Source organism: Rana temporaria, chromosome 8, assembly GCF_905171775.1.
Source record: "Rana temporaria chromosome 8, aRanTem1.1, whole genome shotgun sequence".
Classification (NCBI taxonomy): Eukaryota; Metazoa; Chordata; class Amphibia; order Anura; family Ranidae; genus Rana; species Rana temporaria.
Genome location: NC_053496.1, coordinates 171,707,519 through 171,768,466, shown reverse-complemented (window position 1 = coordinate 171,768,466; position 60,948 = coordinate 171,707,519). Strand labels below are relative to the sequence as shown.

Sequence of the window (60,948 nt, the reverse complement as noted above, 5' to 3'; positions counted from 1 at the left end):
ACTTCCGACGACTTATGCCTAAGAAACCCAGCGCAGATTTGGTGGCAAGTGCTTTGTGAATTCGGTGCTTGCCTCTCTGCGCTGCGTAGGCGTAGCATATATGAGATACGGTGGCATAAATATGCGCCGATGTCTGTGAATCCGGGCCATAATGTATAATAATAGTGTGTGACTGTGCGGGGACATTAGAGTGTAAGCTCCTCTGTTACAGACTGATGTGACTGGCTCAGTGTTCTCTATACAGCACTGCGGTATATGTCAGAGCTATATAACGAAATTCAAACATCTTGCAATGAAACGAGATTTTATTTTAGAACGTTACAAGGAAAAAAAAAGTAGAGCAGGTTCTAAAAAAAATTTAGCCCATTTTTCTCTTCGATAAAAATGCTCTGGAGCCTACACACGACCAATTAAAAAAATAGCATTTTTCTCGTCATTGAAAAACGGTCGTGTGTACGCAGCTTTAGATCTTCAGTAACTTGACACTAAGCAAGACCTTGCAACCCCCTATAGATTCAGGAGTCCAAAAGGAAAAATAAAAACAGAGGGCGCACCAACCTCACACATTACCTTACTTACTTACTGCTCCTATCGCAACGTGAGGAAGACACTTCAAAAACTGACGCATTTCGACAGTACGGCTCTGGGGAACAGGGTTACTACCCTCTATAATGCGGCAGCCATTTGAAGTGTCTTCCCCATGTTGGGATTGGAGCAGTAGACAAGATGATGTGGGACATTGATGCGCCAAATACCATATACTGTTTTATTTCTTCAATAAAGGTATTATGTAAGGCTGGTGCACCCTCCATTTTTGTAGTCTATTAGGACCTAGTGCTGGTGACATTATGGGTGCATGCAGGGGAAGGCTGGCACTATTGGTTATAGAGAGCTGAGCCCCCAGCTGGTCACCTAGCAGCAGTAATGCTGTATAACCTTCTCTGTTGACATGCTGATCGGCATGTGATCCAGGTGATGCTCCCAGTCAGATCTAATAAACACAGTATTTATTAGCATCAAGAGTACAACCACATAAATATAATCAACCGTATGATCAGCAGCCATGTGGGCTTTGATCAATAAAATCACTGATATTTATGACTAGGATTTGACTAAGAGCATCACCTGGATTGCATCCCGATCAGCATGTCAGAGAAGGGTCCACTGCTGCTAAGCAACCTGCAGGGAGCTCAACTGTCTACAACCAATAGAGATGGGCTCGGGTGTGTTTGAAATCATTCATTCATTCATTCATTCACATGCCCGATCCCGCCAGGAAGCCGACACTCCACAGTGCTAATCAATGTATGGGCTGCCTAAGAGCTAAGACCAGCCATAGACATCAAATCTCAGCTGGTTCAGCAGAAACTGGCTGAGATTTGAACCATTAATGAGCAGATTCTCTTATAATTATCACTAGTGGTTGCTGTATAGCCACTGGTGATAATCACTGTTTGTCGGGAGAATATAATTGCTGGGCAGGAGGGATATTCCCCTGTCACCGCTGTCTGTTGATGGGGGAATCATGCAAGTTTTTTCCTGCAATCTGTGGATGCAGGAAAGAAATTTGCACCGTATATTATCTGCCTAACTGAAAGTGAAAGTAAATTGTGAATGTTTTGAAAGAACAGGAGAGGGGGAGGGAGACAGATGGGGGGAGAGAGAAGGGATGGAGATAATGTAGTTCAGTGATTACAGTGTACTGCAGTCTGCAGTGCACACACTTAAACACGGTCCAGGCTAGAATATCTGGTTGTGTGAGCACTCACATTATGCAGTGATGGCGAGCAGAGGGAGGGGGAGGAATCCCCCGCAGAGCTGACTGGGGACGCTCTCCCTCTCGGGGAGCAAAATACAAAAATTGCAAAAAAAATGTTTTATTTTTTTGGGGGGGCACATGGTGGGGCACAGCATGATGTTGGGGGGGGTCAGGGCCCCCTCTGGCCCCCCCCTAGGGACGCCCCTGGGTGTGAACCAAGCCTAAAAGGCAGAATGCAGCATAAAAATTTAGATGTCACCAATTATTGTTATAAGCACTCATACCGTTACATGCCAGGTGTCTGTCCCCCAATCGTTTCCATTATATTATACCGAAAACACAGGGAAATCTCCCAGTGCATCATGGGAGGTGACTTTTTTTATTTGGAGAGGAACATCCACACATCTTTGCAAATGTTTAAATCTTTGCACATGTATCTAATTATTAGAGGCTTAATGCATTTTCTCCTTTCACAGAAAGGGTCATACAGTGTCCATAGTGGTAAGAGGATCATGGAATGTGGCCATTTCCCATACATGTTGGGGTTATCAGAGTTCTTTTTAAACCCAAGGAATCAGGATGCCAAGAGTTGTTGAGGGGGTGATCTCAAGAGTGCTCCTTGTTGACATCACTAGATCTCAAGAGTGCTCCTTGTTGACATCACTAGATCTCAAGAGTGCTCCTTGTTGACATCACTAGATCTCAAGAGTGTGGCGTAGTGACATCACTAGATTTCAAGAGTGCTCCTTGGTGACATCACTAGATCTCAAGAGTGCTCCTTGGTGACATCACTAGATCTCAAGAGTGCTCCTTGGTGACATCACTAGATCTCAAGAGTGCTCCTTGGTGACATCACTAGATCTCAAGAGTGCTCCTTGGTGACATCACTAGATCTCAAGAGTGCTCCTTGGTGACATCACTAGATCTCAAGAGTGCTCCTTGGTGACATCACTAGATCTCAAGAGTGTGGCTTAGTGACATCACTAGATCTCAAGAGTGCTCCTTGGTGACATCACTAGATCTCAAGAGTGTGGCTTAGTGACATCACTAGATCTCAAGTGTTACATAGCTATAGATGTCAGTTCCCTGAGGAAGTCCATTCCTAGACATGTCAGTTCCCTGAGGAAGTCTACCCTTTGCGCTAAGCGGTTTCCCAAAGTTCGGTTGGTTGTGTGCCACCATCACAACCGTTGGTCATGTTCGGGTTACCACCTGATCTTCGGCAAGTTGCCCCTCATGTAGATCTCACCTACACTAAAGTTGCAGCACTGGCCTGTGACCACCAAATCTCACGCGGTAATCCTGCCCCTTAGCCTGCTGATACCGAAAGTGCTGAAGTTGGGCTGGTCATCAATCCCCTTGCTTCTGGAGAACCAAACATTGTGGCAGCCACCAGCCGATCACTGGGTGCTTCCAGTACGACATTGAGGTAAATGGTAGCTTTGCCTTGGACTTCTGCTGCTTTCTCACTGGTTGGTCCTCAGGCTCCTCCCAACCAGGTCAACTTCAAACACATAACTGAAAGTGAAGGACAGATTGGGCCCCCCTCATAGTTAAGGTAAGTGGCTGCTCTCTTAGGTGCAACACTTGCATTTACCTTAAGGCTTTCCTTATAGTTAGCATGTTGCCTCTAGAAACTGCCAAAGACAATCATAACTAGCATGCTCCCACAAGGTAGGTCCTTGAAGGAGGACTTCCAATGTGTATCTGTGCCAAGCTCAGTCTTTAATTTGGGATCATACTATGGTGTGCTTTACATAGTCACAGTTTGCTAATGACGACAAAGGTCCCGGAGATGATGGTGGCAATGACGCTGTTGGCAACGATGAGGATGATATCAAAGATGCGGCCAGTGGCGGTGACGGAGGCGGTAGAGGGACTTTGTGGCTCTTCTGGTGGTGGACCAATTTAAATTTCGACTCGTAGTAGATGCCGCAAGTCCGGCAGGTGAAGCGTCTCTCCCTGGTGTGGATCCGCTGGTGGGCCTCCAGGTTGGCCTTGGTGTAACAGCCCTTTAGGCAGATTGAGCACATGAACGGCTTCTCGCCCGTGTGAATGCGCCGATGGACGGCGAGGTAGTAGGTGCTAACGAAGTACTTCCTGCAGATCTCGCAATATGGGTTCTCACCCCTGTGGCTGCGTTGATGCTCCACCAAATACGTCTTGGTGGTGAAGCCCTTCCCGCACTCGTGGCAAGGGTATGGCTTCTCTGGGCCATGAGTCTTTTGGTGGCTGAGCAGGTGAGCGTTCTGGGTAAAGGCCTTCCCACACTTGTGGCACACGAACGGCCGCTGACCTGTGTGACGCTTTAGATGTTGGGAGAGGTTGGCGAACTGGGAGAAGCACCTTCCGCACTCCGAGCACGGATATGGCTTCTCCCCGGTGTGACTACGCTGGTGGATGATGAGTTCCGCCCTGGTGATGAATGACTTCCGGCATTCGGTGCAGGAATAAGGCTTCACGCCTGTGTGGATCTTGCGGTGCCTCATTAGGCCACGCTGGTAAGAGAAGCATTTTCCGCACTCAGCGCAGGCGTACGGCTTGCTCCCTGTGTGAGTCTGCTCGTGTTTGGCAAGCTGGTCACTGTCAGGGAAGCGCCGCCCGCACTCGCCGCAGGTAAACAGCTCCTCTCCGCTGTGGATAGTCTGGTGTTTGAGGAGGTTGGCTTTGCTGGTAAAGCTCTTCCCGCACTCTGAGCAGAAATGAGGCTGCTCTTCGGGGTGGGTGGCCTGGTGGTGGTCATCAAATTCTGAGACGTTGGAAAAAGACAGGCCACACTCGGAGCAAATGTATGCACCATCCCCGGAGTTCAAATACTGCTCACCGCTATACATCTGCTCTTCCGTATCCGGCGTATATTTTGACTCTTCATCGAGTGTTTCTTCCTCGCTCAAGTCCGACTCCTCCTTAAGATCAGAAGGTGAATCCATTGGCATAGAAGCCTCAGGTGGGGAAAGAAGCTCTTCTGCTTCAGCCCAGAATGGTTCCTCCTTGATATCAGAAGACGTCAAAGACATGGGTGGAGAAACGTCCATCTGTGTGACGACATCTTCTTCTTTAGGTGCCGGAGTTTCTGCTTTAACATGATTGGCCACACATTGTGAATCAGTGGTTGTATCAAGGTCATTGTGTGGGAAATGTTCTCCTCGACACCAGGCAGGTTCTTCTTTAATGCAGGTAGTCTCTGCAGGATCTGATGAACGGTCAGGAAACGGGGGATCTTCTTCCTCCTTAACAGGAGTTGAGTTTTCCTCACCATCTTCTGCAGTATGGAGGTCCGTAGGATGATCGGAGGATAAAGTCCTAACAGGGACATCTTCACACGAGGTCTCTGTCCTGTCTGGCGTGGGAATCCTGTCACATGTGGGGCGGATAATAACTTTCTCATCTTCATTCTTCCAATCCGGCGATGGAGGATCATCAGAGTTGGGTTTTCCAGACAATAGATCTGTTGGGAGGAAAGCCATGATGGTGAGAGGATGGAGACAAAAAACTGGATATCATACAATATTCACACTTCCGCTGATGAATATTACGAAAGGGTTAACACAAGGATAGTGACGGCTTTACTTAATAGATCACCTCCCCTGGTGATGGGGAAATTTAGATTCCCTTATTAAAATTGTCTCACGGAATCTTAAAACAGGGTTTGACAAATTTGCTTGGAATCTAGGAGCGAGCTAAAAAAGTTAGGAGCCAGAAAACGCGCCGTCCCAACGAGCTTGCACGCAGAAGCGAACACATACGTGAGCAGCGCCCGCATATGTAAACGGTGTTCAAACCACACATGTGAGGTATCGCCGCGATCGTTAGAGCGAGAGCAATAATTCTAGCCCTAGACCTCCTCTGTAACTCAAAACATGCAACCTGTAGAATTTTTTAAACGTTGCCTATGGAGATTTTAAAGGGTAAAAGTTTGTCGCCATTCCACGAGCAGACATAATTTTGAAGCGTGACATGTTGGGTATCAATTTACTCGGCGTAACATTATCTTTCATAATATAAAAAAAAAAATGGGGATAACTTTACTGTTGTCTTATTTTTTAATTTAAAAAAGTGTAATTTTTTCCTAAAAAAAGTGCGCTTGTAAGACCGCTGCGCAAATACGGCGTGACACAAAGTATTGCAACGATCGCCATTTTATACTCTAGGGTGTTAGGATAAAAAATATATATAATGTTTGGGGGTTCTAATTAGAGGGAAGATGATGGCAGTGAAAATAGTGAAAAATTACATTAGAATTGCTGTTTAACTTGTAATGCTTAACTTGTAATACCAACGGCTCACCACCAGATGGCGCCTCCTTTATCCCGGACCCCATCATCGCCTTTATCCCGGACCCCCTCATCTCCTTTATCCCGGACCCCCTCATCTCCTTTATCCCGGACCCCCTCATCTCCTTTATCCCGGACCCCCTCATCTCCTTTATCCCGGACCCCCTCATCTTCTTTATCCCGGACCCCCTCATCTCCTTTATCCCGGACCCCCTCATCTCCTTTATCCCGGACCCCCTCATCTCCTTTATCCCGGACCCCCTCATCTCCTTTATCCCGGGCCACATCCTCTCCTTTATCCCGGACCACATCCTCTCCTTTATCCCGGACCACCTCATCTCCCTTATCCCGGGCCACCTCATCTCCTTTATCCCGGACCCCCTCATCTTCTTTATCCCGGACCCCCTCATCTCCTTTATCCCGGGCCACATCCTCTCCTTTATCCCGGACCACCTCATCTCCCTTATCCCGGGCCACCTCATCTCCTTTATCCCGGACCCCCTCATCTTCTTTATCCCGGACCCCCTCATCTCCTTTATCCCGGGCCACATCCTCTCCTTTATCCCGGACCACCTCATCTCCCTTATCCCGGGCCACCTCATCTCCTTTATCCCGGACCCCCTCATCTTCTTTATCCCGGACCCCCTCATCTCCTTTATCCCGGGCCACATCCTCTCCTTTATCCCGGACCCCCTCATCTCCTTTATCCCGGACCCCCTCATCTCCTTTATCCCGGACCCCCTCATCTCCTTTATCCCGGACCCCCTCATCTCCTTTATCCCGGACCCCCTCATCTCCTTTATCCCGGGCCACATCCTCTCCTTTATCCCGGACCACATCCTCTCCTTTATCCCGGACCACCTCATCTCCCTTATCCCGGGCCACCTCATCTCCTTTATCCCGGACCCCCTCATCTTCTTTATCCCGGACCCCCTCATCTCCTTTATCCCGGGCCACATCCTCTCCTTTATCCCGGACCACCTCATCTCCCTTATCCCGGGCCACCTCATCTCCTTTATCCCGGACCCCCTCATCTTCTTTATCCCGGACCCCCTCATCTCCTTTATCCCGGGCCACATCCTCTCCTTTATCCCGGACCACCTCATCTCCCTTATCCCGGGCCACCTCATCTCCTTTATCCCGGACCCCCTCATCTTCTTTATCCCGGACCCCCTCATCTCCTTTATCCCGGGCCACATCCTCTCCTTTATCCCGGACCACATCATCTCCTTTATCCCGGACCTCGTCATCGCCTTTATCCTGGACCTCGTCATCTCCTTTATCCCGGACCACCTCGTCTCCTTCATCCCGGACCACCTCATCTCCTTTATCCCGGACCCCCTCATCTCCTTTATCCCGAACCACCTCATCTCCTTTATCCCGGGCCACCTCATCTCCTTTATCCCGGACCACCTCATCTCCTTTATATAAAGCCCAGATCACCATGCCCGCTCCTCTTACCTGAAGACTGGAGCCGATTCTCCATCGTACCATCCTCGTATCCTTCTACACAGCTCTGTGACATCACAGCTCGACCTAGGATCAGAGAATGGAGGAAACGTCATCACATACACAGGATTTATAATAACTCCGCCCCCCCCTCCCCCACCCCAATCGATTACTCCCCCACCACCTACAACACCCGCTCTTCATTCCTAACCTCACAACATTAATTTTTCCAAGAGAAATATTTTTTTTATTGCATAATAATATCACTCAAAATATAGTTTTTAACATAATCAATAAAAAAAATGGCCATTAAATAATGGCATTTATTATAATATATAAATCAATCATTATCGTCAACATTTCTCTCTGGGATATTTTTTTCTCCAATATGTATAAATTAATTATCATTATTATACCAATGCTAAAAGTAAATAAAATAATAATTTTACGAATTTTTATAATTACCCTCTTAAAAAAAAATATTTATTATAATAATAATAACAATGAGAGTCGAGTTTGAGCGCCCCCTTGCATTGACTAATGTACAGCGGCCTCTACTGGCCGCCCCGCTGTACTGCGCCCCCCTCCATAGACTTCAAAGTGAGGAGTCCTCAGTCTCCGCTAACAAAGGGAACCTGTAGGTGAGACACCGGCCAGCTCCACCTATAACGGGCAGCACCCAGAGGAGGAAATCTCACCCGCTATCAGCCCTCCACACACACCGCCCTCTTCTCTTGCAGCGTTCTCCGCTCTCTGTCTTGGCCGGAAGTTGCTAATAAAGCATTTCCTTCCCCCGTGCGTTTCAGCCTGGCTCTGCCTGACAAGCGCTGCTGCGACATCCTGTGGGTGGGCTGGACAGGAAGGAGCAATAAAGAGGCGTGGAACGCAGAATGCGGAAGTGCGCTGGAACGCAGAATGCGGAAGTGCGCTGGAACGCAGAGTGGACAATAGAGAGTGGAATTATGGTAGGATGTGACTTAAATTGTACAATGAAGCTTTTCCCCGACATTCTGACCCTGCCTGGGCGGAGAGACCTGAACATGCTGCCTTTCATCCTATATATACACATAGTCATCATTTTATTAGCTTGTGTAGCTGCACAATAAGCAGTAAACACACAAGTCCCACATATTTAGGGTTGTCACCTCTTCCGAGGACAAAAAAAAAAAAAATACATTTCCTATTACAAACATTGGGAACAAGTCTATTTTTTTTACCAGCTAGGTGGTAACTAAGGATAAGCTCCGTCGTGTTCGCATAGAACACGTGCAGAGCCTGCCAGGAAGTGAGCACGGCGCTGCGGTAATCACAGCCAGGGAGACATTGTCCCGATGCTCGGCGACGGCTGCAGAGATTGTGAAATGTCTCCCTGGCTGTTATTAGCGCAGCGCACACTTCCTGGCAGGCTCTGCACGTGTTCTATGCGAACACGCCAGAGCTAATCCTTAGTGGAAACCCAACCCCCACCCTGTGCCGTGGCACTGAACCCCCTCTGCTGCCTCCAACCGTCATCGTTTTTGGATCAACCCCATGCTGATGAAAAAGTTTGAGCTCCTGCGTGTTCGCACAGTCCACGTGTAGAGCCCGCCAAGAAGTCGTTGCGGCGCTAATCACAGGCAGGGAGACATTTCCCGATCTCTGCAGTCGAGCATCGGGATTATGTCTCCCTGCCTGTGATTAGCGCAGCGCCGTGCAGACTTCCTGGCGGGCTCTGCACGTGGACTGTGCGAACACGCCGGAGCTCATCCTTACTGATGAATGACCTCCCACCCTTGTCATAGGTTTCCTGACCTCTGACCTCCTTCTGTTCCCAGTTCCGCCACCATGACCCCCTCATCACGCATGGTCAATTGTCCTACACCCGACAACTTCACTACTAGATCTACCCCTTTCTTTCGCTACCGCATGCAATCAAAATAGCCTTGAAGGGTTTGCTTGTGCCTCCTAAACATTGTTGGGGTGTCAGGTAGTCACGAGGGCCCAACACGAGTCAGCAGGACCCTGACCCCCACCTACAGCAACACCAGAGACCCTCTGGCCAATGCATGAGACGCTCACTGGATCCAGCGGGTAGGCATTGGGGAAGGAACCACAAACCGTTCGGTCACAACTTTGAGGAAGACATTGTGGTGCACACCTCTGAACATGGAGGGATGCCTTTGATTCAGTTCAGATTCAGCGGGAAGAATGCCCCTTACATCGGTGGTCAGTGGGAAGAATTTCCCCTTATATTGGTGGTCAGCGGGAAGAATGTCCCCTTACATTGGTGGTTAGCCGTGAGATTGTCCCCTTACATTGGTGGTCAGCGGGAATTATGTCCCCTTACGTTGGTGGTCAGCGGGAAGAATGTCCCCTTACGTTGGTGGTCAGTGGGAAGAATGTCCCCTTACGTTGGTGGTCAGTGGGAAGAATGTCCCCTTACGTTGGTGATCAGTGTGAAGAATGTCCCTTACATTGCGCTGCGGGTCGTGGAAATATCATTGGATCCCGCTCTGAGGTGATGTGGGTCGGTTTCCTTGGGTTGCCGATCTGGTCCTGTATCTTTTGTGCGATATCATGCTGTGGTCACATAGGTGTAGGTCAGATTGTAGGTCGTGCTAGGCAGGGGATAGCTTCGCTTCAGCGTAGCCTAGATTCTCAGTGGTTTTCCTCATACTGTCCTTCCTCTGGTGCTCTCTCTGGTTCCGCTTCCTGTGACGTCATCGTCTGTGTTCCACGCTGGCTTCCTGATTACTACAGGATGAATTTCTACACTCTTCTGCCTACCCGTGAGCCTGGATGCACCCGAGACCGGACCGCACTGTGATTACAGCACACAGATGAGCCCGTTTTTTATACATGTTTGTAAGTGCATTTCCTTTTTAACCCAATAAATTGTGACCAACATATTGCACTTAGGTGGCGCTTCCCGTTTTGTTCCCCTGTCTTCCCCTTACAGAGCCGACTTTCTCTGAGGACAGCTGCCGCCTACAACCCGAAGTACGCGGCATTACAGTCAGCTTAAAAGATCGTTGGTGTCATGCTACTGTTTCTGCCAAGTGACAATGGACCTGGAACTATGAAGGCACCATCAATTGAAAACCACGGGAACGAACCCCCGCCAACCTTTGGAGGAACCCTAGGATTCCAGGAAACTGGTTGAGAAGCCATGCTCTAGAGCAGTGATCCCCAAACTGCGGCCCTTTGCATGCTTTACTCTGGCCTTTGGGGCATTATTGCCCCCCACTGTAAGCAACAGTGAGGCATAGTTCCTGTCACTGACAATGGGGCACTATTCCTCCTACTCACACCAATGATTGGGCAATGTTTTCTCCCACTGACGCCAGAGCACTTTCTTCTCCCACTGGCCTCTGTCCAGCCCCCTAAATTTGGGGTGATAGTAAAGTGGCCCTTTTATTAGAATGTTTGGAGACCCCTGCTCTAAAGGGACCCTAGGGCTCCATAGAACCCTGGTTGAGAATGGCTGCTCTATAGGTTAATAGAGATTCCTTGAGCTGTGACTGATTGACCTCCCATTTGATGGTTCCTGCATTTTTTTCCGAGGTTTTCTCCGAGACCTAAAATATATTCTAATGCCGCGTACACACGATCAGAAATTTCCGACACGAAAAGTTCGATGTGAGCTTTTGGTCGGAAATTCCGACCGCGTGTAGGCTCCATCTGACTTTTTCTGTCGGAATTTCTGACAGCAAAAATTTGAGAGCTGGTTCTCAAATTTTCCGACGGGAAAAGTTCTTGTCGGAAATTCCGATCGTCTGTATGCAATTCCAACGCACAAAAAAAACATGCATGCTCTGAATCAATTTGACGCATGCTCGGAATCATTACACTTAATTTTTCTTGGCTCGTTGTAATGTTGTACGTCACCGCACTCTTGACGGTCGGAATTTCAGACAAGATTCGTGACCGTGTGTATGCAACACAAGTCTGAGCCGAAATTCCATCGAAAAAAAAAACCCACAGATTTCTTGTCGGAATTTCCGATCGTGTGTACGCGGCATAAGTGTTCTTCTCAGCTAGACGGTTGAGAAAGGCTTGTATACAGTGTGACACCTGACTGCATTACAGTAACAGGAAGGATAATTTGAGCTTTAAAGTGGCCATAGGTTAACTTTTAGGCATGCTTATCAATATCTACAGGGCACAGGTCCCATGTGTCCTTTTTCCCTGGCTAACCCAGTGCCGTTCTTCCAAGGTCCTGCAGATTCTGTAGTGAGGTGCTATGGTTCTGAGCTTGGCCTCAGTAACAGATTGTGTATAACTCTAGAAATTAGGTGGTTTCAGAATGGATATCAGAATGGATGCCCCGTACACACGATCGGACCTTTGTCCGACCAAATTCACATCGGAGGAAAAGAGAACATGTTCTCTATGTAAACTCCGATGGAATTCATCGGAATTTCCGATGGAATTACTCCGATGGGGCATACACACGGTCGGAATTTCCGATGGAAAAAGTCAGTCGGGGCTTAAGTCTTTTTCAATCATGTTGTGCAGTAGAATGGCTATTTTCCAACCTCCTCTGTTTTTGAATGCCAGTCACAGTCAGGTAAGGCTTTGTTTTTTGTTGCCCCCTCCTCCGTTTTTTTGGGTTTCTACTGAACGACGTGAACTCTGGTGGAGGCCCTTAGTCCTAAAGACGTGCAGTGCCACCTTTGCCAATTCTCTAAAGGTTATTGTGTTTCGGAGGCAGATTCAGAAGGGAATAAGGTTTAGAACACAAGGCAGTCAAGTGCTTAGCAAACTAATCCTACAGTTAAAGACACTTCACCAATGCAGTAAAGACACAAGAGATCTTGAAAATAAAAACCCAACTTTATTGATTAAAACCAATATTTGGGCAATCTGGTGGCAAAAAGCAACATGAACTAGAGGACCCATCAAACGTGGATAGAGAAACAATGTTGGCTTGCTTTGCTGGTGACCAACTCAACATCCAGTTGACTGGGCATGGAAGAAAGTCAACCGATTCATTTTAACGAGCCCAATTGCTCTTCTGAGGGGAACCCGTGAGAATAGAAATATGGAAACAGTAACTTGTTTTTAAAGTGGCAAGCTCCGGGGCTGTAATCCTCATGCTGCCTTTACAAGTAGGTCGCAGGCTTAGGACAAGTAGGCAGGGTTCCTCTAGAGCCCGCAAGCTCAAGCAGGGTTCCATGGAACCCTAGGATCCCTCTAGAGCACATGTCAAGAAACGACATCCATCACACCCTCTGATAAACCCAATAAACCTTACACAAGGTTGAAACTTGAAGGGACGCATAGAACTGGATTTTATTTGCATTTTTTCTAATAGCGTCGCTTCCAATGGGGGTCTGGATTCTTTGATGGAAGGTCCTACATGCCAAAAGATCTCCACAGTTTCCTTGGTTTGCAATGGAACTAAAAGCTTCTGACATTGAAGCACCACACCACAGGTTATTACTCAAGATATAAATATATTCCAATGCAGGATCAAGTAGAAGACTTCTATGAACGTCCCAACGCGTTTCAGGGGCCAATACTCACCCCCATCAACAGGGAGTAACCAAATAAAGCGGTCATGCTTTAACCAGTCCATTATCGCCACATTTGGTTAAACTCTGATAAAGAGGGTGGGTATTGACCCTTGAAACTTTCATCTACTTGATGCTACACTGGAATCAAATCTGGACTAATGGCCCGTAACGTGGCACTTCAATGTCAGATCCATTTACTTGCTATTTTCGGTGTCTATCTACCCCCACTTATTTTATAAATCTTTAAAAAAGACGGGGGGGGGGACAAAATGGGCAACTGAACAAGCCCTACAACAATTTTGGCGCTGTGAAAAAAGCAAAATATAAAATACGGCTTCTTAAAATTGTAAGCAACTCAAGATTTCTTTTCGAAACGTCAACCGAAGAAATGCGTCTCTTCTGAAGCTTATTTAAGGTCCATGAATCTGATGTCCATAATGAGCAGGACACATTTGGGCAGAGGTCGGGGTGCCGGGGAAAGCACCGTCAGAGTTTGCCTTTCAATGTCCACACCAGTACTGACTATGAACCCTGCCACGTTTTTCTCCTCGATGCTTTCATCTGGTAGTCCACCCTCGAGGGGCACCACGCTGAGCAGATGGTGAGCCATGTCTCTGCCCGGTGTCACCGGCACCAGTTTCAGCTGATTATCCTCCTGCGACATGCCCAGGGGAAGGCAGGAATCAGGGATTGAGGGAGCTCCGACTTTGTAGACTTTGACCTCGGAGAACTTCACCTCGAAGGCGTGAGGGTAGAGAGAACCCCGAGGGCCGTAGAAGTACTCCCGCACCCGCTGATCTCTAGACTCCCTCCGGCACTCCTTGGACCTCTCTGAAGCTCCGCCAGATTTAGGGAGCAGAATGGTATGGACAAAGTGCGGGAGGTCTCGGTGGAGGTCGTTGTACAGACGTTCTTGGTCCAGCACGATCACGACGTCCACTTCAAAAGCAGAAGCGGCGTGTATTATGGCTTGATAGCCGCCGCCTTTGACCCAACCGCAAGTATTAATGATGCAGCCGCTGACTGCAGCTCGACGATTGGAGTCACATCGCAGGTTGAAGACCTGAGCCAGGCGGGAGGTCAGCTGTGGAAGGAGAAGCAAAATGGTGGTTAGAAGTCAAATATATAACAAATACATTGAGCAGAAAGAACAGATCTATAGTAAGTGAACTGAGAACTTATACTACAGTTTTGTATAGACAAGCAACTACCCATCCCATTGAAAACCGGCCATACATGGTTCAATTTTCTTTAGACCCAACAATACCATTAGACTTACCAATGTGGTAAAAGGGCCTACCTGATTGGATACTACCTTGGGATGTAATACTAAGTTCTTTGGATTGTGTAGGCAAGTAAGAGGAGGAGAGCAAGGGGGGTGGGACTTTATATGAAGCATGTGGTAGCAACTTTGGAATATTTATTGCGGTTTTACCATGAGATACCAATGTTATTACCATGTTCATTGCTATTACCTTGTTTACCATTGATACCAGTATTATATGTATTACTGTTATAATAAATTTCCCATATGTCCACCAATTGATTATTTGCTACCACGTGCTTCATAAAGTCCCATCCCCCTTGCTCTCCTCCTCTCGAATTCAATAGGGATGGAAACACATCACCTCATGGGCCATGGTTTCATTCAAAGCCCCCAGGGTTGGAAATACGTGACCTTACCAGGTCATGGCTTCGTTAAAGTCCCTAACAAACCCCCACCACTCAATTACCTGTGTAGGTAAGTCAGGGTTCGACAAAATCCGGGCGCCCGGTCGCAATTGCGACTAGAATTAGCGACCTGGCGCCCGGTGGAAGGAAGCATGGGCCCGCAGAAGGCCACGGCCTCAATTACCGGCCGGCGTGGCCCGACGTGATCGTGGGGGCGCACGGAGACACAGAATACCCCATCCTGTGTCTCCATGCGCCCCCACCTCCCCCGCCACTTTGCGGCCTTCTGCAGGCCTTTGCTGCCTTCTGTGATCTGGCGCCATCTTGTGGTGGCCGTTGGCATGACAAATAAACCAGCAATCCTAATAAAGGTTTCCCCTTTGTTTTCAATGCCATCTCCTTCCCTCTAATTAGAGCCCCCAAACATTATATATTTTTTTTATTCTAACACCCTAGAGCGGGGATCTGCAATTAGCGGACCTCCAGATGTTGCAGAACTACAAATCCCATGAGGCATAGCAAGACTGACAGTCACAAGCATAACACCCAGAGGCAGAAGCATGATGGGACTTGTAGTTTTGCAACAGCTGGAGGTCCGCTAATTACATATCCCTACCCTAGAGAATAAAATGTTGGTCGTTGCAATACTTTGTCACACCCTTTTGCACAGCGGTCGTCTTACAAGCGCACTTTTTTGGGAAAAAAATACACTTTTCTTAATTAAAAAAATAATACAGTAAAGTTAGCCCAATTTTTTTTTATATTATGAAAGATAATGTTACGCCGAGTAAATTGATACCCAACATGTCACACTTCAAAATTGTGTCCGCTCGTGGAATGGCGACAAACTTTTACCCGTTAAAATCTCCATAGGCGACGTTTAAAAAAATAAATAAAAAATTCTACAGGTTGCATGTTTTGAGTTACAGAGGAGGTCTAGGGCTAGAATTATTTCTCTCGCTCTACCAATCGCGGCGAAACCTCACGTGTGGTTTGAACACCGTTTTCATATGCGGTAACTTCTGCGCGCGAGCTCGGCGGGACGGGGTTAGTTTCTGGCTCCTAACTTTTTTAGCTGGCTCCTAGATTCCAAGCAAAATTGTCAAACCCTGAGGGAAGTACTCAAATTACAGTTTTAGAACATCTTCAGGTCATTGTAGAACCAGACTGTGATATCTATACCTAGCTTTGGATCTATCAAGGGCATCTATGATGAAGTCTCTTCCTGAAAACCCTACTGCCAAGCTCCTGCAGATGCCACCACCAAATGGTATCTTCTAATGGCAGAGCTTGGGATCTCGAGTAGAAAGACTTCACCAACCACTGGAGAAGCCAACAGAGAAAAAAATCACACAAAGGGAGGTATATCAAGCTCATCCACTATAGTCGGAGACAGACGGGGATAGAACTAATTAACAGTACCAAGTTCCCCATTCATGTATCTTGTATTACACACACCATCTCCGGGAATGGGTTGTCTAACCAATCAACCTCCTGGAGTGCTCCTCTGAATTTGATAAGGCATAAACAAAATACAGGAAGTAAAAAGAGGGCTTCCAAAAGGAAATTCTGGAGAAGCCCCCAGCATCGACCCACAAATAGAGCCATTGTATTCCTCTCAGCAAGGACATCAATGATGAGGTCTCCTGAACACTCTACTGCCTAGATCCTGCAGATGCCACCACCAAAGGGCATCTTCTAATTAGCAGAGCTGGGTTCTTGAATGGAAAAATTACTTATGAGTGATGCAGCCACCAGCACTGACCCAAAATGGAGCCATTTGATTCCACTCAGTAAGGAAATCTATGATGAGATCGCTTTCTAAACACCCTACTGACCAGCTCCTGTAGATGCCACCACCAAATTGCTAAGCACAAGCTCTAGCGTGTTCACACAGCCCACGGGCAGAGCCCGCCAGGAAGTCGGCGCATGGCACTGCGCCGACTTCCAAGCGGGCTCTGCACGTGGGCTGTGTGAACACCCCGGAGCTCATCCTTACAAATGGCCCATTCTAATGGCAGAGCTTGGGATCTTGAGTAGAAAGACTTCACCAACAAGTGGTGAAGCCACCAGCATCAACCCACAAATGGAGCCATATTATTCCACTCAGCAAGGACTACGGTGATGAGGAATCTTCCGGAATACCCTACTGCCCAGCTCCTGCAAATGCCATCTTTTAATGGCAGAGCTTGGGATCTTGAGTAGCAAGATTCCACCCACCACTGATGAAGCCACCAGCATTAACCCGCAAATAGAGCCATGTTATTCCACCGGGCCCTCAAATCTAATGGCAGAGCTTGGTATCTTGAGTAGAAAGACTTCACCAACAAGTGGTGAAGCCACCAGCATCAACCCACAAATGGAGCCATATTATTTCGCTCAGCAAGGACTACAGTGATGAGGAATCTTCCCGAATACCCTACTGCCAAGCTCCTGCAGATGCCACCACCAAATGCCATCTTCTAATGGCAGAGATTGGGATCTTGAGTAGCAAGATTCCACTCACCACTGATGAAGCCACCAGCATCAACCCACAAATAGAGCCATTTTTTTCCACTTAGCAAGGACATCGGTGATGAGGTCTCCTCCTGAACACTCTACTGCCCAACTCCTGCAGAAGCCACCATCAAATGGCATCTTCTAATAGCAGAGCTTGTGATCTCGAGTAGAAAGGTTTCACCAACCAGTGGTAAAGCCACCAGCATCAACCCACAAATGGGGCCATTTTATTCCACTGGGCCCTCAAATCTTTCAAGATCTTACCAAGCATGGCCACCATAGATATTTACTATCCATCCCAGGAAAAGATCTTACCGGTCAATGCTCCAACAGGTCTATACTAGAGTTGTCCCGATACCACTTTTTTAGGACCGAGTACAAATACCGATACTTTTTTTCAAGTACTTGCCGATACCGAATACCGATACTTTTTTTTAAATGTGTCCCCAAATGCAGCCATGTCCCCCCCAGATGCAGCCATGTCCCCCCACATATCCAGCCATGTCCCCCTCCATATCCAGCCATGTCCCCCCCCATATCCAGCCATGTCCCCCCCATATCCAGCCATGTCCCCCTCCATATGCAGCCATGTCCCCCCCCATATCCAGCCATGTCCCCCTCCATATGCAGCCATGTCCCCCCCCATATCCAGCCATGTCCCCCATATACAGTCATGTCCCCCATATACAGTCATGTCTCCCCCCATATCCAGCCATCTCTCCCCCCCCCCATATCCAGCCATCTCTCCTCCCCCCCCCCCCCATATCCAGCCATCTCTCCCCCCCCCCCCATATCCAGCCATGTCCCCCTTACCTGCATCCCAGGGAACATTACAGCTTTGAATAGCTGTAATGATTCGCGCATAGACACTCCCCCTCGCTCGGGATTGGACAGTTCACCCGAGCAAGGGGGAGTGTCTATACACGGCGCGAATCATTACAGCTATTCAAATGAAAGCTGTAATGTTCCCCGCCCGTATTACCCAGTCGGCGGTAGCGGGTATGCGGCGTAACGGCGACGGGGGGGATTAAGTATTCTATTTCGGTATCGGGGGTATTTGCGGGAGTACAAGTAGTCCCGCAAATACTCGGAATCGGTCCCGATACCGATACTAGTATCGGGACAACCCTAGTCTATACCATTATAATTAGCCAACATAACTGTCCTGTGGATGGACCCTGAGGTCGGACCACCAAAAGATTATTGGTGGACTCTAAATCTACAGCAAGATGAAACCTAAGACCAATGATACGTAGCCAATTGACCACCAAGCAATCAATGGAGGAGTTATAAAAAGTGCTTCCTCACCTTGTTGTAGAGCTTGATGTTAGTCCCCGGCGTAGTGGAGCCAAAGTGATAAATAAGCGGAGCCTGAGTCGAGAACCCTTCTTCCACGTCAGCTGGCCGTTCCACACACAGAGCCCCGACCGTCCCCGGGACTGACACCGAGCCCTGCCCGACATCTAGTTCCACCATGGCTGGGCGCCGGCCGATCCTCACCGCGTAGTTTAAGAGCAGTCGGCAAAGCGTCGATTTACCCACGTCAGATGGCCCGGCCACCAGCACCCGGGGCCCGCGCTCTCCTTCCCGCTCCGCTTGCACCCTCATCTGCTCCAGGGCCACGTGGGTGTTGAGGTAGAGCAGCATGGGGGTATCCTTGGAGACGTAAGCCGTGTCCGGGCTCCCGAACAGCTGAACGGTGCACCCGTGCCAGGTGAAGACGGCGGCTCGGCTCCCCGGCGGGAACGTGTACTTCTTATTCTTCACCAGCTCTGTGCCGAACACCTCGGCGAGGCCCGACATCAGTTCCAACTGCACGGGGGCCGAGCCTTCCACCTCCAGCCGCAGCTCCGTCTCCCTTTCCAGCTCAAATTTGGTGGAGGGGACGCTGGGGGTAGAGGACGGCCAGGGACTGCTGGCCTCCGAGGTCCCGCTGAGGACATCTTCTGACATGGTGGCCACCTGAAATATGAACGGGCGAGATGAAAGTCAATGAGATAAAGACTACAAACATAAACAAACCCAACTCAAAAGTCAATCTACCGACCGGTTTCGATTGCCCTACGGTTATCCTTAGTCCCGCCCAACCAAACTAATGCACCACGCCATCCCTGGTAGGTGGAATCTGCGTCTACAAACCAGAAGACTCTGGATGCAGGAAGCCAATCAATTCAATTCACCACTATAACCTCCCTCGTTTCTTGACGCGTCCATTGCGCTCAGATGCAAAAAGCACCGCTAATCGTCACGCCAAAAAAACATTTCCACCTGCTGTGGCAACACGACGCTTGGTCATTGTAACACGGCGGTGTTACCCATAGCAACTGGTCAGCTCTCTCACCCAGTGTCACTGCATGGTTGCTATGGGCAACAGCTACACCTGACTAGGCCCAGCCAGGAGCACAGTACAACCCTAGCTGCCCTCCCCAGCCAGACAAAGTACCCCATTCACACCAACAAACTCACCAGCAGCGTTAAACAGTACGACCGGAAGTCACACGCGGCTCAGAAGCTCTTCCGGAGGTCACAACCTGAAAATAGCCGCGGCCATTTTGTTGTAGACCAGCTTACTTTTTGGCCGCTTTCAGTTACGTCCTCCACTTCTCCCACAGACATATTTTTTTTTTTTTTTTTTACACTAGCACGTAAGAGAAAAGATAACCGAGACTCCCGCAACAGGATACAATTAAAGTGTCCGCAATTTGGAAGAGCGCCGGCCATTTTGTTGTAGTCCGGTCGCTCTATTGAAGGGGTATTCGGTGTTAAAATATCGGTGAAATCATTTTAATAGGCAAGCTGCACTTTCCTTTTTAATGTTTTGTTAATTTTATCGTATTTTGAAGTAGGTGAGTTAAAGGTGTAGCAAAATGGCAGCCATTTTGTTGTAGTCCATTCGTTTTCCTGAAAGGGTTAGGCTGAAATAATTTCAATACTCAAGCATTATTTAGATTAAAGTGTCCGCAATTTAGAAGAGCCGCGGCCATTTTGTTGTAGTCCGATCGCTTCCCTGAAAGGGGTATTCGGCGTCAAGACATCGCTTAAATCATTTCAATAGACAAGTAGACGTTTTCTCTTTAATTTGCAGTTTATTTCATTGTATTTTGAGGTGGATGAGTTAAAGGTATAGCAAAACGGCAGCCATTTTGTCGTAGTCCACAACACAGACTCCCTTAATCCTCTGAGTGTCTGGAGCTGAGCTGATGTGAAGGATTTGTGATGCTGGAGTGAGTGTGGGAGAGGTAATTTTCAGTGCTGCTGTTATTACTGCCATTATTATTATATGTATTGTTATGTACAGATGTGAGGTTAATTCATTAACTCAACCGTCATGAAAACAAATGTCTTTCTTTAGCTGCATGGTCAGCTGCCGTTGATTCGTGTTATGCTATAGGTCAGTGGTCCCCAAACTGCGGCCCGGGGGCCGGATGCTGCCCTTTGCTTGCTTTTATCTGGCCCTTGGACATCCACTAGGGTTGCCACCTGTCCGGGATTCACCCTGACAGTTCGGGTTTGAATCATGTGTCCAGGTTTTAGTTCACCTGAAACCCGGACATAATATTCAGACAGGAATGTGGCTCAGAACAGGGCCTGACAGGAGGGTGAGGGGTCAATATGTGGGCTGCATTACTATTCTCTTTGGAGCGCCCAAAGGTATCCCAGATCTGTTACAATCCTATAGTGTGTGCTAAAACAAACAAAAAAATGGACTGTGTGCCACTAAAGTGTTAAACCCTACCATCCACTGACACCAACAATGGGGCTATGATTCCTCCCACTGACACCAACAATGGGGCCACGATTCCTCCCAGTGATGCCAACAATGGGGCCATGACTCCCTCCCAGTGACACCAACAATGGGGCCACGATTCCTCCCAGTGATGCCAACAATGGGGCCACGATTCCTCCCAGTGACACCAACAATGGGGCCACAATTCCTCCCAGTGACACCAAAAATTGGGCTATTATTACTCCCAGTGACACCATCAATGGGGCCACTATAGTTCCCAGTGACACAACAATGGGGCCACTGTTCCTTCCAGTGACACCAACAATAGGGTACGATTCCTCCCAGTGATGCCAACAATGGGGCCACAATTCCTCCCAGTGACGCCAACAATGGGGCCACGATTCCTCCCACTGACACCAACAATGGGGCCACAATTCCTCCAAGTGACACCAACAATGGGGCCACTATTACTCCCAGTGACACCAACAATGGGGCCACTATTACTCCCAGTGACACCAACAATGAGGCACAATTCCTCCCAGTGACACCAAAAATGGGGCCATGATTCCTCCCAGTGTCACCATCAATGGGGCCACGATTCCTCCCACTGACGCCATCAATGGGGCCACTATTACTCCCACTGACACCAACAATGAGGCACAATTCCTCCCAGTGACACCAACAATGGGGCTGTGACTCCCTCCCTGTGATGCCATCAATAGGGCCATGATTCCTCCCAGTAATGCCAACAATAGGGCCATGATTCCTCCCAGTGACACCAACAATGGGGCCACGATTCCTCCCAGTGACACCAACAATGGGGCCACGATTCCTCCCAGTGACACCAACAATGGGGCCACAATTCCTCCCAGCGATATCAATGATGGGGCCACTATTCTTCCCAGTGACATCAACAATGGGGCCAAATTCCTCCCAGTGACACCAACAATGGGGCCACGATTCCTCCCAGTGACACCAACAATGGGGCCATGACTCCCTCCCAGTGATGCCATCAATAGGGCCATGATTCCTCCCAGTGATATCAATGATGGGGCCACTATTCTTCCCAGTGATATCAACAATGGGGCCAAATTCCTCCTAGTGACACCAACAATGGGGCCACGATGCCATCCAGTGACACCAACAATGGGGCCACGATTCCTCCCTGTGACACCCACAATGGGGCCCAATGACATCAACGATGGGGCACGGTTACTCCCAGTGACACCAACAGTGGGGCCAAAATTCCTCCCAATGACACTAACAATGGGGCCCAATGATATCAATTATGGAGCACGGTTCCTCTCGCCGACACCACCGATGGCCATTGTGTACTCCTACTGATGCCAGGACATTTTCTACCCCCAATGGCCACAGTCCAACCCCCACTAAAGTCTGAAGAACAGTACACTTGCCCTTTGTTTAGAAAGTTTGGAGATCCCTGCTATAGTTGGACACGAGGCAGAGCGTAGGTGTTGTGACAACACCGGGCCAAATCTTGAGCGTCGTACGTTCCTTAGGCTCTTTAAAGGGTTAGTTCACCAAAAAACTGCCTATGTAGATAAGGGGTGTCTGAAGATTAAAACAAACTGTGCATGGCTGACTAAAGTTGAATAATGCCCTTGCTAAAGGTGTAGGACCTCATAAAGCCTGACTGGAATAGTCCCAGAGATGGCATCATCCTGTCCTTCCTTGTTGCTAGGACGTTGCTAAGACGCTCCTAGCCATTGCTGTTCACATCCACAGTCACAGGAGCGAGCTTTCAAATGCTGAGCTCAGAACTTTGCATCAGGGGAGAGAAAACGCATGTGAAGGGGACTGAATCACAGAAAGAGCTCCCTCCTGTGGTGGTGGAGGTGAACAGTAATAGATAGGCTTCTCTTGGCAACGACCTTAGCAACGCCCTGGGTGTTTTCCAGTCATGATTCATGAGGTACATAAATGGCCTACACCTATAGTAAGGGCATTATTTAACTTTGGTCACAGTTTTGAGACTTTTCTTATCTACCCAACAGAATGCTTTCAAAATCTGAAGTTTGCATAACAAGTAAACACTTTTACGAGTCAATTATTGTAACCCGTATATCGTTGTTTTGACATTTTTTTTATTTGCGCAATAAAAATCTTGTGCTTGCCAGTTTCAGGTTGCCGAATGGATGCCCCAAGAATGAAGGAGGACAAACCTAACGTCACCCAGATAATACTAAATCTCACCCTTGAGACCATCTACCTGCTGACTGGAGAGGTGAGGAGGATTCTGGGAGGTCACATGACATCACTCTTATCTCTAATAATAAAACACAGACCTGACCTGAGAGGTGAGGAGGATTCTGGGAGGTCACATGACATCACTCTTATCTCTAATAATAAAACACAGAGCTGACCGGAGAAGTGAGGAGGATTCTGGGAGGTCACATGACATCACACTTATCTCTATTAATAAAACACAGACCTGACCGGAGAGGTGAGGAGAATTCTGGGAGGTCACATGACATCACTCTTATCTCTATTAATAAAACACAGACCTGACTGGAGGGGTGAGGAGGATTCTGGGAGGTCACATTGGCTCTTGTGTTCTTGATGGCAAAATCTATTCCCTTTCCTTTCAACTTCCAGGACTATGAAGTAATGAAGAGGACGTCTGATGATGGTGTCACTTCCCGTGTCCCCGGGGTATTGAACAGGAGCTGGAGCCATACTCTGAATCCTTCACCTCTTGTTATGAAGCAGGAGAAGAATGACAAGAAAATTCTGGAACTCACCAACCAGGTCATTCACATACTGACCGGAGAGGTGAGTGCTGCCTGAACAATGAACAGCTCATCCACAAGTCCTAATTTCCCGTCAATAGATCTATGGTAGAGTCACCTACCTGGCCCAGTCCGGCCCAGTCCAGGTTCTCAGAAGGACAGCTCCAGGAATTATTGTCAGATTAAATAGGACAGCCCACTGGTTAAAGTTCTAGTGTTACTGATCACTAGTGTTAGGTGATGGGCCCGTATTTGTCCTCGGTGAAGCTAAAAGGTCCTTCCAACCAGAATTTACGTTACTGTTGGTGGAAATGTAAAACCACCAGTTTTTTATATTAGGCAAACTTTATCAGTGGTGGGTTGTTGACGTTTGGCACTTGAGTCTCTGGGACTACCCATAGCGAGGGGCTCCCACCATTGCAATCTGAAGTATGGGGAATGCAACAAGAGTAGTTGGAACACTCCAAGGTGGGAACCATTTATGATGGCTCCATCCTTGTCCACTTTAGAGCTTTGGGTGCTCTCAATCGTCTTGGGGTTAGGCCTTCTGATTCAATCTTCGCCACGTAAGATTTTATCATAAAAGGCAAAGTAAGACCCGGTACAGACATCCCACAACTGGAGAACGTTTTTAGTGGCTGGAAGTTGAAGTTTTTTTTTTTAACTCAACCTTTAACCACTTAAAGTGGTTGCAAACCCTTTACAACCACTTTAGCCTACAGGTTGTAAAGTAGTTGTAAAGTAAAGCCCCCGTTATACTTACCTGACCCCTCGAAAGTCCCGCGCTCGATCCCGAGATCCTCTTCGCCGCTCAGCCTGGCCGCTGATTGGCTAGAGAGGATGGATTGAGAGCGGCGCAGCCATTGGTTGGCGCTGCTGTCAATCACATCCAGTGACGCGGCGCGACGAGGGGCGGGGCCGAGTGATACAATATGGCCACTCGCTGTATCACAGGAGCGTGCCCGCAATTACTCACCACCATGCAAGCTCTCTCGCATGACTGTGGTCAGTACTTGCGGGGAGGACCAGAGACAGCTGCCGAGGGACCCCAGAAGACGGATCGGGGCCACTCTGTGCAAAAGGAACTGCACAGTGGAGGTAAGTATAACATGTTTGTTATTTTAAAGGGAAAAAAAAAATTCCTTTACTAACCCTTTAAGGCTTACCTGTAGGTGCTTGAAATATCTCGCACACCTGCACGGTCTAGGAGATATTTGCATTTGCGCATGCGCCGGAGTTAGAATGGGCGCGCTGTGCCGTTTCTATCTGGGGTCATGTCCTGAAGTCGCGCAACATCACACGACTCCGGCCAGTCACAGTGCTGGAGTCCGCGGCCCCAGAAGGGAGAGGGGTGAAGAATGGCCACTCGCTAGTAGCGAGGAAGACGGGGACATCGCAGGCTTCTCCTGCAGGTAAGTGTCACATAATGGGCTACTGTGCGATGCATACAAGCATATAAGGACCAGTGCACGACGATATACATCGTCACAATAGCACGGCTGGGCAGATAGACGCACCTGTACGACTCCTTTAAGATGCGGCATTGTGGGCTCGGGAGCTCCGTGAGTCCGACTGCGGGTCCCGTGGACTCGATGTCCGCGGGGATACCCGCGATCGTCTCACGGAGAGGAAGAACGGGGAAATGCAGTTGTAAACAAGCATTTCCCCATTCTTCCTAGTGACAGGACACTGATCACAGCTCCCTGTGACCAGGAGCGGTGATCAGTGTTGTGTCACACGTAGCCCATCCCCCCACAGTTAGAACACATCCCTAGGTCACACTTAACCCCTTCAGCACCCCCCTACAGGTTAACCCTTTCACTGACAGTCACATTTACACAGTAATCAGTGCATTTTTATAGAACTGATCGCTGTATAAATGTGAATGGTCCCAAAATAGCGCCAGAAGTGTCCGCCATAATGTCGCAGTCACGATAAAAATCGCTGATCGCTGCCATTACTAGTAAAAAAATATTAATAAAAATGCCATAAAACTATCCCTTATTTTGTAGACGCTATAACTTTTGCGCAAACCGATCAATAAACGCTTATTGCTATTTTTTTTTACCAAAAATATGTAGAAGAATACGTATCGGCCTAAACTGAGGAAAAAAAACTTTTTTTTATATATTTTTTTGGTGGATATTTATTATAGCAAAATGTAAAAAAATATTGCTTTTTTTTTTCAAAATTGTCGCTCTATTTTTGTTGATAGCGCAAAAAAATTAAAACGCAGAGGTGATCAAATACCACCAAAAGAAAGCTCTATTTGTGGGAAAAAAAGGACGCCAATTTTGTTTGGGAGCCACGTCGCACGACCGCGCAATTGTCAGTTAAAGCGACGCAGTGCGGAGTCGCAAAAGGTGCTCTGGTCTTTGGCCAGCAAAATGGTCCGGGGCTGAAATGGTTAAATAAATACCTACAACTTAAGGTCAATACCCACAGACTTAGTAGCGTGACTACAGTGACCTGTAAAGAACAAAAAGGCATTGGTGTCACTGAGAACTCTCCCCTTTCTACAGGTGTGGAAGCATTTGGGAAAAACAACTCTATATGACTACACAAACCTTGAAGAATCTCCATCTATACGGTTGCGTGGTAAGTTGAGGTTTACCGGCTGCTCATCTCTTATTAGGGGCACAACTCTAAGAAATAGGTCCTTACTGTCGTGTTGACTTTTCTTTTTCTGGCATGAAAGGACCATGTCCATGTGTTTAACTATATTGCTCCCTCTCTGTATTGGGTAGGAAGTAGGTCCCGGTCCATATTATATTGCCCTCTCTTCCCCTTTGTGTTCTCCTTAGCTTTGAGTACTGGTGTTTCTACATAGGGGCCAAATCCATAGACCTAATAAACATGTCCCTTTTTTTTATTTACCAGATGTGACTCATGACGATCCACCCAACTGCACCAAGGTGGCATCTAATTTCCATGGTGATGATGACCATATGTCCTTTAGGCATGACTTATCTGCAGGGTCTCATCTACCAGAGCCTGACATCTCCACATCAGTTCTTGTCAAAGAGGAGTCCTTGTCAAATGAAGAAGATCTTCTCCACATGGAGGTCTCCAAACGAATTCCACATACACAACATACATCTAGTGAAGATCTTCTCCACTTGGAGGTCTCCAAACCTAAACCATATACACAACATACATCTAGTGAAGATCTATTCCACTTGGGGGTCTCCAAACCAAAACTATGTACACAACAAACACCTAGTGAAGATCTTCTCCACTTGGAGGTCTCCAAACTAAGATCACGTACACAACATACATCTAGTGAAGAAGATCTTTTCCACGTGGAGGTCTCCAAACCTAAACCATGTACACAACATACATCTAGTGAAGAAGATCTTTTCCACGTGGAGGTCTCCAAACCAAGACTACGTACACAACATACATCTAGTGAAGATCTTCTCCACTCGGAGGTCTCCAAATCAAGACTACGTACACAACAAACATCTAGTGAAGATCTTCTCCACCTTGAGGTCTCCAAACCAAGACTACGTACACAACATACATCTAGTAAAGAAGATCTTCTCCACTCGGAGGTCTCCAAATCAAGACTACGTACACAACATACATCTAGTGAAGATCTTCTCCACTCGGAGGTCTCCAAATCAAGACTACGTACACAACAAACATCTAGTGAAGATCTTCTCCACCTTGAGGTCTCCAAACCAAGACTACGTACACAACATACATCTAGTAAAGAAGATCTTCTCCACTTGGAGGTCTCCAAATCAAGACTACGTACACAACAAACATCTAGTGAAGATCTTCTCCACCTTGAGGTCTCCAAACCAAGACTACGTACACAACATACATCTAGTAAAGAAGATCTTCTCCACTTGGAGGTCTCCAAACCAAGACCATGTACACAACAAACATCTAGTGAAGATCTTCTCCACTTGGAGGTCTCCAAACCAAGTCTACGTACACAACATACATCCAGTGAAGATCTTCTACATGTGGAGGTCTCCAAACCTAGACTACGTACACAACATACATCTAGTGAAGAAGATCTTCTCCACTTGGAGGTCTCCAAACCAAGACCACCTACACAACATACATCTCAAATTGATGCATTCTCACATGAAGACAGGCACCCGGGAAAGCTTGGTCTTCATAGCCCTGAAGATGATACTCAATACATATCTTTTGTCATTAAAGAGGAGGAGGAGGAGGAAGAAGATCTACCAGACCCAGACTCATCCACCAATCAATTACAGGTCACATCTCCAGAAATGTCAGATGAATCGACTATGTTGGAACATTTTGGTAAAAATTTGACTTCCCTTGGGAACAGTTTTAATATCTCACCAAACCAGGAACCCTCACATCAAGCCTACCCTGGTGAGGAACCATATACTAGTTATGGTGTCGGTGTAGGTGGTGATTTGACTGCAGCTGGGTACTCCAGAAACCCTACTGACCCACAGGCGAATCTCAGCAAGCGTCTGATGATTCTCCAGAAAGGAAAAACCTTCTTCTGCTCAGAGTGCGGAAAATCATCCTCATGGAAGTCGGCATTAGTCCATCACCAGCGCATTCACACAGGAGAGAAGCCGTTTTCTTGCCATGAGTGCGGGAAATGCTTTATTAGTAAGTCCCACCTCATTCTACACCAAAGGACTCATACGGGAGAGAAGCCATATTCATGTTCGGAGTGTGGAAAGTCCTTCACCTGCAGCTCGCACCTTGTTACGCACAGAAGGGTTCACACGGGAGAGAAGCCTTATTCCTGCTCTGAGTGCGGCAAAAGCTTCATCAGCAGCTCAAACCTCATCCGGCACCAGAAGTTTCACACCGGAGACAAGCCGTATCCGTGCCCAGACTGCGGCAAATGCTACCGGTACAACTCTGACCTGGCTAGGCATCAGAGGAGGAGGCCTGGTGGAAAACCGTACTCTTGTTCGGAGTGTGGAATGTGTTATTTTAGCAAATGCGCCCTCGCTGTGCATCTACAAAGTCATGGACTGGCTCCTCGTGTTCTGCAGTAGGGATGGGGAAGTAATCTGCATCATACTGCAGATCAGAAACATTCTATGCTGAAAGGGTTGTTATATTTTTAGACCTTCTCGAGGTTGATGGTTTGAACCATTGGCATCACCCTTCTCTACATATACATAAATAAAATCATTGTCACTATTTTTATATAGGAGAGCACGGTGCCGTCTTATCGTTCTAAGATCTCAAAGTTCACTTCCCAGCAGGGGTCCTACCTCTGAGGGGTCTTAGGATTTAATACAAACATGTGCCAGTGGGGGGCTTGGCTCCAAAATGGCCCCACAGTATGCACGTGGGCTTGTGTGATTGTTATAAGACCATTACAGACAGACACTCAGATCCTGTAATACTGAGATTACAGGAGGGATTGGTGGTTCATTTTGTGGGACGGATGTAGGCAAAGTGGGTGGGGTGGTGATAGTAGTGGATGGGGAGGGTTGGGGGATTCTGGATGAGATTACAGGAGGAGGGATTGGTGGTTAATATTGTGGGGCGGGTTCAGGCAAAGTGGGTGGGGTGGTGATAGTAGTGGATGGGGAGGGTTGGAGGGTGTGCAGCGGCAGTAGGGGGGGGGGGGTCTGGCTGAGAATACAGGAGGAGGTTTGGTGGGTAATATTGTGGGGTGGATGTAGGCAAAGTGGGTGGGGTGGTGATAGTAGTGGATGGAGAGGGTTGGGGGTGTGCAGCCTTTGGTGATGGGGGGTGGGAGGGACTCTGATTGAGATCACAGGAGGAGGGATTGATGGTTAATATTGTGGGGCGGGTGTAGGCATAGTGGGTGGGGTGGTGATAGTAGTGGGTGGGGAGGGTTGGGGGTGTTCAGCGGTGGTGATTGGGGGGGGGGATTCTGGCTGAGATTACAGGAGGAGGGAGTGGTGGTTAATATTGTGGGGAAAATGTAGGCACAGCGGGTGGAGTGGTGGTAGTAGTGGATGGGGAGGGTTGGGGGTGTGCAGCGGCGGTGATTGGGGGGGGGGGGTTCTGGCTGAGAATACAGGAGGAGGGAGTGGTGGTTAATATTGTTGTGCGGGTGTAGGCATAGTGGGTGGGTGGGGGTGTGCAGCGGCAGTGATTGGGGGGGGGGATTCTGGTAGAGATTACAGGAGGAGGGAGTGGTGGTTAATATTGTGGGGCAAATGTAGGCATAGTGGGTGGAGTGGCGATAGTAGTGGATGGGGAGGGTTGGGGGTGTGCAGCGGTGGTGGGGGATTCTGACTGAGATTACAGGAGGAGGGATTGTTGGTTAATATTGTTGAGGTGGTGTAGGCATAGTGGGTGGGGTGGCGATAGTAGTGGATGGGGAGGGTTGCGGGTGTGCAGCGGTGGTGGGGGATTCTGACTGAGATTACAGGAGGAGGGATTGTTGGTTAATATTGTTGAGGTGGTGTAGGCATAGTGGGTGGGGTGGTGATAGTAGTGGATGGGGAGGGTTGGGGGTGTGCAGCGGCACGGGGGATCTGAAATTACAGGAGGAGGGGTTGGTGAGGATGTCTGAGATTGCGGGGGGATAGGGGTAATGTAGTTATATTGGGTGGTGGTAGCAGGGATACCAGGATGGGGGGTATGTGCAGACGCAGTGGGTGGAAAGGGGGGTCTTGCTAAAATTGCAGTAGGGGCTGGGTTATTATTATTGTTAGTGGTGATGGCTGAGCTTGCAAGGGGGGGATAATAATGGTGGGGGGGCTGGTTTATATTCCAAAGGGATGGGGGTTACCGTGTGTTGCCCTCATAATCCGAAGCTACGCAGTATAGTCAGGGATTGAACAAACTTCATTGAAAACAATGCGCTGCCTGTGCGGTCGGTGTCTTATCCCGACAGCTGTAAAGCAAGGAGGTTGAATAAGTCTGAGTCACATACAGAGCTCCCTCTAGTGGCTAATGTGCACATTTCTATATTTAATACAATGCCAAAAAAATATGGAAGAGCAAGGATGTACAGAACATAATAAGTCAAAATAGGCGATTGCTGGAAATACACTGTACTGTTTTTAAAGCACCTTATCTATAATAGACAAGTTTTCCGTGCTTCGTGGTTTCGGTGGCCACTTTGCAAAGTCGTTGAAGTCTGAAACGTTATTTCATGTTTTTCACTTCACTGGATCATTCAAAGAAAATGGTAAATTCCAGGGTGCGTGGGCGATTGTCGGGTACTGTTGTTTGGATTGAAGGATTGGTCCTCCCCATAATCACAGAAATGGTTACCCTTCAAAACCACCAATAAGGATCTACTACATACAGAAGGACTGCACTGATTAACCACTTCCAGGTCAGACCAATTCTGACATTTCTCTCCTACATGTAAAAATAACTTTTTTTTTTAATCTGATTTATTTATTTGCTTTCCCCCGTCCCCTTTTTTTTTGTTGACCACTTGTAGGACACGACAGGCCTTCTTTATGCAGACATCTACAAGACCCCATATTTTTCCTATACTCTTGAAAGCATTAGATATAAAAAAAAATTATCTCTTCTTTCCAGAAAAAAAGATTGCAGTGTTTCATCTGCCAGAACCAGAAGTCATGATGTCGCTTCCGGCCTCCCAGGACCATAGAGATGGCGGGGGACTATCTGGTCCCCGGCCACCTCTATGGTACTCCGACAGCACCACCAGATCGGATACCAGGCTCTCCGATCGTATGGAAGAGCCCAGAGAAGCGCCGGTGGGAGGCGGGGGACATCCCCTCCCGCTGCCTTTAAAAGCAATCCAGCGGCTAATCCGCTACTAGGATTTCTGACAGGGAATCACTGGCTGAAAAAAAAAAAGATACTGGATACAATCACTAAAATTCCAGGATGACATATGACATTAACTGGGTGGGAAGTGGTTACAGGTATTTTTGAAGTGGTTGTTAGGGATATAGTTCATAGAGTCTCATGTGATACGTCATAGCTGTCTTTCTGACCACCGGTAGGCCTGGAATCCTCCTCTTCCTCTGGCAGTTTAGAGTGAATTTGTCGGTGTTTCAGAAGGTCGGTCTTCCTCCGAAAGCACTTCCCGCACTTCGAGCAGCAATAGTGCTTTCGCCTTGTGTGTACCGTCATGTGTCTAGTAAGATCTGCCTGCCGGTTAAAAAATCTCCCGCATTCCAGACAAGCGGACGGCTGGTCCCCCATGTGGTACTTCCAGTGCTTGTTAAGAGCATACTTCCTGGTGAAACCTTTGCCGCATTTGGGGCAGCAAAAGGGCTTCACCGCGACGTGAAGTTTGGCGTGTAAATTCAGGTTGGACTTCGAGGAAAACTGCCCGCCACATTTACCGCAGATGAACGTCTGTTCTGTGGGAATGTCGTTCCTGCCGTGAGTGCTTGAGGAAGGCTCATTCTCCGCATGGTCTCTCACAGATCTGGCGTTGGCGTGCTCCTTCTCCGCGGCGTGTCGTTGGTGGTGGACAGCAAGCAGCGAAGCCTCTCCGAAAGTCTCTCCACACTCCCAGCACTTGCACAGCTTGTCTCCAGTGTGCGTTCTCATGTGCAACTCCAGGTTCGAGATGATAGAATAGCATCGTCCACATTTGCCGCAAACAAAAGGTCTTTGTTTTGTGTGCATTATGGGTGGGGGGTGACTCAACCTAGGAGGAGAACGTCGGCCAGATTCGGTGCAGGAAGGTTCTGTTGTGTTCGTAAGACTTCCTTTTTTGCATGTGTTTGAGTCTTCTTTAATAGGGGTAGATGTATTTTGGATAGATCCTGTTGGTTTGATATCACAGCTTAAGGGCTGGGTTCCCTTCACATGAGAAGCGTTCCTCTTTAACCTGAGTACACGGAGAATGGGTAGGACACGCATGTGTGTTGAGATGTTCCTCAGCTGAAAGGTGTTCCTCCTTAACATGACGAGGTGTGGAATGCATATGATATGTTGGTGTTAAACTGTCCTGGTGGGGAAAATGTTCCAGAGCTGAGAGGCTTTGAGGAGGTTTTGAGTGTGTACAATATGTGGATGTAGAAATTCTTGGATGGGGGAGATGTTCTACAGCTGAAGGGACTTCCTCCTTAACATCAGTGGTTGTACATGGCACACGATGAGTAGCCACTAAGATGTGTGGACGATGTTCCACAGCTGAACTTACATCCTCTTTAACATCAGTGGTTGTAGATGGCACACGATGAGTAGCCGTTAAGATGTGTGGACGATGTTCTACAGCTGAAGGGACTTCCTCCTTAACATCAGTGGTTGTAGATGGCACACAATGAGTAGCCGTTAAGATGTGTGGACGATGTTCTACAGCTGAAGGGACTTCCTCCTTAACATCAGTGGTTGCACATGGCACATGATGAGTAGCCGTTAAGATGTGTGGAAGATCTTCTACAGTAGGGGTAGATTGTGTTAGCGTGGAGATCTCAGAGTGTGGGAAGTGTTCTACTTCACAGGAAAGAGGTTCCTCGATAATCTGAATAGATATATATTGTATTTCTTCTGCCGGTGTGGAGATATCCGAGTGTGGAACATGTTCTGATGAAAGGAACCCTTCATGAGAGGGTGTAGATTGAGTAAGATCAGTGATTAAAGACATGTCGGGGTGCGGAACATGTTCTTCAGCCGAGAGGGAATCCTCTTTAAGATCAGTAGATGCAGAGTGTTTATAATGGGTGGCTGTGGAGATGTGCTGAAGATGGTCCATTTCACCGGACGGTAGTTGTTCCTCCATAATCTGAATGGATATGTATTGTATGTGGTCTGCTGGTAAAGCGATATTGGAGTGTGAAGGAGGTTCTTCAGTTTGGAGTGACCCCTCCTTAATGGGCGAAGTTGGTGACTGCCTATGATGGACAGGTGTGAAGATGTCGGAGCTGGGGTGATGTTCTTCAGCTGGGAGGGCTTGCTTCTTAGATGAAGAAGGTGTAGGACACGTGGGGGTGGAGATATCAGGGATGGGGAGGTGTTCCTCACACAAGAGGTGCTCCTCTAGGATAGGAATTGACATGTCTTGTACAATGTCTGTCAGGGTAGATATATCAGAGTATAGAACATGTTCTTCCTCCTTGCACGATGTCTCCTCTGATGGGGAGCATTTGGCAGGGAAGGGATTGATATGAATGTGGTTATCTTCATTTATACAGTTCGGTGATGGAGAAATAAGGGAGTCGGATCCTCCAGATGATGAAGCTGGAAGAAAAAATGTTGATGAGATGATGGAAACACAGGAACAGATATAAACATAAAACACAAAGATAAAATTCTGAGTGGGGGACCTTCGTTGTTGTCTACAGTGATTGTGCTTATTGATTGGTCCTATGTTGAGATAGAGCAATGGAGTAGGAGGTCCCTAAAGCTGTGTGTTTAGCTGTGAAACATTCTATTGCACGGGAAGGAGAGATCAAAGAATAGGAAAATGCCCTTTATTGAGACAAATTTCCCATTGGTTCCTTGGGGCCTTTGCTATTAAACAAGCCTCATACAACTAACTGAGAACTGTGATCCCTCATAACTCAGGGATGTGAGGGCCGGCTGGCTCGCCATAATGACGTCCTTGTAGAGATCCTTGTGTCCTTCTAAATACTCCCACTCCTCCATGGAGAAATAGACAGTGACATCCTCACACCTTATAGGAACCTGACACACACAAACCTTATACAACTGAGAACTGTGATGTCATATCTTCTTACCCGGTGATGTGAGGGGCGGCTGGCTCGCCATTATGACGTCCTTGTAGAGATCCTTGTGTCCTTCTAAATACTCCCACTCCTCCATGGAGAAATAGACAGTGACATCCTGACACCTTATAGGAACCTGACACACACAATGATACCGTCACCATCCAGACACATCCCTTGTCTGTTACTGGATAATGTCCCAGAATTCCCGGCACCGCTCACCTCTCCTGTCAGCAGATCAATGATTTTGTTGGTGATTTCTTGAATCTTCTGCATGTTGTTTCTCTCAAGAATTGGGGAGTGAGGTGGAGGTAAAGCAATGGAGTTCTGGCTTCCACCCCATCGTTCTGACATCGCTGGATACATCCCTTGTACAAGACTTTCAATACATGTTATCTTCACTGCAGCATATTTCTGTTAAAGGAGAAGAGCAGAATACAAGGAGTGAGGTCATGTGATCTCCCAGAATCCTCCTCACCTCTCCGGTCAGGTCTGTGTTTTATTAATAGAGACAACAGTGATGTCATGTGACCTCCCAGAATCCTCCTCACCTCTCCGGTCAGATCTGTGTTTTATTAAAGCGGGGGTTCACCCCAAAAAAAAAATGTAACATTACATTCAGCCGAGTTGTCAGAATGACAATCGGCTGTTTTTTTTTAACTTATCCCCGTACATACCGTATTTTCACCGCCGCTTCTGGGTATGTCTTTTGCGGGACTGGGCGTTCCAAATTGATTGACAGGCTTCCAAGCGTCGCATACAGCGCATCACGAGTTGCCGAAAGAAGGCTCTATACGGCGCCTGTGCACCCACGTTCGGCTTCTTTCGGCAACTCGTGACGCACTGTATGCGACGGTCGGAAGCCTGTCAATCAATTAGGAACGCCCAGTCCCGCAGAAGACATACACGGAAGCGGCGGTGAAAATACGGTATGTACGGGGATGAAATAAAAAAAAAACTGCCGATTTGTCATTCTGACAACTCGGCTGATTGTAATGTTAAAACATTTTTTTTTGGGTGAACCCCCGCTTTAATAGAGATAAGAGTGATGTCATGTGACTTCCCAGAGTCCTCCTCACCTCTCCGGTCAGCAGGTAGATGATCTCCAGGGTGAGGTCCAATATCCTCTCAGTCAGGTGACCCTGATCCATCTCCATCATTAGGGTATCCGGTGTCCAATGTAGGTAGGACTTTGGCGGCATCACATTTCGAGGGATACTCCTTTATCCAGGATACAGAAGACCAATATTAGGAACAACACCTAACGGTGAAACACATAAAACCATTACACACCCGATGAGGATCCATAAGCTTCAAAGATCATGTGATATGTCATATCATGTGACATAAGGTTAACATGAAACAATATAGTGTTCTCTGTAAGGGGTAAAGGTTCTGAAGCTAGGGTGCTTCCTTAACTGTTGCATATACTATAAGGGTTAATAAGTTTTATAGCAGGCATATGCAATTAGCGGACCTCTAGCTGTAGCAAAACTACAAGTCCCATCATGCCTCTGGGTGTCATGCTTGTGGCTGTCAGAGTCTTGGGACTTGTAGTTCTACAACAGCTGGAGGTCCGCTATTTGGATATCCCTGCTCTATAGTAGTCATACAACAGAATAATATATGTAAATATGGAGCCACAGATAATAAAATTAGCCCCACACCTTCAATAACAACCAGCCCAAAAAAGAAAGATATCTCTGTAAAAACCGGAAATAGCTTGCCCCCTTCCATATTTGTCCCCCATTACACTTCCTGCCTCTGCGTTCCAAATCACTTCCGGGTTATGCGCTTCACCTGCTTCTATGAGCTGTGTTCGTTCCGTTATGATTTATACTGGAGGCGAGCGCCATCTGGTGTCCATTTATTATAATTGCATGCTACAACCACCATCCGCGCAGTTTACCTTTCTGCCAGACATTTAAAAATCATCATCTCCCTCTTTCTTCTTTCCCTTTGTGCTCCTCTGAATGCATCAAACACACCGGAGGAGCCCCGGACATCCCCGTGGCTTGGGAGGGTTTAATAGGAGCAGAGCGTACTAGACGATCGCGGATAAAGAAGCCGGAAGTGTCCTGGAACGCACCAAGAGGAAGTCTGGTGGAACGCAGAAAGGAAGAGCATCCTAGGCAGGCAGAAGCAGTGGAATGCCGAGCAGGGTCAGTTTTTGTGCTGTTAGAAGGGGGAGAGGGACAGAAGGTAATGAGACACATTTGTGACCTATTCATGCATTGTCTGCTATTTATTATTAGGTGACATTTTATTATTATTATAGGAACTTAGAAACCTGATTTCAGTGTAGATCTCTCTATATCTATGTATATTTGTATAACAGATGTATTAATAATAGGGGGCATTAGAGTGTAAGCTCCTCTGCTACAGAGACTGATGTGATTGGCTAAGTGTTCTCTGTACAGCACCATGGTATATGTCAGAGCTATATATATATATATGTGTGTGTGTGACTGTGGGGGGTTGTTAGAATGTAAGCTCCTGTGGTTCAGAGATTGGTTCAGTGTTCTCTGTACAGCACTGCGGTATAAGTCAGAGCTATATACATGTATAATAATAATATGGCCAGATTCAGAGAGGGTTACGCCGGCGTATCAGTAGATACGCCGTCGTAACTCTGAATCTGCGCCGTCGTACATTTAAGTGTATTCTCAAATTAAGATACACTTAAATGTAGCTAAGATACGACAGCGGGCGCCGTCGTATCTTAGCTGTCTAGTTCCGCCGGTCGCTAGGGGCTTGAACGCTGATTTACGCCTATTCATAGGCGTAAATCAGAGAGATACGCCTATTCACAAACGTACGCTTGCCTGTCGCAGTAAAGATACGCCGTTTACGTAAGGCGATTCCCGACGTAAAGTTAGTCGAACAAATAGCTGGCCTAGCCAATGTTAAGTATGGCCGTCGTTCCCGCGTCGAATTTTGAAAATTTTACATCGTTTGCGTAAGTCGTCCGTGAATGGGGCTGGACGTAATTTCCGTTCACGTCGAAACCAATACGTCCTTGCGGCGTACTTTGGAGCAATGCACACTGGGATATGTACACGGACGGCGCATGTCGTCAATCACGTCGGGTCACGAATCATTAACATAAAACACGCCCCCCTGTTCCACATTTAAATTAGGTGCGCTTAGGCCGGCCCATTTACGATACGCCGCCGTAACTTAGGAGGCAAGTGCTTTGTGAATACAGCCCTTGCCTCTCTGACTTACAGCGGCGTAGCATAAATACGATACGCTACGCCCGGTCAAAAATACGCCGCCCTACCTGAATCCAGTGTGACTGTTGGGGGACATTAGAGTGCAAGCTGGTTCAATGTTCTCTGAACAACACTGTGGTATATGTCAGAGATATACGAAGATGAGACTTTTAGCATCTTCACGTAAACAGATTTACTGTATTGCGCTTGCTGTTTTTTTTTTATGAATTGCACGGAGCAGACTTAGAATGAACCTGCAGTATTTTTTTTTATAAAAAAGCCCATGGTGTGTGAACACACTCCAAAAACTCCACCCGGTGCAAAAAAAAAAAAGTGCACACCAAAAAGTGAGACATAAAAAGTGCACAGGGTGTACATATGGCCCCCCTCCTAGGAGAAGGGACCTTTGCCCTGATCCCCCGGGGCGTTAGGGCTCTTTCACACGGAGCGGACCGTTTCTGGGTCCGCTCCGTGTGTCTCCGTCGGCTCAGCGGGGGGCAGGGGGGTCCCCGCACACAGTGCAGAGACCGCCCTGTCTCAGCTCCGCTCTGCCCTATGGGGAACCGGATGCAGACGGACCGTGTGTCCGTCTGCATCTGTTCCGTTCCGCCGGACGGAAGAAACATAGGGGTTTCTTCCGTCCGAAAACCGGATCCCGACGGACGCGGACGTTAGCGGATGCTCCATCCGCTAACGGACGCGATCCCATAGGGATGTCTTACAAGTCCGTTAACGGACTTGTAATAACGGACAGGCGGAGCGGACGTCTGAAAGGGGCCTTAGGGTCCAGACGGGGACTGGAGTACTTCACATTTTATATATTTTTTTAAAAAGCCCATGGCGTGTGAAACACACCCAAAAACGCCACCCGGTAGCAAAAAGTCCAGGAAACGTGTCAAGCTCATTTTTGATGCACACAATTCCACATTAATGATTTTAGATGTTTTTACTGTTGTACCAATCTTGGTAAAATGTCAATGCCTACTCCATCTGGGGGATCTCTATGTACAATATTCATTCTCTGTGCCATGTTGGTTATAATGTTAGGGTTGTCCCGATACCACTTTTTTAGGACCAAGTACCAATACTTTTTTTCATGTACTCGCCGATACCGATTACGGATACTTTTTTTTAATGCCATGTGACAGTTTGACTGATAGGTGGCACTGACTGATGGGGACTGATAGATGGCACCTATGGGCACTGGCACTGACAGGTGGCTGGCACTAATGGGCTACACTGACAGGTGACTGGCACTGATAGGCAGCAGTTATGGGCACTGACAGGTGGCAGTTATGGGCACTGATAGGTGTCTGGCACTGTTAGATGGCACTGATAGGCGACACTTAAGGGCACTGACAGGTGGCTGGCTCTGATAGGCGGCAGTTTTGGGCACTGATAGGTGGAACTTATGGGCACTGACAGGTGGCTGGCACTGATAGGCGGCAGTTTTGGGCACTGATAGGTGGAACTTATGGGCACTGACAGGTGGCTGGCACTGATAGGCGGCAGTTTTTGGCACTGATAGGTGGCTGCCACTGATAGGCGGCACTGACAGGTGGCTGGCACTGATAGGCGGCAGTTATGGGCACTGATAGGTGGCTGGCACTGTTAGATGGCACTGATGGACACTGACAGGTGACTGGCACTTATGGGCAGGCACTGAAATGCAGCAATAAATGACATGAGGAAAGTATTTTGAATGCTGCAACGCCCATCTTGGTACACCCTGCCCTCGGCATCAGTAAGTATCAGCAGACATCTTGTTACACCCAGCCCCCGACCATATGGTCTGGGTGTAACAAGATGTGAGCTGCTGGATTGCTGTGGCCAAGTGCAGGGTGTGCCAAGATGGGCGTCGGGATGTCCAAGCTGACGGCGACCGAATGCGACGGTCCGGTCACCGATCCTGATGGCCCTGCACACTGCCAGCTTACCTAGGTAGTTCTACTGCAGGTGAGGACTCGCTCTCTAGTCCGCTGACTCCGCCCACTGAGGCCGCCCGCCCCTTAGTCCACTCCGCCCACTGAGCCCACCTACTGATGCCGCCCGCCCTCCCTGCCCACTGAGTCCCAAGTATCGGGTCAGGCATCTGGAGCATTTGTGCGAGTACAAGTATGCACACAAATGCTCGGTATCGGGACAACCCTAGTTATTATATGTATATTGATGTTTTCATATGCTATCATGCATGTTATATGGGTTGATTTATGCCATTATTTGGTCTAAATAAATATACAAATATTACATATATATATATATATATATATATATATATATATATATATATATATATATATATATATATGTGGATGTATTTGGCTCCACCACGCGAACCTCCCACCCTTCCCCCCCCCCCATTTTGACCGAAACTAGACAGACCCTGTTCTCTGGAGGGTCTTCCAAAACAGAACACCCCCCAAGTACTAGGTGGTGCTCCCCGAAGGGAGACCCCATGAGAGAGGGAGAACCAAGCCAGAAGGCCATGTCCACCCCCTCCCTAGACATTCAGGGCAGGCCCGAGGACCCAAATGTGAAAAAACAAACAACCACCAAAAAAAAGAAAAAAAATGACAAATTGCCAAACACAACAAACAAAATAAAAGTGGAGAAAAGGGAAGTGGAGAAAGTGCTAAGTGCCATATGAGGTCTGAAAATGAAAGTGAAAGCTATTGGAAGCCGTCTCATCTACATGTTTATTTTACTCTAAAGTAGAGTCGTTGTTCTATAAGACACCAAGAATGGAGGATGGAGAGAATCACAAGACCCAGAAGATATTAAACCTCACCCTGGAGATCATCTACCTGCTGACTGGAGAGGTGAGGAGGATTCTGGGAGGTCACATGACATCACTCTTATCTCTATTAATAAAACACAGACCTGACCGGAGAGGTGAGGAGGATTCTGGGAGGTCACATGACATCACTCTTATCTCTATTAATAAAACACAGACCTGACCGGAGAGGCGAGGAGGATTCTGGGAGGTGACATGATGTGACATGAGGACAAATCTTCCCAACAGGGCACAGACAGCAATAAAAACATGAGAGGTGTTCTAACCCCTCTCCACCCTATTCAAAACCTTACACCTTAACCCATGTCTTGTTTCTGTAGGATTATATCGTCATCAAGAAGACACTGGAGACAAATATGGCGCCCAACTGCCTCGCCCTTGTCCCAGGAGGATGGAACAGAAGCCAAGGTCTCATAATGGAGCCTCCACCTCACTGTCTTGCATTGGAAAGAGATAATGACAAGAAGATTCTAGAAGTCACCCAGAAGATCATTGAGCTGCTGACAGGAGAGGTGAGCGGTGCCGGGAATTCTGGGACATTATCCAGTAACAGACAAGGGATGTGTCTGGATGGTGACTGTATCATTGTGTGTGTCAGGTTTCTCTGAAGGGGACACTGTCTTTTTTGTATTGCAGGCACAGAGCCATGGAGAAGAACATGGGGACCGTAAGAAGGATTTTGTAATGGAGTGCTGGAAGGCCCCCAAGTCTCCAGGTAAGAGTTGTTTAAACCACCCCCCGTTAAAGAAACCCAGAATGTCGAGAAATTTTACATTTCCAGATGTCTTTACCAGTGATTCCCTATGTTGAACAGGGATGGCGAAGAGTTGCAGACCATATTCAATGGGACCTTTCCAAGGTTGGATACCATATTGGGTAGTAGAACTTTTCCGGGGTTGAATACCATGTTGGGTAGAACTTTTCCCGGGGGTTGGAGACCATATTGGGTAGAACTTTTCCGGGGTTGGAGACCATATTGGGTAGAAATTTTCCGGGGTTGGAGACCATATTGGGTAGAAATTTTCCGGGGTTGGAGACCATATTGGGTAGAAATTTCCCAGGGTTGGAGACCATATTGGGTAGAAATTTTCCGGGGTTGGAGACCATATTGGGTAGAAATTTTCCGGGGTTGGAGACTATATTGGGTAGAACTTTTTCTGGGTTGGTGACATGGGTTCCTCCAAAAATTGCTAGGAGTTCCTTGAGCTGTAGCTGGTCGACCTTCCCTTTTGAAGGTGCTTGCATAGTTCCAGGACCAAAGCAAAGCCATCAGTTCCTCTTTAGGCCGGGCTCACACTGGTGCGACAAACCCACCGACATTAGGAGCTCATGTCGCATGACGTGTGAAAATCAATGTTTCCCTTTGGGAGCCGTCTTAACTGGTCCGACACAAATCGGTCTGACTTTGAAAATGCTCCCTGTACTACTTTGGTCTGACTTTAATCCTACTTCAGCCCATTGAATATCATTGAATTTGAATCAAAGTCAGAACGCCGTCTTGCATGCTCCGACTTTGGCATGCGACATGTGCTTTGCTGATTTTGAGGGGGAACTCCACGCCAAATTTTAACTAAAAAAAGGCATAGGTTCCTCCTCCAAGAACATACCAGGCCATGGGTCTGGTATGGATTTCAAGGGGAACTCCCTACGCTGAAAGAACAGCGTGGGGGTCCCCCCAAAATCCATACCAGATCCTTATCCGAGCACGCAGCCTGGCCGGTCAGGAAAGGGGTGGGGACGACCGAGCGCCCCCCGAACCGTACCATGCCGCATGCCCCCAACACGAGGGGTGGTTGCTTTGGCGGAGGGGGCGCCCCCTACCCCAAAGCACCTTGTCCCCATGTTGATGAGGACAAGGGCCTCTTCCCGACAACCCTGGCCGTTGGGTGTCAGGGTCGGCGTTGGGGGTTCCCTTAAAATCCATACCAGACTCAAGGGCCTGGTATGCTCTTGGAGGGGGAACCCATGCCGATTTTTTTGTTAAAATTTGGCGTGGAGTTCCCCCTCAAGATTCATACCAAACACAGTGCCTGGTATTGGCGGGGATCCAAGTCGGATCCCTGTTCATTGAAGTCGGACACAGATTCAAGTCGCAGGGCAAAGTCCGATCCAAATACTAATACTAATGTCGTGTCGCACCAGTGTGAACCCGGCCTTAACAAACAAACACATTTTCACAATTTTATATAGCAATGTCCCCTGTCCCCAAATTCCAGTCAACTCCATATAAACGTTCATATCAATCCCCATGTGTCCATCTTCTCACCACCCTCTCTTTCTGTCCATCAGATTCCCTAGGAAGACTCGCCCATTTCAATGCACCATCACTGGACCTTCTGAAAGACCTCAGAACGCTCCACCCCACCGTTGCCAAATCCTGCTCAGCGCAGGAACTTGATACGGCACACTCTCCAGAGAAGAACGCACTCTGTAGACCCGTTGACTTCTCCAAAGCAGTGTATCATGTTCAAACTACATCTCCTAATGTTAAAGGGAAAATGGCCGTACCAGTAGAAGACACGGACTTAGATTGTGGGCATCAGACGTCTCTTGGTGTTAAGGAGTCAGCCTTGTGTAACGAGGAAGGACTAGCTCTACCCACTCACCGCTCAACATCTGGTCATGTTAAGGAGGAGCCCTCTTCATCTGATGAAGAGAACCTCTCAAACGGGGAAGCCATATCTGTTATAGTTAAGGAGGAACCAGATTCAGGTGATGAAGAGCACCTACCAACCGAAGAGCAGTCCCAAACATGGACAGGAAAAAGTGGCTTGCCTGACCATAGTAAGTGCTACATATGTAACCAGGACCTCTCTCCACAAGAAATGGTCTATATTGCAGGAGAACTCTACCCGTACACCACATGTGGGACATGCTTCACAGACAACGCCCAGGTTATGATGCACCGGACCACGCACGTGGTCGACAAGTGCTATTCTTGCTCCGAGTGCGGCAAATCCTTCGCAAACAACTCACACCTGGTCCGACACCAACGAGTCCACTCTGGTGACAAGCCGTATTCCTGTCCCGACTGCGGGAGGAGCTTCGCCAACAGCTCCCACCTTGTACGCCACCAGCGGGTCCACACTGGGGACAAGCCTTACTCCTGCCTGCAGTGCGGGCGCTGCTTCTCCAACAACTCCCACCTCGTCATCCACCAGCGGGTCCACACGGGCGACAAGCCCTACTCCTGCGACGAGTGCGGCAAAAGCTTCGGCACCAAACAGAACATGGACCGCCACAAGAGGATCCACACGGGGGAGAAGCCCTTCGCCTGTGCCATCTGCAAAAGGAGCTTCGCCCATAAGTCGGCCATGATCAAACACGAGCGGATCCACACAGGGGAGCGGCCGTACACCTGCGGCGAGTGCGGGAAGGGCTTTGTGGCCAAGTCCGAGTTGGTAAAACACGAGAGGACCCACACGGGGGAGAAGCCATACGAGTGCACCGAGTGCGGGAAACGTTTCAGCCGCAACTACGAACTCGGCCTTCACAAGAAGATTCACACGGGGGAGAAGCCTCACTGTTGTCCTCAGTGCGGAAAATGGTTCCTGAGGAAGTACGAGTTCATCCTTCATGAGAGGACCCACACAGGGGAGACGCCATATTGCTGCTCCATATGCGGGAATGGATTCAGCCACCGGACTAATTTCAGCCGCCACTTGAGCACTCACACATCTTATAACCCTTAACACAAAGTCTACATACTTCATGCCAAATTTGGCTGCAGTGCAACCTGGTGGTGAAAACCGGAACTGCGACGTGACTATATCAATACGAGCAATGATGTATGTGGACAGTTCCTTGTTCTATCTGTAGAGGACAGCAGAATGTTCTGATATCGGTAATAAGGAGAGGACACTAGACTCGTTTTCCTTAAATCCCTCCCTAAATAAATTTAAAGCTACAACGTTTTCGGGTTTTGAAAAGTAGAGTAGGGTTAGAACCCTGTCAGGTTTATTTTTTTAGCCTATTGCAGAAATTATGCTTTCACTTCTTGTCCTGGAGACACAACAGGAAGTAAAAGGATATGTCGCCAAAGGGAGGAGAAATACCAACAGGTGTCCCCCAATGGGAGATTTCTCTTTACTTCCTGTTCTGATGACGGCTACAACGTTTTAGATTTTCATCACTTTTTGTTATGTCAACACAACAGGAAGTGAGAGCGAAAGCCGACATATTTGTGCCTTTTCTTTATATCCATGACTCTACAACAAAGATTGAAGTCAGGTAATAAAGGAGGCACCCACAATGACCAGACCATGGTGGACACTGGTTTCCTGGAGACATCACTTCATGTGGTTTGTGAATTGCTACATGTCTGAGCTGTCCGACAGGTTCTCCTACTTGGGCTGCTCCTGTGATCCAGACCCTGGTAGCCTATGGAAAACCTTTAGTGGAATCATTTTACATTCACAATAAGAATGTGATCGGCCTATTGACAAGAAGTATGGATCAATATTTTCTAGGCCTTGTAGTGATCGTTTACAATTATATTATTGCTAACTCTGCATGCTACGCATTCTGTTTGGGGGGCGCTGAGCCTGTCATGGGCACCCAACTGGTAAAATCTTTTCTGTCTCTATGTGCTGATATGCTGGGTTAGTACACCTGCTGTGCCCATTATGAGGGGGTTCCCACCATCCCTGTGCTGAGTTCCCGTGTCTGTACATCTGCTGTGCCCATTATGAGGGGTTCTTACCATCTCTGCTGAGTTCCCGGGTCTGTACATCTGCTGTGCCCATTATGAGGGGTTCTTACCATCTCTACTGAGTTCCCGGGTCTGTACATCTGCTGTGCCCATTATGAGGGGTTCCACCATCCCTGTGCTGAGTTCCCAGGTCTGTACACCTGCTGTGCCCATTATGAGGGGTTCTTACCATCTCTGCTGAGTTCCCGGGTCTGTACATATGCTGTGCCCATTACGAGGGGTTCCCACCATCCCCGTGCTGAGTTCCTAAGTCTGTACACCTGCTGTGCCCATTACGAGGGGTTCCCACCATCCCCGTGCTGAGTTCCCAAGTCTGTACACCTGCTGTGCCCATTATGAGGGGTTCCCACCACCTCTGCTGAGTCAGTACACCTGCTGTGCCTATAATGAGGGGTTCACACCATCCCTGTGCTGAGTTCCCGGGTCTGTACACCTACTGTGCCCATTATGAGGGGTTCCCACCATCTCTGTGAGTTCCTGGGTCTGTACACCTGCTGTGCCCATTATGAGGGGTTCCCACCATCTCTGTGAGTTCCTGGGTCTGTACACCTGCTGTGCTCATTATGAGGGGTTCCCACCATCCCTGTGCTGAGTTGCTGGGTCAGTAAACCTGTTGTGCCCATTATGAGGGGCTCCCACCATCCCTGTGCGGAGTTCCCGGGCTGTACCCATTATGAGGTAACCCGGTATGCACACCAGCTATTTCCATTATGAGGGTCACCTACCATCCCTGGTGGAGGAGAAGCTAGGACATACATAGCTGGGTAGAGACACCTGTAGTGATATAACATATAGTGGAGTCCGGTTAGATAATTGATATTTAGTTATTATAATGATGATATAAGTTATGTTCCAGTAGCAACATCCAAGTTCTCCAGAGAGTGCAATTTATTTGACTTCCAACACAGAACAAAGTCCACAGATGATACAATTCCAACAGAGTACATATAATTCAAAGTCCCATTTGACTAGATCAATTCTAGACCTGTGCCTTCATATTCATAGAAAATATATTCTGAGAATGACTAGACTGACCTCCAGAATTATATTGCCTATCCACTGAATGGCCGAGCAATTTGATTGGCCATCTTTGATCTACATTGTGTCTCCCAGAGTGACAGGCAATGACCCTAGTCATTCACTTCAGTCATCACATGCCCTAATTTGCATTCTTGCATAACATCAACAAGTCTTCTTTGATATGTGCAATTAGATTACAGAAACCAAAGGTGGCCTGAGTACAGGTTTGTTGTGTAAAATAAACTCATCCTGGATCGTTGCATATTGACATCGACAAGCCTCTTTTGATATGTGCAATTAATTAACAGGTACCAAATGTCAACTGAAATCTGGCCTGATCAATTTTGGACTTATACATATATATATAATAATATAATATTCCACATAAATCAGCCAACATATTACAATAACACCCAAAACTCCCAGTTGGACAGGAAGAGATCTGGGAATTGTGGATTTCTCTGCTTTGTTCTTTATCAGAGCCCGACCAGTCCAATCTTTGGTACCCATCAACCTGGCCTGAGGGTTTTATAGCTTTCTTTTATCCAATTCATATATTCCCAGGCTTGGGTGGGTCACCAGTGTGCCTACGCCACCCTCTCCACACCATTACGTAGGGAAGGGGTCCCTGATATTTGGAGTTTGGGAAATCTTCTTCTACCCATGATGGGGATGCCTCCTTAATATCACCTGGCTCATACTACTTGCAATCTGCCTTAGCCTGAGGGACATGGTCTTGCTCCTTGGACTCGGACCTCTCCCTAAAACCGACCGGCATATCCTGGGTGGAATCTGATTAATTTTGAGTTGGTAAGGCAGGAGGATTTCCTTTAGCTCTACTATTAATGAAGACGAGTTGAGTTCCGACTGGTCCATTCAGACACAGGGGGCGGGGCTGGGTAAATACACTTGGAGGGGGTCCTAAGGATCATAGGATTCTATGAGCTGTCTGAAGCAAATGGTTGGCATAAAGCAGTTATGCCAAAGGATGGCCTCCACTGGCCCATTGCTAAACTTGGCAACCCTTATGCCGCGAACACACGATCGAAAATTCCAACAAGAAAACCGTGGTGTTTTTTTTTCTGACGGAATGTTGGCTCAAACTTGTGTTGCATACACACCGTCACACAAATGTTGTCAGAAATTCCGACCGTCAAGAACGCGGTGACGTACAACACGTACGACGAGCCAAGAAAAATGAAGTTCAATAGCCAGTGCGGCTCTTCTGCTTGATTCTGAGCATGCATGTTTTTTTTGTGCGTCAGAATTGCATACAGATTTTCCGATAGGAGCCTTTTCCGTCTGAAAAATAGAGAACCAGCTCTGAATCTCTTGTTGGCAGAAATTCCGACAGCAAAAGTCTGATGGAGCATACACATGGTCGGAATTTCCGACCAAAAGCTCACATCGGACTTTTCTTGTTGGAATTTCCGGTCGTGTGTACGGGGCAGTAGTCCCACCATTAAAAAGTTGTGATTTATAATGTAGAAGTTTGGCTCAACCACAGGACAAGTCCTCTTATTGTCCAGCAATGTCCATTTAGGCCAGCCCTTTACTCTCACCTAGTGGTCAGGTTTATGAGCTGCATTGTGCTGCCATTGAGAAGTTCCAAGCATACCCTCTAGTGTCCACATGAGAATGTAAATGCTGAGAGCATTTTGGACATCCATCCCAACAACATCTCAAAACAAATAGCAGTTATCCTTGCCGGGGTGGTTTAGAATCTCGCTTCACTAAAGAAACATTGATTTGGCCTCCTTGCTCCCACTTGCAGCACCACTTCACAGGCCTCAGACCTAGGCCCTTGCAGCGTCTTGCAACACCCAGTTGCACTGGCTCACCCTGTCTCTTGGGTAGGGCTCGAAGCCCCAGTCACTCCCAAACCGAAAGGGCTTGTGCACAGCTGCACAAACAGTAGGTACTGGTTGTCAACAAAAGGTGGACCTATGGTTGAAGGCTGCATCCCATCCAAAACTCTACAAAGTCTCTGGGTTCCAAGACCCGGAACTTGCCAAGCCCTGAGCCCCAGTCACTCTCAAAGCCAAAAGGCCCGTGCACAGCAGCTGCACAATCAATGGGTGCTAGTTGCCAAACAAAAGGTGGACCTAGCATTGGAGGCTACATCTCACCCAAAACTCTCTGGCTCCAGGACTCGGGGACCAGAATTTGCCAAGCCCTGAGCCCCAAGTCAATCCCAACAAAAGGTGGACCTATGGTTGGAGGCTGCATCCCACCCAAAACTCTACAAAGTCTCTGGGTTCCAGGAGCCGGCCCCAGAACTTGCCAAGCCCCCAACCCCAGTTGGAGGCTGCATTCCACCCAAACCTCTACAAAGGACCTTGAAATGGAACTTGCCAAGCCCTTAGAAAACCAACAAGTTTGTTTCCTCTCTACAAGACCCATATCCTGGAGCTCCTCCCCCTCTATGGGTGGGAGCCCTAGGTGACAACAGTGCCATTCATGACTCTGCGATCCAGTGTCACCTCTGGTTAAAGTGGCTCCTTGCATGATAAACTGAATTATTACATTGTGACATAGCATTAGCCTATCATAATATAAATATATGTATTAATAAAATAAAGTAAGCCTGTACTCTGCCCGTAAGTACTGGTGGCTTATGGACCCTCCTATAAATATAAGTGAACTCCAAGTCCAGTTTAAATGTAGACATTATAAATTGTCTGATCCTGTCAGGGTAAACGTTAACCCTGAAGAAGGTGTCCTGCAAGAGAAGATGTATTATACGAACCTCTCAGATGGGTTTTTCCATACTTCCACTCCCTTCCAGTTATGTGGCCTCCATCATACTCTTTGGCATTGGACTCTTCTGGGATTGTCAGATGCCTGTGTCCAACCTTAACATGCCTTGGTTCCATCTTCAGGCCTATGCATTACTAGAAGACACAGTACTGATGCAGGAATCACAGGATGGAACCAAGGTGTGCAACGGGGGACAATGATATTCAACACTAATGGAATCTGTAGCTCTAGAACAATGGAAAATTAGGAGACACCGGCCACCAAAGTAGTGAGTACAACCAGAACTTCTTCATGGCTCCTCACACTCTTACATCAGGAACAAACTTCAACAGAATAACTTGGGTCACCCACAAGATGACTGAGTTGCTGACAGTACAGGTGAGTGGTGTTAGGACTTATGGGACATTAGCCAGTAACAGACAAGACATGGGTCTGGATGGTGACTGCTGGTTGGGGATGCCTCAGAAACCAGCTTCCTGCAAACCCATAGCCAAGATATTGTGAAAACATTCTGAACTGTAGATGGCAGGTTGGTAGTCTGTGGAGTGCTCCACTGGCTGGGGTTTGGGTGCAGATATGGAGGAGCAGTGATCTTGGGTAAGGGTTTAGCACTCTTGGGTTGTGGAGGGCAGAAGAACTTTGAACGATCCACGGCTTACTTGCTTCTGTCAGAAGGTACATTGTAATCATCATGGAGGACCTGGTAAAGCTTGCTGCCGCCACAGGTTGGGGCCCATTTGGCAGCTGGTGCTGTTTGTTTCTATGTCTCAATGTTCAGACAGCAATTTGATGCCCCTCTATTCTTTCTCATGAACAACTTCTATCATGTGGGTTGGCCAGGAACCCTCAAAATTGACGAGGAGCCACCAACCCACCTTTCTAGTTCCTCAGGACAACACAACTAAAATCTGTAAGGACCGCCCTATCAGAACTGCCATGAAAACATAGCTTTTTATCAAAATTAGGTGGAAGGACCGAATGAGCTTGACATCTAGAAAGAACAGTATAAGGAACCTGTCTGGCAGTGGGTTCCATAATCTATACAATGTATTGTATATCATGTATTGTCTTTATAATAACACCATTTATCCCGTACCTCTCTCTGCTTTGTAATTCCTTACCTGGGGGGTTGTCAAACCTTGACCCCCTTGCTTTCACTTCCAGCAGACATCTTAAAAGGTCATGTTCTACCTCGATTCTCCCAGAGGACTCTTGGCTCTTGCTTAGTCAACCAGAGCAGAATTGAGGACGACAGAGCTGCAAATTCCCAGAATTCATTGCCTTCAGGCTATGGATTTTTGATTGGTTCACATAAGGAGCATAGAGAAGTGAGTGGGGTCATGCAGCTGTACAAGGGTATTAAGATGCACCACACTGCCAATACACAATGATATCTTCCGACACATCTTCCTTTGCACTTCAAGGTACACCCGAACCCCAGGGGAGTGTGCATTTTCCAAATATAAATCCTCCCCCCACCCACCAATTCAATGCAGATGCCCTACAAATCTAGACAGGTACACAGTGAGTTACGGAATGTAGAGATGAAGAACTGATCTCCAAATTAAGCCAGTATTTGCTCATTGCACATCGGGTTCAGGGATCCCAGGGACAAGGCATTGGTGCACAATTGAACACATTTTATTAGGCAGTACGATAAGGATGTTGACCGATATGGGTTTTTCTCTGGCCAATGCCGATATTTAGAAATCTGATGGTGATATATGACAACGATTTTTGCGGCCGATTTTTTTATTTTTTTTTGGTGGCACTGGCTCTTGGCACTGGAAGATGGCACTAGCAGAAGGCACTTATTTGCACTGGCAGGTTGCACTGGATGGCACTGAAAGATGGTACTAGCAGATGGCACTCATTGGCACGAATTGTCACTGGCAGGTGGCACTAACAGGTGACACTGGCACTGACTGGCAGGTGGCACTAATTGGCACTGGCAGGTGGCAATAGTTAGCACTTTTTGGCATTGGCAGGTGGCACTGATGGCTTTAGGTGGCACTGGATGGAAGGTGGCACTAATTGGCACTGGATGGTGGCACTGGTATTGCCACTGGCAGATGGCACTGAATGGCAAGTGGCACTAATTGGCACTGGTGCAAAAAAAATGGTGCCACCCCCCTCAGTACAGACCCCCTCTCCCTCCATTATAGACACCCCCCCCCCCTACAGACACCAGAGAGCGGTGTGTGTCCCATGAGCGCGGGCCCCTCCTCCACTGTGGGCATAAACAGAGAGGAGGGCCCCCACACTGGGTGTACGAAGATGGCGCGGCTCCGGAGCTAGGCCGAAGCCACGGTCTTTCCTGATGCTGTGACCGCGGCGGCAATCCGTGGATTCCGCCGCGGTCACAGCATCAGGAAAGGCGGCGGATTCGGCCTAGCTCCGGAGCCGTGGCACTGCTAGCGGCCATGTAAAATATCGGCCTAATTTGGATAAAAACTGGCCAATGCCGATTTCTCCAAAACGATATATGCCTCTAGTTTGAACACAGATAAGGAAGGGAGAAAGGAAAAGCAGGAGAGGTGATAGGACAAACTCATTTCTCCCTCAAAAACACAGCCATATGAGACTGGGCACTACAAAGCTTCTGTTAATCTTTCTCTTTAGCTGAGCCAAGACCTATAGTCAAGACTACAAAATGTACTCATACTGTTGCTTAAAGGGGAAGAAAGCAACAGGAATGTCACAGACTATGTGGAGGGAACAGATTAGAAAAGGGAGAAAGGAAAAGCAGAAGAGGTGACAGGACAAACTCTACTGCCAGAGAGACACAGAAGAGATACATTTACAATTATAAGGTCCTATCACATTGATATTTTCTCCTTTATCCCTCAGCTGTGAAGTTACACTGTAAAGCTTCTGTCAGTCTTCCTCTCAAGACGTACACATTTTTATTGCAGAAAGTGACATATAGGATTTACTATTGCTGAAGGAGGAAGAAAGCAACAGAAATAAAGAGACCACGTGGAGAAACACAGATTGGGGGTGGAGCAGGAGAGGTGGCGGGACAAACTCTGCTGCCAGGGAGACACAAAAGATTTAAACTTGCAAGGATAGTGTCTTATCTTATCTCAATGATATTCTCTTTCTCCCTCATCAGCAGCATGTAAACTTCAGCCCTGTAAAGCTTCTCTTAATCTTCTTCTCTAACTGAGCCAAGATATGCATTCAAGGCTGTTAATGTGCATATTTTAAGTGACAACTAGTTTTTGAGACCAAGGACAGGCGTGAACACTTTCAATAAGGAAGTGACTCCTCTGGGCTTCAACAAAATGGCGGCATCGTGCAAGGAAGAAAAAAAAACAGGAGCAATGCTGGAGGAAATTTACAGCACACACTGGGGTAAATTCAGGTAGGGGCGCGCACTGCTACGGCGGCGGAGCGTACCGTTTTTACGCTACGCCTCCGTAAATGACTGGAGCTATGCTTCATTCACAAAGCATTTGCTCTGTAATTTGCGGCGGCGTTTCGTAAAAGGGGCTGGCGTAAGCGCGCGTAATTTAAATGATCCCGTAGGGGGCGTGGATCATTTAAATTAGGTGCGTTCCCGCGCCGAACGTACTGCGCATGCTCCGTCGGGAAAATTTCCCGACGTGCATTGCGGTAAATGACGTCACAAGGACGTCATTTGCTTCGACGTGAACGTAAATGGCGTCCAGCGCCATTTACGATCCACTTACGCAAACGACGTAAATTTCGAAAATCACGACGCGGGAACGACGTCTATACATACCATTGGCTGCGCCTCCTAATAGCAGGAGCAGCCTTACCATGAAATCGACGAACGCAAACGATGTAAAACACGACCGCCGGGCGCGCGTACGTTTGTGAATCGGCGTGAGTATGCAATTTGCATACTCTACGCTGACAACTACGGGTGCGCCACCTAGCGGCCAGCGTCAGAATGCAGCCTAAAATACGACGGCATAAGAGCCTTATGCCAGTCGTATCTTAGGCTACAGTCGGCGTATCGAGCTTTCTGAATACAGAAAGTTGATACGCCGGCGCTACTTAGCAATTACGCTGCGTATCTATGGATACGCAGGCGTAATTGCTTGCTGAATCTACCCCATTAAGTTTGGTAGCATAAATAATAAACGTGGAATGTAACTGCTTTAACAGTTTCAGAGGGAAAAGTCACCAATGGCCTCCTACATGTATAGGTAGCCTTCCATGAAAGTGGACTTTCCCTTTAGGAAGTGTTAAGCGCTTCATTTACAATGTGCTACAGGTTCTCCATTGGTAACAACATTTTGGATGCCTCTACAATGTCCTACCATTGCAATATTAGATGTAAGCAGAGCCAAGCACGTGAAACATTGTCATTGCATACCGTTTTAGACCTAGTGACCGGGTCTCTGCTTCTCTAGGTATTGCAGGCAGACCATGGCTGGTGGGAGGGGCTGGCAGGGTGCTCTACATGACTTCTCTGGGCTTCAACAAAATGGCAGCCTCCAGCAAGACAAAACCAGAGTATTGCTGGAGGCATTGGAAAATGCTCTCGAGAGTACTCCTCTCAAGATCCCTCAGCCCTGATACAGGTAGGGGGCTGGTTGTTTGGGAGGAGTTATGCAACTATCAAAGTACCTTAATGGGGGTGTTAAGTCTGATCAGGGGAGGCGGCTGTTCCTAGGCAGGCTGTAAATGCATGGAGACCGCCCTAGGTAATGTGTGATGCTCCAGGATTGAAAAGATTTGAAAGGGGTGGGACAGGGACAGTCAAGAACTAGGTGCCGGACGTCTTCAAGCCAGAATGGCCTTCTTTCATCTTCTAATGCAGTGGTCATCAACCCTGTCCTCAGGGCCCACTAACAGGCCAGATTTTATGTATTACCTTGGGGAGATGCAGACTAGATTACTGCAATCACTGAGCAGCAAATATCACCTGTGATGTATTTCAGTTATCTTCTGAGGTCAAGGGGTTCATTACCCATGAAATGGATACAGCGCCAAGAGGCGATTCAGTTCGCATGTGTTGCGCTTTACAAGTCTCTCACTCACTCACTCAACAGGGTTCTGTTCTAATGCACAAATGGAGCTAACGCGTTTCAGAGGAAAGCACCTCCCTTCATCAGGGATGAGGTGGCGGGTTTGAACTCAAAAAAGTGGAACCCTGTGCTTATCGTTACAAGACACAGCAGGACATGCAAGTTTATACCAGGAGTAGGCAGCCTTGCCAGCAGTAGTGAAACAACAAATCCCATCATGCTCCTGAAGTCATGCCTGTGGCTGTTGGGAGTCTGGCAATGCCTCATGGGACTTGTAGTTCCACATCCGGCGCAGGGCGATCCTTTCTCTGGGCCCCCGATGGCACGGGAGAGCCCGGAGACGCACCGGATGACAGCAGGAGGGGGAGAATGACCCATCCCGCCGCCTATAAGAACGATCAAGCGGCGGAACAGCCGCTATGATCATTCTTATGGTACGCAGGATCGCCGCCGGAACACAATGATATCTGAATGATGCCTCTAGCTGCAGGTATCATTCGGATATCACCGCACAAAGTCCAGGACGTCACATGACGTCCACCCGGGATGGGAGATCCCCTTTGTGGACGTCATATGTCTATGTGCGATATTGAAGTGGTTTATGAGCTTATATGTATAAGCATAAGGAGCATTGCCCTCTGTGCCCCAAGTTGCCACCATTATAGCAAATACAATAAAAATTCCGTAAGTAATCAAATTATTCCACCCAGCGTACTTCAACCCTCCAGTATGAGAATGAGCCTCAGTGAGTAAAAAATAACCATTATGAACTCCAACAGAAAACACTGACAGACTGGTAACGCTTGTCATGATTTATTTTCACTTATTGGTCTTTGCCGGTTTGGTGACTATCCTCCAATTTACAGCAGAAGGTAGTCACGCCTTCCTATTCAGCAACGTAGAGGAAACTTCTCAGTTCTACAATTATGTCCGTACTGCTTTTTTGTTATTGACGGCTGTGGGGTGGCTCTACGCTGCCCCCCGGAGCATGATTAGAACGAGCATGCGCTTTGGGTGATATATCATATGCATCTCCATCCAACGCATCGTATATATATATATCAAACTAAGGCTACCGCATGGTATCGGTGTCCCTTTGGGGAGAACTTCCTTCATTTTCTGTTCTGTGGTCACAAAGATAGAGAAATTCAAGTGTCCCCATTGCATGATTTCCTCGGTGACAACTCAAAATGTTGGATTTCCCCTCACTTTTAGTACTGGTGACAATGGTTACCACGAAAAATAGAATCTCCCGATTTGGGGGGGGGGGGCGCAAAAAAAAAAAAAAATACGTTAAATATGTTGTCACCACTCACTGCTCTATCCAAAAAAGTTTGGGCTGTGATTACAATAACTGCCCAACTACAATGGTTCTGTTGAACCAAGTAGGTCTGGCCTTCAGTAGATATACTTCAGCCCCTTCGGGATTGATTCCACTGGCTGGATCTGTGCAAACTGGTATCGTTGAGGTCAGTAATATGTTTTGCTGAATGGATCTGTGCAAACTGGTTCTATGGGAGGTCAGGATTAATTTCCACTGGTTGGATCTGTGCAAACTGGTTCTATGGACCTCATGATTCATTTCTGGCGGTTGATCCTATGCAGGCTTCATGGATATCAGGAAAAATTTCCAGTGGCTGGATCGATGCAAACTTGTTCTACGGACATCAAGAATAATTTCTGGTGCTTGGATCTATGCAGGTTCCATGGATGTCCGGAAGAATTTCTGGTGGTTGGATCTATGCACGTCAAGAATAATTTCTGGCGGTTGGATGTATGCAGTTTCCATGAATAATTTATGGTGGTTGGACCTATGCAAACTGGTTCCGTTGACGTCAGGAATTCATTCCACTGGTTGGATCTGTCAAAACTGGTTCTATTGACATTGGGAATTCATTTGCATTGGTTGGATATACGAAAACTGGGTTTTGTTGAACTCTGGAATTTATTTTCGCTGGTTGGATCTATGAAAACTAGTTCTTTTCACATTGGGAATTCATTTCCACTGGTTGGATCCATGAAAACTGGTTCTATTGATATTGGTAATATATTTCCACTTGTTGGATCCATGAAAACTGGTTCTATTGATATTGGTAATATATTTCCACTTGTTGGATCCATGAAAACTGGTTCTATTGATATTGGTAATATATTTTCACTTGTTGGATCCATGAAAACTGGTTCTATTGATATTGGTAATATATTTCCACTTGTTGGATCCATGAAAACTGGTTCGGTTGACGTCGGGAATTCATTTTCGCTGGTTGGATCTACGAAAACTGGTTTCGTTTAACTCTGAAAATAATTTCCACTGGTTGGATCCATGAAAACTGGTTCTATGGACACCAGAAAATGTATTTGCCAATCACTTGAATAGGGAAAACATTTAGAAAAGAATAAAAATAAGGGAGTTTTGGGACTTTAAATGAGGCTGCCGACATGGTGTAGGCTGGTTGGAAAAAATATACATATTTATTTATCAGTAAAAAATTTAAAACATATCACAGACAACAAGAGTCACCTTCAGGAAACAATATTGAGGTACATATCGTTTCCACATATTCATAAACACATATGGTATGTGCCCATGCAATACGGCATTGGAGGTACAACAGTGCATACATAGTCCAGCGCCATCAGGTGGTCAGTGTTAGTAGATAGATGGGTACATTCAAAATGAGAATATATATATACACACACACAATCGTTTCCATCTCTTTGGGAGCTGCAATGCTCCCGGCGCGCCCCCCATTGGGGCGGTGTGTGTTGCGGCGGAGGGTTTGGCGCGCACGGAGTGTCGCGTCACACATCCCGCCTAGCGTCTGACGTCAGGCTCTGGCGTCGTGGCGCTGAGCGTGTGTCTTTCATCCCCGCTGGCCAGCTAGGAGGTGAGCTCCGTCTGTGGGTGGGTTTCTCCACCCACGTCGGGGTCCCTCCCTGTTTGAGCGTGATGTTGGCGACGGCTAGCGTGCACCCATGTGGGCGGCTATATTTGAGTTCTCCCCACAACACAGTTCAGCTGTCACATCTCGGAGACATCACAGCACACTACCTCACTGCACCTTCCTCTCCCCCTGATTGGGATTAAAGGATGCCATAGAAGGGTATCTTGTCTACTTTATCTATCTGGGCTTATCTTTCCATGATATAGCATTTATACACTCTGATACACTGTTCTTATATCTATTTTGTAGAATCCTCCTTTGGCAATCATCACTTGCTTACCCCATGTTCCATATGAACACTAACACTACGCTTCTTATACTTGTGGGGGGACCATGTGGCATGTCCCACTGGTGTGTACCTTATGTCACCTCAGCTCCCATGACGGACTCAACTTTTGGCCTTGGCTCAATACTCACCATTCCTGCCACACTTCCATGTAAGTACTTCATATGGGCTTCACTGCCTCATCGTTTATCTATTTAACCAGGAACCGCATTTAATAACTACATTCTACTATACACTTTATAGATATCCCAAAGCATCAGCCCCTGATGAGTGTCTTAGATACACGAAACGCGTCGGGCAACTGGGACGCAGATGGAATTACCTTTCAATCTGCCAACATTGAACTTTTTTTACTGGTTACAACAATATAAGATTACACGTTTTTATTGTATTTATTAATTTTTTTGCCTCTTGCTGCCTATATGACAATTGTATATATAAATACTCATTTTGAATGTACCCATCCACCAACACTGACCACCTGATGGCGCTGGACTATGTATGCACTGTTGTACCTCCAATGCCGTATTGCATGGGCACACACCATATGTGTTTATGAATATGTGGGAATGATATATACCTCAATATTGTTTGCTGAAGGAGACTCTTGTTGTCTGTGATATGTTTTACATTTTTTACTGAAAAATAAATATGTAAATTTTTTCCAACCAGCCGACACCATGTCTGCAGCCTCATTTAAAGTCCCAAAACTCCCTTATTTTTATTCTTTCAGAATTAGGGATGGAGGCGCCTCATTTAAAGTCCCACCCTGTAGTTAGGAGGGTCTTGGAAGTCAGGCTAGGAAGACTCAAGTCTTGGTTGAAATCTATTAGAACAGTCCAATCCCTAGCAGACTTCAAAATGTATTTACTCATCTATAGTCATCTATTTCCCACTATCTGAAATCCGTAGTTTGGGCCGCAGCACAGATGAAGTCATTCGGCTTGTTGCTCCCTGATATGAATCTTCTCATGTTTGACCAGATGCGACCTAGTGAAGAACCATTTCCCGCAGTCTTTGCACGGATACCGCTTATCTCCGGTGTGATACCGCTGGTGCTTTGTGAGTTCTGGGACGCTACGGAAATACTTGCCACAGGCAGAGCAGCCAAACGGTTTCTCTCCCGTGTGAATCCGAAGGTGCTTGACAAAATCGGGTTTTCGGATGAAAGGCTTGTCGCAATAGGAACAAGTGAAGGGCTTTTGGTCTGCGTGGATCTTCCGGTGGCGGTTACACTCTGAAATGCTGACAAAACTCTTCCCACATTCGGGGCAGGAATAGGGCTTCTCCCCGGTGTGTGTTCTCTCATGCACAACGCGTTCGGAGAGACTGGTAAAGCCTTTGCCACACTGCAAGCAAACGTACGGTCTTTCCCCGCTGTGAATCCTCTTATGCGTCACCAGGCTGGAGCTGTGGCTGAAGCTCTTTCCGCACTCGGTACAAGTATACGGCCTCTCTCCAGAGTGGATCCTCTGGTGTGTCACCAGACTTGTTTTCAGACCAAAGCATCTGCCACAATCGGGGCAGGCATGCGGTTTCAACCCAACATGGACCTTCTTGTGCTGCTTGAGCGACGACTCTGAGCTGAAGCATTTCTTGCACTCTGGGCAGGTGTGATCCTTGAACCCTGTGTGGACAACCTCGTGGGCCTTAAGCGTGGAATTCCTGGTGAAGCTTTTCCCACATTCGGAACACGAATACAGCCCGCTCTCCTCATGGACTTTTCGGTGCATATTAAGAGTCGATCGGACGGTAAAGCGTTTACCACAATCGGGGCAGGGGAAAGGTTTGTCGCCAGTGTGTGTCCTAAAGTGTGCATCTCGGACGCTTTTAAATGTGAAGGCCTTTTCGCATTCGGAGCACGTATAGGGCTTCTCTCCCGTGTGAAGACGCTGGTGAACTTTCACTGTCGCGCGGGCAGTAAAACACTTCCCACACTCCGAGCAGGCATAGGGCTTCTCCCCTGTGTGAATTTGCTGATGGCTGACAAGCATCGAGTGATCTATGAAACACTCTCCACACTGAGAGCAACAGAACGGTTTGTCTTGCAGTTGTTCCGGTGTCTGCTCTTCTTCACAAAGAACGTCTTCCTCGCTCGACTCCTCTTTCACAATTAAAGACATACACTGGGAGTATTTCTCAGATACAGAAACGTCTTTGATATCGTCATCAGAGAGAGGTTCCTCTTTGATGGAAGGGTCAGACTTTGGGTGATGTTCGTCATCACTTGGGAGAGCATCCTCTTTGATACGAGATCTGTGAGTGGGAGGAACAGAGTCCAGGTTATGTTCTTCATCACTCGAGGGTGGATTCTCTTTGATATGAGTGCGGAGAGTGGGAGGAACAGAGTGCGGATTTTGTTCTTCATCACTTGAGAGTGGCTCCTCCTTGATTTCGATAGCAAAATGTTCTTCATCCGAGAATGATTCTTCTTTAATTCGGACAGTTGTGTAATCCATTGTGTGATTTTTTTTGGTGGACCTGGTTAAAAAAAAAAAAAAAAAAAAAAAAAAAAGTTTAATAATTCGATTACTGGACCTTCCCCTCCCATTTTCTCCTTGGAGATGTCCCCCCCCCCCCCCAACTCAGAACAAGGAAGTCATGAATGGCCTTTTTGTCTTCTGGCCATCCTCCATCATGACATCCTTGCGTCTTAAATACTCCCACTCCTCCATGGAGAAATAGACTGTGACATCCTGACACCTTATAGGAACCTGACACACACAATGATACAGTCACCATCCAGACACACCCCTTGTCTGTTACTGGATAATGTCCCAGAATTCCCGGCACCGCTCACCTCTCCTGTCAGCAGATCAATGATATGGAACTTTCAGTCCTAGTTTACAGTGTTAAAGCGGAGCTCCACCCTAAAGTGGAACTCACGCTTATCGGAACCCTCCCCCTTCCGGTGTCACATTTGACACCTTTCAGGGGCAGGGGGGTGCAGATACCTGTCTAAAAACAGGTATTTGCACCCACTTCCGGCCACACAGCTTCAGGTTTTCTCCGGGCATGACGTCACCTCCCGTTGTGCTCTGGGAACACTCGGCTCCCAGAGCACAGCGGAAGCCAATCAGCGGCGCAGCACAATTCGCGCATGCGCCGTAGGGAACCAGGTAGTGAAGCCGGAGCGCTTCACTTCCTGGTTCCCTCACTGAGGATGGCGGGGGGAAGCAGCAGAGAGACGAGCGATCGCTCGTCCTCTGCTGCGGACGGCGCTGGACTCCAGGACAGGTAAGTGTCCTAATATTAAAAGTCAGCGGCTGCAGTATTTGTAGCTGCTGGCTTTTAATATTTTTTTTTCAGCGCACATGCGCTTTAATGGTAAAACACATATGAGGCCAATTAAAATGTCAACTGGTTAGCTAAAGTAAAGGCTACCCAAGGAGAAACTCCACCCATCAATCTGTGGCCCTCTGGGGTCATCAAGGTATCCTGCCCCATTGGTAACAACTTAAGGCTCCCCTTAGTCCTCCATGCCAGCTGATGTCATCACTTGGGAGAGCATCCTCCCAGGCAAAGACCAGGCCCTTCTTGACCACAATTTAAACTACCACACAAACAAAGATAGACCACAACCCTCCCCCGACTGGGCGGAGGGCAAGAGGCGCAGGAAGGTCTGGGTGGAGGGCAGGCGACGCAGGAAGTTCTGGGCGAAGGGCAGGCGGCGCAGGAAGGTCTGGACGGAGGGAAGGCGGCGCAGGAAGGTCTGGGCGGAGGGAAGGCGGTGCAGGAAGGTCTGGGCGGAGGGAAGGCGGCGCAGGAAGGTCTGGGCGGAGGGAAGGCGGCGCAGGAAGGTCTGAGCGGAGCGAAGGTGGCGCAGGAAGGTTTGGGCGGAGACGAGAAGGGTCTGAGCAGAGGGCAGGAGGCGCAACGGGTCTGGGCAGGAGGCGCGACGGGGCGGAGGCAAAGACCAGGCCCTTCTTGACCACAATTTAAACTACCACACAAAAGATAGACCACAACCTTCCCCCGACTGG

The 60,948-nt window shown here is 47.7% G+C and overlaps 6 protein-coding genes across 13 annotated transcripts in view; 2 read left to right on the top strand and 4 right to left on the bottom strand.

Moving 5' to 3' along the window:
• Positions 1-2,119: 2,119 nt before the first annotated feature.
• LOC120909408 (zinc finger protein 883-like) lies at positions 2,120-8,363 on the bottom strand. The gene is made up of 3 exons (XM_040321174.1): positions 8,181-8,363; positions 7,495-7,569; positions 2,120-5,207 (listed from the first exon to the last, which is right to left on the bottom strand). Exons 2-3 carry the CDS (start codon positions 7,556-7,558, stop codon positions 3,496-3,498), a joined length of 1,776 nt encoding a protein of 591 aa, XP_040177108.1. The 5' UTR covers positions 7,559-7,569; positions 8,181-8,363; the 3' UTR covers positions 2,120-3,495.
• A 3,915-nt stretch (positions 8,364-12,278) lies between these two features.
• On the bottom strand, positions 12,279-19,669 carry CLP1 (cleavage factor polyribonucleotide kinase subunit 1). Its single transcript, XM_040321173.1, has 3 exons — positions 19,617-19,669; positions 18,459-19,112; positions 12,279-14,064 (listed from the first exon to the last, which is right to left on the bottom strand). The coding sequence occupies exons 2-3, from the start codon at positions 19,101-19,103 to the stop codon at positions 13,387-13,389; spliced, it is 1,323 nt and encodes a 440-aa protein (XP_040177107.1). The 5' UTR covers positions 19,104-19,112; positions 19,617-19,669; the 3' UTR covers positions 12,279-13,386.
• Positions 19,670-20,244: 575 nt separating this feature from the next.
• LOC120909354 (zinc finger protein with KRAB and SCAN domains 3-like) lies at positions 20,245-28,789 on the top strand. 3 transcript variants are annotated; one of them, XM_040321105.1, is made up of 6 exons: positions 20,245-20,389; positions 23,016-23,122; positions 23,494-23,670; positions 26,150-26,225; positions 26,508-26,900; positions 27,087-28,789. In XM_040321105.1, exons 2-6 carry the CDS (start codon positions 23,030-23,032, stop codon positions 28,631-28,633), a joined length of 2,286 nt encoding a protein of 761 aa, XP_040177039.1. In that variant the 5' UTR covers positions 20,245-20,389; positions 23,016-23,029; the 3' UTR covers positions 28,634-28,789. The 3 variants fall into 3 exon arrangements, with proteins under 3 accessions (XP_040177039.1, XP_040177040.1, XP_040177041.1); XM_040321106.1 differs by having other exon boundaries at positions 20,247-20,389; positions 26,508-26,752; positions 26,999-28,789; XM_040321107.1 differs by lacking the exons at positions 20,245-20,389; positions 23,016-23,122; positions 26,150-26,225 and having other exon boundaries at positions 23,582-23,670.
• A 2,968-nt stretch (positions 28,790-31,757) lies between these two features.
• Positions 31,758-36,319, bottom strand: LOC120909396 (oocyte zinc finger protein XlCOF29-like). Of its 6 annotated transcripts, none has more exons than XM_040321161.1 (5): positions 36,032-36,299; positions 35,311-35,492; positions 34,454-34,645; positions 32,719-33,743; positions 31,758-32,634 (listed from the first exon to the last, which is right to left on the bottom strand). In XM_040321161.1, exons 4-5 carry the CDS (start codon positions 33,559-33,561, stop codon positions 32,341-32,343), a joined length of 1,137 nt encoding a protein of 378 aa, XP_040177095.1. In that variant the 5' UTR covers positions 33,562-33,743; positions 34,454-34,645; positions 35,311-35,492; positions 36,032-36,299; the 3' UTR covers positions 31,758-32,340. The 6 variants fall into 6 exon arrangements, with proteins under 6 accessions (XP_040177095.1, XP_040177094.1, XP_040177096.1 ...); XM_040321160.1 differs by lacking the exon at positions 36,032-36,299 and adding an exon at positions 35,899-35,984; XM_040321162.1 differs by lacking the exon at positions 36,032-36,299 and adding an exon at positions 35,899-35,949 and having other exon boundaries at positions 35,311-35,452.
• Positions 36,320-40,073: 3,754 nt separating this feature from the next.
• LOC120909370 (zinc finger protein 436-like) lies at positions 40,074-44,492 on the top strand. The gene is made up of 4 exons (XM_040321128.1): positions 40,074-40,265; positions 40,561-40,752; positions 40,877-40,955; positions 42,530-44,492. Exons 1-4 carry the CDS (start codon positions 40,188-40,190, stop codon positions 43,930-43,932), a joined length of 1,752 nt encoding a protein of 583 aa, XP_040177062.1. The 5' UTR covers positions 40,074-40,187; the 3' UTR covers positions 43,933-44,492.
• Positions 44,493-57,700: 13,208 nt separating this feature from the next.
• Positions 57,701-60,948, bottom strand: part of LOC120909379 (zinc finger protein OZF-like) — a 6,531-nt gene continuing 3,283 nt past the window's right edge. Inside the window, exon 2 of the mRNA XM_040321138.1 lies at positions 57,701-59,446. Within this exon, the coding sequence (XP_040177072.1) occupies positions 57,901-59,446 (1,546 nt within the window). The 3' untranslated portion in view covers positions 57,701-57,900. The remainder of the gene's footprint in view (positions 59,447-60,948) is intronic.

Excerpts from the sequence above, each read along its gene's own strand:
- LOC120909396 (XM_040321161.1), bottom strand. The coding sequence starts at position 33,561 with ATGTCAATTCCTATCCTAGAGGAGCACCTCTTGTGTGAGGAACACCTC. Across the intron at positions 32,635-32,718 it reads TGCCATCTACAACCACTGAT|GTTAAGGAGGAAGTCCCTTC; the intron begins GTTAAAGAGGAT and ends ACAACCACTGAT.
- LOC120909370 (XM_040321128.1), top strand. The coding sequence starts at position 40,188 with ATGGAGGATGGAGAGAATCACAAGACCCAGAAGATATTAAACCTCACC. Across the intron at positions 40,266-40,560 it reads TCTACCTGCTGACTGGAGAG|GATTATATCGTCATCAAGAA; the intron begins GTGAGGAGGATT and ends TTGTTTCTGTAG. Across the intron at positions 40,753-40,876 it reads TTGAGCTGCTGACAGGAGAG|GCACAGAGCCATGGAGAAGA; the intron begins GTGAGCGGTGCC and ends TTTGTATTGCAG.
- LOC120909408 (XM_040321174.1), bottom strand. The coding sequence starts at position 7,558 with ATGTCACAGAGCTGTGTAGAAGGATACGAGGATGGTACGATGGAGAAT. Across the intron at positions 5,208-7,494 it reads GAATCGGCTCCAGTCTTCAG|ATCTATTGTCTGGAAAACCC; the intron begins GTAAGAGGAGCG and ends TCCTCCCAACAG.
- CLP1 (XM_040321173.1), bottom strand. The coding sequence starts at position 19,103 with ATGTCAGAAGATGTCCTCAGCGGGACCTCGGAGGCCAGCAGTCCCTGG. Across the intron at positions 14,065-18,458 it reads ACATCAAGCTCTACAACAAG|CTGACCTCCCGCCTGGCTCA; the intron begins GTGAGGAAGCAC and ends CTCCTTCCACAG.
- LOC120909354 (XM_040321105.1), top strand. The coding sequence starts at position 23,030 with ATGGATGCCCCAAGAATGAAGGAGGACAAACCTAACGTCACCCAGATA. Across the intron at positions 23,123-23,493 it reads TCTACCTGCTGACTGGAGAG|GACTATGAAGTAATGAAGAG; the intron begins GTGAGGAGGATT and ends TTCAACTTCCAG. Across the intron at positions 26,901-27,086 it reads ACTAAGATCACGTACACAAC|AAACATCTAGTGAAGATCTT; the intron begins ATACATCTAGTG and ends TACGTACACAAC.